Genomic DNA, 72089 nt, shown 5'->3' with positions numbered 1-72089 from the left:
CATCCACATTTAAACAATTATCAGATTATACTTTCATCTGGAAAGAAGAGTCATTAAATCTTTTCAGTTTGATTTGTACTCTGCATGTTCATTTTCATATTTTAATATTATGAAGAAAAGACTAAGTGGAATAAACTTAGATTGTTTCTTGGTGAAAGTAACAGTTTACAACTATTACATCTGTAACACATCAGGATCAATTTGTAAACAACAATGTACCATCTCTTATAATTAAGGAAGAGGGATAGCATTTTTGTTTCTAGATCTAATGTACTGACTGTGATTTAGTAGCTTCCCTATGTGCTTCAAGTTGTGAATCAGGTTTTTCTGCCTTATTGCTGGTGTCGTTAGCTGCATGCCAACCTTTGCCAAGCCATATTTTAAAATAATCATCAATAGTGATGACAGTATTGTTGTTAAGAGTGCTAGCTTTTAGGCATTTCGCTGTTTGAGTTGTGAAAAAAAAAAAGGTACTGTAATTTTTTTACTCATGGACATCACATCCTAAAATATAGGTGCACTTTTATCATTCAATTAACGGAACAGGAAAGCATTTTTTTATGTACATTTATATAGACTTATTTTTCAACAAATACTGTGTGTGTGTGTGTGTGTGTATATATATATATATATATATATATATATATATATATATATATATATATATATATATATATATATATATATACACAGTACCAGTCAAAAGTTTGAGTACACTTGCTGTTTTTTTTCATAATTGACAATGTTTTACGTCGTGTATGTTTCTGTAAATACTTGAAAATGAAAACACATGTTACAATATACAAAATAAAACATAAGGAGTATCAAAGCAATGTTCAAGAAAATTGAAAATTGTCTCTAAATCTTGGATTCCTCAAAATAGCCACCCTTTGCCTTAATAACAGCCTCACAAACACGAGGCATTCGGTTAACAAGTTTCAGCAGGAAATCACCCGACATGCCTTCCCAGCTCTTCTGCAGCAATTCCCAGAGATGTAGGGCACTTGTGGGTAGTTTTCCTTTGACTTTTCTGTCCAGTTTGTCCCATACAAGTTATATGGGATTGAGGTCTGGAGACTGAGGAGGCCCGGTCATTAGATTGAGTTGTCCTTCACTTTCCTTCTTCACCAGATAGTTCTTGCACAACTTTGAGGTGTGTTTCGGGTCATTATCTTGCTGAAGAATGAAGGACTGCTCAACTAGCCGTAATCCTGATGGAATGGCATGCCTCTGAAGTATGCTATGATAGCCATGCTGGTTGAGCTTGCCATGGACTTGGTAAAGAAAACCAACTCTGTCACCAGCAAAGGAACCCGAGACCATGACACTGCCTCCTCCATGCTTGACAGTGGGAACTACACATGCAGAATTCATGCGCTCACCCTCTCTGCATCTTACAAATGCTCGACAGTTGGACCCAAATATTTCAAATTTTGACTTGTCAGTCCATAAGACCAACATTCACTCCTCAAACGTCCAGTTTCTGTGTTTTTTGGCCCTGACAAGTCTCTTCCTCTTATTCTGCACTCTTAACAATGGTTTCTTTGCAGCAATTCTTCCAGTTAGACCAGCTTCTCGCAATCTCCTCTGAACAGTTGATGTTGAAACATCTGTACTTCTAGTAGCATTTAGCTGAGCTTGTATTTCAGGGGCAGTTAATCGCCGGTTTCACAGACTTGTGACTCGAATTAACTTGTTCTCTGATTCTGAGGTCACCCTTGGCTTGCCTGACCTTATTCGGTCCTCATGAATGCCAGTATCTTGAAATCATTTCATGGTCTTGGCCACAACAGTTACAGACAATTGCAAAGTTCTTGCGATTTGTCTAAAGATTTATTTGCTTAACTGAGCGTATTTTGCCATTTTCTGCTTCCTTACATTCAGGAATGACAAACTGTGCCTATGCTACCTATATTTATAGTAATCATGGACTCTCACCTGTTAACAATAATTGGTGACAAAAGGTTAATTAGGTAACATGCTAGTTAACTCAGAGAACATCTAACAAAGACACTTTTGTACTTAGGACAGTGTTCTAACACCGTGTTATACACATTTTAGACTTTTAACTGACTTGGGCTTCAGACTGAAATCCCCTTGCTTTGGGTGACCATTTCATTGAAATTGACAAAATTTACATTTTCATTTAAAAATTAAATTTTAAATAATTAAATAAGTACATGTATCGTATAATGAAATATTAAGTGTTTATAGACAGGTTTATACAGCTGAAAGCATAAATAATCATGAAAAACCTGGTTTCAGGCAGATGTACTCAAACTTTTGACTGGTATATATATATATATATATATATATATATATATATATATATATATATATATATATATATATATATTCAGCATTTACAAACTTTATAGTTATTGCTTGTCAGACAAAAAGGTACCAGATCTTGGATCTGGTGCTATCCAGCACAAATTAACCCCTGTAGCACATTATATTCAATTGAATATATTAAATTTTAGTGGGCATACTGTATTGAAAATGCTTGCATAGAACCTGCACAATTATTTTATAGTATAAAAGCATATGCACGAGGCCAGATCCTGAATGCCGAATTCTACCAAATGGTATATTTTGTGGTTTAGGGACTTGCTTCCATTCTTGGCTTGTCTTGCATTATGACTGCAGCACCAACAAAAACATATCAGAGTTATTGAAAACAATATGTTACCCACTAATTGAGATTAGTTGCGATAATAACTTGTAGCTTTTCTTTTTTAAATGACAGTAAATGTGTTAAGTGCACTTTATTACATTATCTTACAGGAGAACACGGTACAGCTATGTTCACAGACCCCTGATATATTGGAGACTGTACATTATAATTAACATTTAAAGCATGGCAGCAGGTATGTGTTGTGCTGGGTATCATCACATCTCTCATGTGTGGCAGTATCCACCACAGTCTATTTTAAGAATGGAACCAGCATTAAAAATTGATGAGAAGCATTGGGATTTCCATTTCTGTAAGTCATTATTAATACTGTAGCACGGACACATTTGTAAAATAAATGATACCCCCTATGACAACACCGCATCAACTGCACAATCTGCACAAGTCTTTTCATGATCACCTTCCACAAAAAATATTCTGCCATTTATCGCTCAAGTTTCAATAACAACAGCAACAACATCAAGCAGCTCGCTGTACTAGCAGCTACACTGGTTTGTTTCAATTCAGTGCCATGTACACAAATAAAAAGCAACCATGACAAGAAAAACAAAAAGATATGTTTTTAAATACAGGTCATTTCTTTTCTTGCAATAGGAATGTCGGTCTTTATTTAGAGCTTTGAATCGGGATACTTCTGTTGCGGTCATCTGCCTGACTGTAGTGATCATCAGGCATTATTGACAAGTACAGTTATTTTAGGGCTGTCTGCTGTTGTATATACAGTCTGCTCCTGTAGACACCCATTGCATGGCTATAATAAGACCTGAAATCAATACTAACAAGGTGACTTTTTGTCCCTTGTGTTTATCCCAGAGGTCTATTTTTACTATTCTGCCCTGAATATGTCAGACGCTCCTTGCATTAATGAAAACAACCTGGAACTGAATACCAGTTGTTTATCAAATTCTCTTTCTTCCACTGGTCGATCACAAAACATTTCTGTGAGGTTGCTATGCTGTTATAAACTGTCTTAATTCAAATGATTTGTAGGTGATTATAAAGGGAGTATTAGATGCCACTGACAGTACGACAGATGGAGGTTGTTGTTTACACAGTGCTCAGTAATACACAGAACAAAAAATTGCAAGCAGAAAGCTTCAACAAAAGAAATCGGCTTTGATATTACGAATGGCAACACAGCACTCTAATACTTCACCCAGGCAAGACATAAAAAACAAAGTTTCCCAAACAAAAAAAGCAAACTTTCCCAAATCCCTTTTCCACTGATGTTCAGAAAGTAAAATGACAAAATATTAAAACAAAAAATGAAGTTATTTTCTCACATGATTGCAACTATTTTTCTTTTTTTTTTTTTGTTATAGATTTAAAAAAGAAATATTCACGTTTCCCCTGGAGTGGTGACAGTTAATCAGGACAGTGTTGTATTGTATACTTTTTTAACTGATTGTCAAGCCCAGGTATTTCAGATTACAATGGGTGAAGTCAAGCAGCAGCAACAGCAAATAAACCTTGAGCTCTGCTTCCCTGGGATAAGCATCAAATAACATTATCAGGCAGCACTAAAATAAAGAATGACAGATACATTCTTTGGAGAGCTTATAAATCCCTGTTGAAAGTGATTTTTCAGTCTGATGCCTGTCCTTTTGGCAACATCACTGTACTGTGATATTTTTGAGGACAACAATATACACCAGTATATAATAGACCATTATAACTTTCAGTTCAAGCACAAGGCCATTTTATATACAAGCTTTAAATAACATACCTGTCTTTTTTTCTTTTCATTGTTAGCATCCTGACAACTTTTTTACATTCTTAAAGCTAAAGTTAAAGCTCTTTTCAAAATGTGTGTGTGTGTGTGTGTGTATATATATATATATATATATATATATATATATATATATATATATATATATATATATATATATATATATAGAGAGAGAGAGAGAGAGAGAGAGAGAGAGAGAGAGAGAGTACACCCTCGTTATAACGAACCTGTTGGGTCCAAGCCTTTTGTTTGTTATATCGATGGGTTTGTTATAGCGAAATAATCAAAATGAATGAAGTTAATTAGATGAGATTGTGAATTGTAAGCAAATTAGCTATGTTTTATTATTACTATATTGCAGGAATTGATCATTGTTGACATTAACCAGTAAAGCCCTGCATTAAAAGGCAAATATAATGTCTTCCTCTGGCGGATGGAAGATTGAGAGCTGTGGAGACCTGTATTCTCTTGTTACTGGAAAAGCTGCAGGTACATCAGTTTACCTCAGCATCCCAATGAGATGTCCTCTCATAGAGTTTCAGAAGAAACCTAATTTGAACAGAAAAGGTCATGTAGCCTCAAGAATAATGAAGAGATGCTGCGCGTGATGCATCTGTATATTCAGCAGGGGTCTAACACAGGATCCAGTGACCATCCAGGGCACAGCAACTCGCTTTAGGCATCATGCGTAGTGTCCCTCAAGCAGCTGTGATCTAATGTTGCTTTTCACATACAGATTTAGAATAGCTGTGCTTTGATAAAGACGGCTTCAGAGCAGTTACTGACATTTTATTTTCATCAGAAAATAAATGTAAAACTGTTAATGGTACATTCATTGGTTAATGGTGCCATTAACACAACTAATGGAATGGAAAAAAAAACAAAACATAAAATCTATAGGAAAACATCATTATAATGAACATCCAAGTCATTGGCTTTGTTATAGCTAATTTTCTCTAGGGACACTTACAGTCTGTCATGTCATTTTTGATTCTGCACTCTCTTTCAGTGTTCATATGTTCTTAAATGTGAGGTCTGATGCCATTTAATTGTATCCTGAATAATTATTATAACTTTATTTGCAGGACCACATTTAACAGACCTATGTTATTCACCAAGATGGAAAAGCACACAGTATCACTCCTATTTTAAAGGCTCTACTCCCTGTTGAGCACACATGTCCAATAGCTTTGGGAGATTGCAGAAACACATTCAGTGTAACCTCCTACGTGTTGAATGATGTAACGTACAGTAGCCCAGTGGAAGCAATATGTCAGTCTGGATGTGGAGGGCAAAGATGGTTACTACTGGCATTGATATTTATACAGTGGCAGGTCTAGTGTGAGCTTGTCAGATATTTTTCCCAATTAAGTGGAGGCCCAACAGCAACAGAGAAAGCCGTGGCATATTACAGCTTGGCACTGAACAAGTGGCTGCTCAGCTTCCACGAGACAGAGGTGCCGCTGGATCGAAGCATTGCAGGGGTACGACTACCTCTTCCAACACCAAACTGCTCACCTGCACCAGATGCTAATGCCTTGTCCCAGCACCACTGCTCACCGGAGGAGTGAAGGCACTCCTTTGGAGGAGAAGGAAGCACAGCAGACCCCGGATGGGCAGGTATGTTCCACTGCTGTAGGCGTGGACCCCCAACTGGAGCTGTCTGAGGGTGAACTACAGTGCCTGCAGGGTCTAGTGACAGAACAGCACCCAGCGAGGGACGCGGGTTTGACCCTCGCGGTCCAGGGTAAGGTCTTGTGTCTCCGGCAGGGTGTGGTGTACGGACGGATCCTGCATAGGGGCAGAAATGCCAGCAGCTGGTGCTGTCGAAGCTCTCAGGGGGATCGTGCCGGTGGGGGGGGCGGTGTCTCCACGACAAGGAGACCTTCTCCAAGAAGTGCCTCTTGAACCGCTCTCATGCCCGTTCCAGCAGTGCCAGGTGGGGGCACCGCTAGAGCGCATTGCTGTGGACATCCTGGGACACCTGTCCCTGGTCCTGATGGCCTATCGGATGGCTGTCCGGGACACCCTGGCCGACCTAGACCCCCCCCCCGGGTGATGCTCAGCCAATTAAGCACTGCCTCCAGGGAACTCTCGTCCACGGTCGGCTGTGGAATAGCCCAGACTCGAACCGGAGCGCTCGGGAGCCCCCAGGTCTGGATGGATTTTGCCCACGCTTTCACCCAGAGCACTTTTTATTGGCTGACTGGGTCTGGGTACACTTATTATCTCAAATCAGAGTTTAGATAAACTGTAGCTGTATTGTAGCAGTCAGATTAGCACCTTTAAACTAAAATTTTCTCCATGGGCAACATGTGACAAGATTTTTTTTTTTTAAAGCTTTTCTGCCATTTCCTAAAAATCCTTTCATCAGACTGGTGAAGTAAATACAACTTCATTCCCCCAGGGGATCTTAAACCTTGTCATGTGTCTGAAAGGCAAACATGGGAAAAAAATCAATGGTGGTTTTATCCTCACAACTGCCCTTTTAACATTTCCTGAAATCATTTTAAATCCTGTTTTTTAAAAAACACTTATGGTCTAATTATTTTGGTAACTTGATATAAGAGCATTATATGTATACACTGATTTGAAGTTATATAGCTGCATTATCATTTTATACAACTCACTACAGAACCTTCATTTAAATTATCTTCAGTCTTGCATGTCTAGATAAGTATTCACTGGGGGCAAAGTGAACTGGGGACAGAGAAAATAAATTCATAAAACAACTCAAGTTCTGCCAGAACTAAAGCTGTAAATAAGCATTCAAAAAGAGTTAAGGAAATAAACCAAGAAAGGTATTGGACTGTCTTTGTCATAACTCACCCCATGCATTCTAAAAGGAAGTTAAAACAGGTAACTAACCAGGTCAGGAGTCTGTTGCATTTTTATAAGCAGTGGGTTAACAAGCAGTATTCTGTTGCAATGTGGTGACTTTGTGCACTGCCTAAAGAGCTTAATGCCTTGTAGTTAGGCATGCATGAATCCTTCCTGGGGTAAGTTTACAGATTTTAAGATTAAGTAGTTTTAAATTACATTTGATTTTACATTTTGTTACTATTTTATTGTGTTTGCAAACATGAGGGTGGTCCGTATTGCTCCATTGAGTCATAATGTTTCTATAAATCTTCCTTACCTGGCTTCAAGTTTCTTAGAGTACAGAATCCCAAATTCCAGAACTGAACAGGCATCCTTATTCCATTAAACCTTTTGGCAATGTGACCTTTCAGTTCTGCTAGCCCCAGCTACATTTATATAAGGGAGCTGTATGGCAGAGTTGAAAGGTCACAATAAACTTGGATTGTGGGGGACTGATCAGTCCAGACAGTCAGGTCAAAGCCAGGTAAAGGCACATTTAAAGACAATTGATGATAACTTAATATTGGAGCAAGAGAACCACCAAGCATAAAACAGTACTGGAAAAGGACATTTACAAAAGCAATTTAAAATGTGCACCGTGTTATACTGCCCTCTTCTGGATTGTTCTTGTAATGATAAGGTGGAAAACTACAGTACTGTATAACAGCCAACTCAGAATGAAGAGATCTGTCATAGAAAAATGCACAATGCATGCAAAATGTTTCTTACAGAGTTTTTACATTTTCACTTCAACTGCTATCTATTGCCTGCCATGTGGAAAAAAAAAATTACGGATTTTTATATGATTGTTTTGGTTTCACATTTGCCCCTCCTGAAATGTCCTAACTATATTTCTGCTTATTTCTGTGATTTAAATATTTTTGGTGTCCTGCACTGTATAAAACTGTGTATAGTGAAATGTATTATTCTATGTAGACATTTCTGTTTGTATATTTCCATTTGTATACATTTGTATCACCAGTTTATAAAAAAAAATGTATTGTTGTAGTCACTAAACATTTTAAAACTATATTGTTTATAGATATAGGCTACCAACAGCACATGGCTTTGTACTGTAGTCTACAACCAGCTCTGCCTTCCATAGCTATTATTTTCTTTACCATTATCATTTCATATTTCATGTTTTATGTGTTTGCTTCCTCATAAAGAACAGGAAGAAACAGAACATTTTATAGAAACAGTGGTATTTATTAAAAATTAAAAACACATTCTTAAAAGTAACATTCCCTCAAAAAACTGAAAATGTGTGTATGCTTTGGTTGAGCTTTTGCCCTTACAGAACACATCCCATTCAAACAAAGCTGTTTGTTTAACATGCATGTGTCCAAATACATCTGCACAGACAACCATGAGATTTGATCCACTGACCACATGTATGATAACCTCGAAATAAAATGAACTCTGTTACTCCATGAACTGATAAAGAAAGCAGCTCAAGGTTCTTATCATTGAGCAAATGTTTTATTTTCCCAGTGCCCCACTGGATTGATAATAATTCAGACTGGATAATAATCTGACAATACACATTGGAACTGTGCTGAGTAGCAAGCAGTATAATTAATACGCGTGTAAAATCCTTTTATTTTGATTTGGGGCCATATTTTCTATCTAATAAATGCATTATAAGAGCCACTCCAGGGGAGAAGGACCTGGCAGTCATTCAGCATGGCAGACAATGAGTCAGATTGAATGTTCCACTGAGATCAAGCTCTTTTCAGATACAGACCTTCACTTTAAAAATGGTATTTCCAAATAATTTGGATAACATGGGATTTTTCTGGGGACAGTCTGTGCAAAGGAAAAGTGAGATATTTTCTGTATGTTCTTCCCCACAATGTTATGTCCACTGTTTAACAAACCCCTTCAATTTTATTAGGCTTTTATTAATATAACTTTCCAAAGTATATTTTTGGAAAACACATATGTCTGTAGAGTGGTGCTATAATTATGTTTTGCAATAACCAGCCATGAGTCTTAGACTGAACTGAAAAAAAAAAAAGTTTTCTTTCCAACTGCTGTGTATAAGAAAAGACCTGAAATCCCCAAATAACTAGTCAATTATAAATAATACATATTTTTTCCACTGATTGATTGAGGTGCTTCTGTACAGTGTGTACTGCACACAAGCACCTCCCCAGCACAATATATCCCTGAAACCCCCAAGCAACTGATAATACATAATATAAATAATAACAGATAACTGTTGTTTGAAATCTGCTCTAATTTGTCTCATCATGCTTCAGCTGTTTACACAAGCACCTTCCCCATCACAATACATACACAATGTTCTTGTTTCTTGTGTAGTGATACCTGTTTGTTCTCTACTCATGTCATCATCTTTCTTGGCCAACAGTCATAATAATCCTTGATAGACCAGCCCACTTTCGGTGACTTCCATTTACGATCTCAGTACGGATACAGTTCTCTGCAGACCCCTGCTACACATCTTTGTTCCAGCCTAACAAACTAGGTCCTTGTTAGTATTTTGGGTCAGGGAACAAAACTAGTCAATCTACATAAAACATTTATTACAAAATCATCATATCATTTGACAAGAGGCTGCTGGTGCCACACTCAAGATTGGACAAGCACTCCCTTTTCCAAAGAACGTCAAGCAAAACAATCCCAGGCAGTGTCTCACATTACTACAGTAACTGAGGTCACCATTTAGATGCTTAAAATAACTTTGTTACACAATGACAAATGGGTTTGCAGATAGAAGAACCTCAAATACATACTGGTGATGCTATACAATTTCCCATTGGTCTCCAGGTTTCAGGGGTGATCAAAGTTATCCTTCAAATATCATTCTTAGAAGACCTACTGAAAGGTAAACGCAGGAAGAAAACAGCACATGTGTTATTAATTCTATAGATATGATACTGGCTCTTAAAGCATTATGTCACACAGTTACTGATGACATAATTTCTTGTTGCTGGAACCCAAAGAAGGAAGTTCATGTGCAATGTGGATAAAAAAAGAAGAAAGTATAAGCATTGCATTGCACAAGAAGGGGGTCGTTTTTTAGAGAAGTAAAACATTCTGTACAGTACTTTTAAAGCCAACAAGGGACAAACAAAGGGAAGTGAAAAAAAAACAGATTGCAAAGTGAAGCAATAATGATGGCTACAAAGTAAGGATATTTCAAGTAAAGAAGAGTAGTCACAGATGTTTGACTGGATACTGTCACGCATGACCCTCAAACCTTTCTTCCCTTGTACAAGGCACCCTTTGAGTGGCAGGTCTTTGTGGCAGAGCTCTATGGCCTTTCGATAGAGCCAACTTTATTTCTTTGAGGTTTTCGCACTGATGATGGAGATGATAATGCAAAGATGGGAGCCCGGCTAACAAGGATTTTTTTGCAGGCATCAGGCTTTTAAAACTGTCACCCACACCTGGGATGCACAGAAATGGATATAGGAGCCTGTAATCGCTTTTACAGATCCGCTGACAGCAGAACCTGATGCAGATTTTCAGAATGTGTTGGGAGCAAACTGATACTTGGAGAATGTGATTTAAAAAAATGACTTTTGCGAAACTGTAACAATGTTGAATATTGTACTAACTACAATATACTATGTTCTACAATGTACTATGTTTTAAAGGTTAGTAGAGCCAGCAGAAAAAAACTATAGCGGCAAAGGAAAGGCAAGCAATAGTCTAATGTTGAACAAAAAAGCTTGCCTGTGTGAGTCTTTTATTGGAATGCATAATTCATGCTTGGAACTGGCCAGACCTTAAGACATGGCCCCTGTTGGAAAAAATGGAAAAAGAAGAATGAATGCAATATAATATGCAATCATTTTCAGTTTTGTACACTCTGTTGGTTTGCAGAAAAAGTGGCAGAGAAGGTATAAGAAGCTGATAAGTGCAAAATTGCATCAAGTAGTGCAATTTGGCAGAAATCGACTGAACCCACAGGTCTATCCATAGAATGACAGTGTCAGTTAGCAGCTGAAGAAACTACAATCACCCAGTGCTGGAGGGATCGATATGCCCAAGATAATATTATTTATGCATAGTGTGAGAACAAAACGAACAAAAGAACACACAGATAACATAGGTTAGGTATAGTATAAGAGCACAAAAGCACAAAGGAACAAGTACAAAACATAAACACAATCAAGCCAGAACCAGTTTATTTTCTGCAATAGCTACCTCTAGATCACTTTAGCCCATGACACGTCATTGTCTCTGCACATAAGACCCCTCCGCAGGGGTAGCCCAAAGGGTGTTGCGCCGTGGTGACTGGACCTAAAAAAAAACTGAGTGCAAATGGGTATTGAAGAGCTAGTTTCTGTATGCATCTTTGAATCTGCTTGCTACCTGTTACTGGGAAAACAATTCCCTGCATATTCTGAACAAACCAAACTAATATCTGAAGAAAAGGTCTCTGCATTTCTTTGCATCTAGGTCACATCAAGAAATAACTACTCACTACTTCATCATCTTCTTCAGCCATTTTTATCTGTGAAGTTACTGGTACGAGCAGTCTCTTGAAATATGAAAACTATGAAATAATTGAATTAACTTGAAAATGTACTTACAGGCGGTTTCTTATTTACAAAAAGTAACTCCAGCTGAAAGTATTTCCCCTTGGATCCTTATTTACAAGTTGCTGAGGACTACTGAGAAAAGGAATTTTGGCTGAAGAGGTCAAGTTCATTGAAGACACACTTTTAATAAAACAAACAAGCTCTATGGTTCATTATTTAAGAGAGGAAATACATTTTAGACCAAGGCCGGGCTAGTTGACTAGAGCAGGTGCTGTAATGAGGAGGGGGAGGGTTGAGGAGGGAATATAAGGTAGAAAATAGTTGGAATTAGCTTTGGCAAGCTTTTTTGACCCAATAGGAGAAAGTAAGTATACACCATAAGGGATTTAGAGGCTTCTTGATTCATTTTTTTTTTTTTTTTTTTTTTTTTAAATGCAACACCAATTATTCAACATTTCAAATTATTGCCATTTGACTCATGAAATGAAAGTGCTTTAGAGTTTAGTTGTACATTAGCTTTAGGTAACATCTATCATGGATACCAAGGACCAAACAAGTCACGTTTGTACCCCAAAATGTATTCAATTAGCATAACTGGGAATTGGTGCCAGTGGTCTCCTGTATTATTTTTGAGGGCTACCAGGCTTGCCCAGGCTTGAGCAACCACTAATAGAGTTGAAGTAAAATCTCTTAACCCTAATTCATTGAGTAAGATTTAATTTAGAAGAACATAAACATGAAAAAGAAAAAAATGAGGCTTAACATCAGCTTAACATCAGCTTGTTGCCAGACTTACATAACAAAGTTCAAGAAAGTTACACAAATGATCAGAATTGCTGAAGCCACAGTTCTGTAGGAAAACTTGTATATATTATAGCGCTGGGACGAACTTAAAAAATATAAAAAATATATAAAAAATATCCCAGGAGTAAAGAATAAGTTGTGTCGGACTTACTTTACCTCAATGAATTAACTACAAATCAAAGGATGCCAAATAAGTTCAAGTTAAATGTTGTTTTGTTAATTCCCCTAAAAATTGTATATAAAGTTGACACAGCATTTTATTTATTTATTAATTTTTTTCATTCCTTGCCATTGCTGTTTCTTTACAGTAAACAGTGGCCATAGACACACATAAAGTAATAACTGTAGCTGGATGTCTTTGTTGGATGTGATGTGTTTAGTTATATTATTTTATTGTGTGTTGTTGCTGATGAGAACCACATTGGGGCCGTTCTGTCTCTGACTCGGGACCCGCCGCCCTTCCGTCTCTGACTCGGGAATTACTGCCTCACTGGATCTGCTACCGATGAGTTGCGTCGCCACCTGTTCCGTCTCAAACTCAAGAATCACTGGCTGCTTACTCTGCTCACAGGCTAGACTGCTGCTGCCGATGAGTTGCATCACGTCCTGTTCCATCTCTGACTCAAGAATTGCTAGCTGCTCACTCTGCTTCCACTCTGGATCCACTGCTACCGAGTTGCATCATGTCCTGTTCAGTTTCTGACTCAGGAATCGCTGGCTGGTCACTCTGCTTCCACGCTGGATCCACTGCTACCGCTCCTCACCGCACCACCCCATCTCTGACTCGGGAAACGCTGGATTCTGGAACTCTGCTTTGCATGCTTGCATTTAATGGAAAGCTCTTGGTCTTGTTTGGTTTTTAAAAAGCTTTATTCAAATAGTACACAAAATAACAATCTTCAACACAGCAATCTTTTCTGGCGTTAAATAGCCCTAATTTCTCCCCTAGTCCCTGTAGCAGGCAACCTATAGAAAGTAAGGCATCCTTATCAAAACTCTTCGATTGGTCAAAATCCTACAGGGCTTGGCTCCTCTCAATCTGGGCTCACGCTGCGACTAGATGGTTATCAAGTGTACCGCAGCGTGTGTGACTAATGTTTTTGCATTCTTGCATTCAATCTTATTGTACATAATTTTAACAAACTAACATTCAATAGTATCTGGTTACAACATCATACAGTACATAAAAGCTAGCATTCAATTATGTTCAAAGATTACAGACAATGCTGCATATATTTGCCTTTTAATGCAGTGTTTTACCGGTTATTGTCAATAGTGTGTAATCCCTGCAATATAATAGTAATAAAATATAGCTAATTTGCTTACAATAACACAAGGTTTACTTCTGCCTTTTTATAGCCGAATAAGCAAATGAAAACTGAAAATTAAACTTTAAACACTTCAAATAAAACAAACGAGGAAATGGCATCGTGAAATGAAGGTGAAAACTCACCGTTTTGCTTCTTGTTTATTACATTCCACATGACAAAAAATATATAATATCAGGGCTGGAAGTTAACTTTATAAAACAGAATGAATAACCCAAACTATCACATAGTAGGCCTACATTTAAATCAGATAGTATTTATTGAAACCACCTTGTGCTCAGCTTAGTAATGGAACTAAAGCAATTCCTTGTCAAAATGCATTTTGTTCTACAACAATGCAGCCATATCTGTCATCTAAGCATTTGATATGCCGTCAGTACGGTTAACCAGGTCATGTTTCATCGGTGCAAATGAAGTGGTATGGAATTATCCTCTTACGTCTTCAGTTATTAACTGAGATGTCGGTAACTAACAAATAAAGACAGTGATAAAAAAAAAAAAATTAACATGTGCTACAATATCATTGAATCCTGCATTGTATGACCTTATAAATTGTATGTTTACAACCACAACCAAGCTGATTTGAAAATGAAAGCTAATTTCATCACGGTACCGTTACATTTAAAAGATTCATACAATGTGTTATAATAACTGGTTTGTTCATAAATATGTATGCTCCCACTTCGTCTCCAAGATTAAATTAGCATTTTATAGACACGGAAAAAACTTAATATCCTTAAGTCATTGCCTGTTATTTTAAAAAATCATAATGTTTCAACAGTTATTTCATTTAATTTAATTATGTATGTGCTCACTCAGGGTCTGTCATATATTGCAGTGTAAGGTATCAGAAAAATGTAAAAATAAATAAATAAATAAATAAAAACTAGTAGCCAAATAAGAGTTTTGGGTAGCAAAATGCTACTAAATATATGTTATCTTCATGCCTTGATAATATACACAATCAACATAAGAATCACTACACAACATTTTCAGGAAGTTGTGTACTGTTTAAGCGAGGCAGAATGACGTGCTTGCCTTTTTTCTGTCTCATGAGATTCTGGCAGCACAGTACATTTTTGTCCTAGATGCCTTTCCATAGAGGTTACTTTGAGTGTGCACACATAATATGGTTTGTTTACTTTTTGCAAGGGGCAGACTGTGTGAAGACAAGAGGCCATCAGTGAGGAGAGGCCCGTGTGGTTTAATAGAATATAGCAAATATAAACATCTGATTTTTGTATCCAAATACATGTACAAAAATATTCGTTTGAATATTTGGATATTTGCCCCAGCATGAACACATTATATGTGTATGTTTATAATGGGTTTATAATAAGTATTTATTCAGTCAAAAAATGTTTAGGAAATAATATATGGATATTACACAGCATTTTTTTGTGGAATGTTGGTATGGCCCAAGCTATTAATTAGAGACTAGGAGACAAGATAGTCAGTTAAGTGCTGTTAGGCCGTTTGAATTTGGAAAGAGAACACAACCACATGGAAACCCAAATTATATGAAAGGTACTACCAAAATAGCATGAGAAAAAAGTGAAACCCTGTCATGGTTACCAACAATTTTGATGTTAATTATATTTATAAGGAATACAGGGTGTCTGAACTATTCACTGTACACAATGTTACATGGAATTAATAGTAGTTGGGTTCAGCTAGTTCACATTCATGAGATCTTTGGCTACCTTTTCCTGGTTTGGATTTTTTTGAGGTTTGCACAATTGTGGCAAAGTGGCTAACAGTGTGCAGGTGCAGGTGATCAATAATCGGACAAACAACGATAATCTAGGTGCAATGAAAAGGTTTAATTGTGTAATCCAATGCCTGATGGCTAACAGCAGTAAACAATAACAATGTGTGGCGCATATTGCTTATTTATAATCCGTGGGTTTGCCCCGAAATAATTTTCCGTTTCAGTTCACCCATATGTAACACAGACACAAACACCAACACCAGTCCACAGTGCATGCTCTAGTGCTCATGGTGAATACAGTTCTTTAGTGACAACAAAAGTGCAGTGTTGTTGATCCGGGTTTAGTGCTGGCCTTTGGTGACAGCTACGGATCATTTTAGCCATCCAAATAATTACAGACAGAATTATTACCGACAAACAAAAACAAACAAAACACTTGCATTTCACAGCACAATTATCCTTCTGGTCATTTAATGTAATTATTCACAAAGGAACAGATCACATCACTACGTCCCCATTTTATAACGTCACCCGTGACCCCTTTGTCAACCCATGACACCTTGGTCATCCTACAATCTGCAAATGCCACGCCGTTTCCCGTCCGGGTCATTGGTTTTGTGTACCGTAACTCTGCTCCCTTTCTAGATGGCCGACTTCCACCTAACCCTGGGAATAAGCTGTCATGCCACTTAGTCAAGGGTATTCTGTTCCCTTTATGCAGCTGGCTCACAGGTCGGAAGGGAGATCTAACATCAAGAATCATATGATCTCTGTCACACTAATATAATAACATCTTGCTCAGACCTACATATAAAATTACCATTACAGGTTGTGTCCAGTGAACATTAACAGTAGCCCATTAACCCAGTAATTGTTTCTCTGCTTCATTCTGTCAGCTTCTAATCAGATTCCAGATTCAGTTAACTGACTTTCAGACATTACAAGCTGTATTTTATGATTGTCTCAACAAAGTTTCACTACAGGTGGTCTCCAGCAGAAAGGCACTTTTCTTTGTCTTCAACCTCTGGACATATTAATGATTCAGACCTTTTACACATTGTCATATTACTTCATGTTCACACACCAGGGTGCTTTGTATATAAACAGGGTTAAAATAATGTTAACAGAAATTAATTCAAAAAGCAACAATGACTATGGCTGTAATGAATTATAAATACAACATGTTTAAGCAATTGAAATTGCAAGTCACAATATTAATCCAGTTCCAAGTTTACTAACACATTACTGTTATACAACTACTCTCTATATCTTTAAAGAATTCTCTTGTTTTCCTGTATAGCTTTAGTGGAATGACTTGAGTACCACATAGTGTACAGTAGGATTCTACAATCCAGCAATACCAATTTCTAGTATAAGAAACTCTCTTTACTTTAAGATTTGAGGGTCTTATTCAATTTATGCCAACTGTTACCTGGAAAAAGGAAATGACTGGTTTTCTATTAGAAGTATCTAATTTAGTGGAGTTCATGTTTGTGTGTGGGAGGGAAGGGAATGGAATGGGGGAGGAGGGGTTGAGGTGATAGTATGTTCTGCAGTTTTTAATTGATAAATAATTGGTTCATGAGGCATTTTCATTGGAAAGTTATGCAATGCTTAGTCACTGATGATATCCTCATCACATAAGTGTGATTAATATGTTTCCAGTTTGAGCCTATTAATGATTTGGAGTAAAAGCTTATTACATATAGATTTCTGACCAGACAAGCATTTGAAATGCAATATACAAATGTTTTTATTCACCTTTTCTGATGCCTTTATCAGTTATTTGTGTTTTTTCTCACATACAAAAACATTCCAACATTCTATTACTTTTTTAAAAAAGCATTTAACATCCTGTTCCAATTCAGCTGCTACAGTGAATCTGGACTTTCCCACAATTATTCTCAGTAAATATGTGTCTCATAAATCAGAATTTATACTTCATGCATTTTACTAATATGTATTTAAACAGCTCATTCTGTCTGCAGATGTTGCAATATTCTTGGCAACTAGTTTCCAAGTAAAAAATCGTGCCAACAACTTTGTTAACAGCACCATTTCCCAAAAGCTTACACATGGGACTGATACATCCTTTTGATTATCGTTAAATATATTCACATAGAAAACTAGTCAGAAAAGCTTTGGAAATATTAAAAAAAGGACAAGAGTTTCAAGAACATCATTCTGTCATAAGTTGATTTGCCAGATATACAAGCAATAGCCACTAATTCGTATTTCTACTTACCACCAACAACAAAGTTTATAGGCAAGTAACTATAAGAGGTTAAGACAATATTTATAAATATTTATACTGCATTGTTTCATACTGTATTGAACTAAGGGCACACTTGTGACATGTCATAGCTTATTGAAAGCTCATTGGTGTTTAGATTCACAATAGTTTAAATAATTACAATGAATAACATCAACAGTGTACTTAATGTCATTGTAAATTGCCATTATAATAGAACCAATGCACTCAAGGCACAACATTGAATTCTTAAGCAAAATCATGCTTACGTTAGCCCACCCCCCATACTTTCTGCCCCATCTGATCCATCTGGATTGCATTAACTACAATTTCTTGTAAATTTCAATGAGCAGTTTCTTTCTCAGAAAAAAAAAAAAAAATCCCTTAACCTATTTAAATACATAATGTGATTCATTGGTTCAGACTTGGACTCAGGAATACAGTACAATGCAATATAGTTTAACTGAAATAAAAATGTTCATAAAAAATTTAATTCTTTTTGAACCAGGATTTGTTTAAGCAAATTATTTTAGTGGCCTTCTTGAATTTACTAAAACCATTCTTATTTATGAAATCTTAAATAGGTAGTTTTTTCTGTGAACTGTATAGTTCTCAAGGTTACATAGTTTATTGTGCTCAACGACACTCAAAACAGCGGATTATGTTTTTACAGACTCAACACTTTGAGTTGTTTATCACTTAAAACATTTCTTCCTAATTGATGCTTGTTCGATAATGAGGTTCAAGTGATTGTTCATTTGGTAGTTGGATTTGGTTTTTGCTCCAAAAATCCCAGTGCCACTCCCACTGTTTCAATTATTCAGGCTTCTGATGCTATATATCCTCCTTGCTACTCTAAACGCCATTACCCCCGGGACGCTGCTCCTGCTTAGCTTTTCTTTAAAGACTGGCCCACTAACAAGATTCTGAAAGATTTCTGTATTTACTATGCACTGCCAATCCATCAGCTGTTCAGCAAACCAAGCTCTTCCTTTGCTGTGCGCACTCCCACTCCTGCTCTTCCTACTTCCGTTTTCAGCCTGTCGTGTTTCCCGATCCTTGTTTCTCCTGATTGCTTCTCCAACCTGTCAACAATATCAAGCATCTTGGTCAATTCTGTTGAGCTTGCAATCTTCACTCTCGCTACTGCTTCCAGATCTGGCTTCACCACTGATTCTCTGGTTCACCAGATCTCTCTTTCTCCTCAGCTTAGATAAAATATAATTTAAGGTTTCCTAGTTCAGACATGTGGTGTCCCTCAGCTCATCTGTTCTCCTGCCTGTTCTTTGCCTTTTAATTTTGTTGGAGCATGTGACATGACTCGTGTGGAGTACTTTTTTTTTCTTGAAAAGGAACATGTTATAGGTTTTGGGATTGCTGAATTACTTTGGCTGTTTTGCGCTGTAACTGGACCCATTATGACTAGTTATGAGTTCCGTTGCTGTAATTGTGGAATTTGCATTTTTCTCTCTTGCTCAATTTGACAGCCATCTCACTTGCTGTCATAAGTTATGTGATATTGTAACCTTTCAACTCTGTGTCTATAATGACCAAATAAGTATGGTTGTCTTAATTTAATGAAAATCCCAGCAATATAGCCCTGAATGATATACTGTTATTTTAATAGCTCTTGTCAAACGGTCAGGACATAAATAGCATGTTGCTCAATATGCAGTGGAAAACTGCCTCTGGCACATAATACTATAATACAAATTTCTATTTGCTAAGCCACATCTTTGCCACATCATCACTGATTAAAAAAAAAAAAAACTAAATCTGATTGGCTGTCCGAAGCCCAGTGGATGCTTCAGGTTGAAGGTTTCTTGAGTATGGTAGTTCAGTGAGGAAAACTGTGCGATAGAGAACAAGACGTATTAAAGCTTACACAACACATACTGTGCATATTTCCATTACAGCTTTGGCCTAGCCCTTCAAGATACCCCTGCCCATAATTTAGTTTGCTGATAGTGGAGAGACTGACTGTAGGGAAGCCATGGACAGGGGGGGGTAGGACAGCTGTACCCCCCCACCCCCCACCCCCTTAGACGAAGCCAAAAAATAGGTGGAGATGGGGAATCCTTGGAGTGAGGTAATATATAGAGCCCTTTCTAGCTGATCATTGGACGTGTTGTTTATCAAATGACAAATGAGATACTAGCCATTTCCTTGACGAATGTGCTGGTAATGAGGGTGCCTAATGTGCTTGATTTTAATCTAGCTTAAAAAGGGAATCCACTGCCTGAACCACCACTATGCTAAATTGATATATACTGTAATTTGATTATCATAGTGATAGCCTTCCTTTACACATTTCATTGATGTGGAGTTGAAAAATGCAAATCTTTTAATGGATAAAGTCTGTGTTTATGTTATTTGCTACACACCAGCTCTCCTGGAACAGTGACCCCTGGTGAGCACCAGTGGCACTGTAGCACTTTGCTGGTGGTTGCATTGGTTGATAATGTTGTACTAAAGGCTTATGCAGTAGTAGTTTAACAAGAGGTTGGTAATAAATAAATAAAAAATGAAATAGCAAATCTAAAATACCAAAATGCATGATATAACTCTAGAGAAGGGGAAAGTTTTTTTTTCAAAATGAGGTTTAAAAAAAGTCAAAAAACAAGAAACACAAATAATATTTATTTTTTTAATTATGATTACTGTTATATGTATGCACTTTTTTGTATTATTAAACAAGAAAACAGTGAAAAATATACAATGGCTCAAACAATAGGTGTGTGTATATATAATACACTTCACATTCATTTTCCAGAAGTGGATTATCCTTCCAGTAATTAACTTCCAGTAATTGTTCATACATCCTCACAGGGGATCACAGTTACTGTAGTTGGGAACTTTGATTCATTTCATGCAAAGAACTAACATCTTACAGATCAGTGTTTAAAATTTAAAAGAGAATGAAAAAACAAATTTTTCTTGGGTTATTACAAAAGTAAATACAACATACAATATATACAGAAAGTACAGCTTAATATGTTCCTACTGTTCTACCCAAACCAGCAGTTCAATGCTTAATGCCATTTGTTTAATTTTATACTAGGTTGTTTTATAACTGTTAATATTAAAAGTATTTAAGGCTTTAAGATTCAGTTACAGCAGACAAAGCTTTGATCAATTAGCATAGATTCCAGTAGATATGTAGCTTGAGTCTGAGGATCAAAAAAAGATATTCGAATAAGGGAGTTGTGGTATAGAGGGACATTTCCTTTGTCTGTTTACATTAATAATACATACCAAACACAATCTAAACTCTCAGCATTACATTTGGAAAACAAAAAAGCTTATTCGAAAAGTGCTGAGCATTAGTCTACTTCATTTTGAAAACACTTATTGCGGTACCCTGTATGAGTGCCATATATTTGCGTATTTTTTAACCTTTACTGTTTAAGTTCTAAAATATTTTCTTGATGTGGCACTCCTGTCATTTTTACTTTCTCATTTAATTTTAAGTATGTAGCTACTGGCCACCATATTTTTAATGTACAAAACACATTAAATGTCATAAAGCTATCGAAAGATTGAGAAACAGCATTGCTAGAAGCAGTATAAAACATATTTTGGGATGATTAGACTGTTTGGCCCAGAATCTCACTATCTGACCCAGCAGAGATTCCCTCAGTTGAGGTCTAACAATGCTGGGTGATGGAGTACCTCTGACCCCCAGAAAGGAGATACAGTTGCAAAGGAGGTGGTGGGGTGGAGCAGAAGAAAGACTTTCAGAATATTTTGTGACAGGTGGGCTTGGTCTATAAATTATTGGTTATCCAATAGGGTTAGCATAGTAGACTGAACCTCTTCCCTAGATGTATAGAAAACTCCCAAGCCACAATATCACAGACTTTATGAAGACCTGGAAGCAACAAATACTTGCCAAATAAAGCCTTCAAGCAAGATGGCTGTCAGATTGAGCAAGTGAGAAAAATATAAATCCCAGAATTAGAGCAACAGAACTAAGAACTAGTCATAATGACTAGAAACAAAAAGAAAGTAAAAAGCTATAAAAGGCAGGTGTAGCTTTTGTTCTAAAATCTTTGTTGGTTACCTAACTTGATAAGAACCATCACAGAATTGAACAAAGACATCCCAAAAACGTTTCAGATGTTAAAAATGTGCTGTGCCCTGGTTTAATTCCCTAAGGGGAATTTACTTAAATTTGAAAGCATTCAAATATATTTGTAAAACATTGTACAGCATATATCCTTAATAAAGTACAACGTTTACCCACTAAGCTGAACATTGTAAGGCTGAGAGATACATGGAAAAGCACTTAAATGAAAATAGTTTTGAAATTATGTGACAGTTATAAATCACTTCATGCTGCAGAAAGACTATTAACCATAAGTAATGAAACCTGGCTAGCACAACCACCAAACGTCATAGCTTGTAGGGACCACTGTATCAGGCATCTACTAATAGAGACGACGATCAACTCTAAGACTATATCAATAAGATCAATGAAAAGGAATATATATATGGAAGTGATTGTCAACTTCAGATTATATAAATGAGAACCTGGATTCTGTTACACGTCAGTTGAAACAAATTGTTTTGAAACCCAGGTATCTTAAAGCATATAAAATTCAACTTTAATGCTGCATAGATACGATATCTTCACCAGGGTCAGCATGTCTTGATAGATTGTGCCCTTAAATGCTCAGATTAACATATTTCACAGCATTAGCAGCATGTAGTGACACTGGCCTGATGCTAATCAATAACTCCATCTTGCTATTTTGAAGAAAAAAAAAAAAGATCTTGCTTTATCGCCAAATGATGAGGTCCTGGTACACACCATTTGACCAGACAATTGCCCATTAAATCAATGTCATCATAAAACATAAAGCCATGTGCAACAGTAATAAAGAGTTAATTTATATCACAGTGTATAAAAAGCAAATAAACTGCAATAAATCTACTTATAAAAATGTACACGACTTTTAGGTGTGCTTAATTATAGTTCATTCATATTTAACTTTCATCTGTGCATAGACATGTACAGTATCTGTTGATATATCCTTCTCATTCCCCAGTCTTATTGAAGCACTGCTGATGTAGTTGTGGAAGAAAATTACCAGCAACATTTTATTTCAGAAACGTCTGCCATGCAGAGAGCATCCCATTAGAGCTACACACCAGGCAAAGACAGGTATACGCTGTATCTAGATTGTATCTAGATTGCTGAATCAAGAGCAGTCATGATTTGGATTAAAATAAAAATGCCAAAGCTTCTATTAATTCCACTATACTTTATATAAGTAAGGCTGTAGAAAAAAATTACATTTCTCCTTTCAAAAAACAGGAGTTCAAACTGGAATAAACACCATGTTTGCTTATCCTGTTCCTGTCAGGTAATTACCTGACCCGTATCAAATAGGAAGCAGGTTTTTTAATGCATTTGAACCTCAAAAAGCATTGCACTTGAATATGGTGCCAAAGCTACTGCTTTACCAGTTTTTAGTTATTTTTAAACATAACAGCGAAGCATAGAAATACGACCTTGGAACTGCAGTTTATAAACAAGCCAATTCATTTCTTCTCACGCTCTTCCCAAATGCCTTTTTAAATTTCCTTGCTCACAGGCAATTCTTTAGGGTTGCAAGTCAGGGTTCAGACACAATTATCCAATAGTTCAACATGAGACACAGCCATCCAAAACTATTTTTCATTAACTTTTCTGGGGGCTGGTTAGCTTCAGAGAAATTAAATCATTCTTAAATTCCAACTGTTTTCTGCTGTAAGATTTCAACACACCGAGGAGTTACTGGATTTGTCCAAAACCAGCTGCTCAGTGACTTTACAGATTTCAGGATTCTTCTTCCCCACTCGTTCTTTCTTCAACTTTGACAGGATTATGAAAACCATCAGAAAACAAAAGAAGGCACCACATTCAAACAGGAGCTGCAGGCCGAGGTATCTGTAAGATAAATGGATTTTGTAAGTTTCTCAGATAAGCATTAATTTGGTTTCTGTGGCCTCTGGGCAAAATAGAATTTAACTGTATTGATACTTTCTCATTTTTATGTTATTTACCCACTGCTGGGTCGGTTTTTTGTGAGTTTGTAAAAAGGAAAGGGTCCAAAAAATTAAGTTTGCTTAGTCATGTTTTTAATTGACTGTGTTTAAGGATATTTAAGCAATAGGACCTGGCCCTATCTGGTTGGTAAGGTTATTAGAAAATGGGACCATTATAATGTGAACTTTCATTTTCAACCTGATTGGTCATCAAATACGTAAAGGTAAATTACAAAAATAATTTCCATATGTATTGGTAAAATTCAATAAAAAAAATCACCATCTCATATTAACTTCTAGTATTTCCATAAAAAAAAAATTCAAAAAAACTTGTACAGTACCTTTGTCTGAAAAGATCATTGTCATAATATCTGCAGGAAGCCCTCTTGCTAAATTTGGTCTCCCATGAAATACATGCCGTGTCAATAGCACTGCCAAACAGAACCGGCCCTGGCATCCAAGCTAAAATGAAAAATACAGACCAAGTTACCACACATTTATTTATATATATAAAACTAAGGGCTTGAGTTAAAGGGGTTACAATGAAGTACGACCAGTGCACCAGATAAGGTTTTGGGTCATTGTGTAATTTACTCTCCAGTTCAGACACTATGGTGTAGATAAAGTGTTGCGCCTGTTGCAATAATCGCAAACCAGTTGCAAATAAGTCGGAAGTCTAGGGTGAAATGTACTAAACAAGCACAATGCTGTTAGCGACTTTTTAGGGAATGCTTTGCGTCAGCAGTTTTTTTCTTAATATGTAATTGTGGGTGTTTGTGCATACATTTGCAAAAAAGGGGGTGGGGTTCTCAAATATTATAATGAGATGTACTAAAGCCCCCGTCAATTGTGAGACCTACAATGGCATCAATTTGTTAAGAACTTTTGAAAGCACTTTTTAAATAGTTGCAATTGTTGCTGGCATTTCCCAGTCCGCTTTTTCTCGTGCATTGCCAGTTGTACTCAATGCATTTTTGAGACAAACATCCAAATACCTAATTTTCATTAAAGTCAGGGTGTACTTACAAGCCTTGAAAACAAATGTCTATGACATTTCTGGTTTTCCCAGCATGTTGGGAGCAATATACTGGAATATACTGCATGCATATACTACACTATATATTTATAAAGAAACAATAATATTATATTACTTATTGATCGCCTTGCTATAGCAATATAAAGCATCCTGACTCTCTCCAAACACAGCACATTGTAGATATTATACAGATTTACCTTCCAAAAATCTGGTTGACAGGTTAAGGGGGACTAAGACGACACAGAGAAATCCAGAATCCAAAATTAAGAATGCAGTCGTTTATTCACCAGCCACAAACACACATCGCGAGTGAGTGCAGTGCTTTCTTATTCACCAGCCACAAACACACATCGCGAGTGAGTCCAGTGCATTCAACCATATGTGCATTCAAAACATAGACTTATTGGTCACATGTGTCTGGCAATTTCAAGGCAGGCTACAATTAGCTGTTCCAACATTCTAGCTACCGCATGCGGTATATTCACAATTGACCATTGAGACGCAGGGAACTAACGTTACCATAAGCTTGACGTGCGGAATCAAGCTGTTCCGTAAAATTGCTACGCGTATTCACTACACATGAACTTTTAAATCATAAAATAACCAGGTATCTTAATATTTCAACAAGGTTTACTTATTTAAAGACAAAAAAAAGTGTTTCCGCCATTTTCTAATGGGAATAACAAACTGATTATATTACAAACTGAACAAGAAATAACACTCAAACTTGCCTGGCAAAACAAAAAAATTGACTCATCGCATTATCTTAGACCAATTTACTTGGCAGTAAACAAACACATGGGAAAAAAAAAAACGAATTTAAGTTTAAAACAAATGTAACAAGTACTCTTGGGTATCTCACATCTGGAAACTGTTTTGTCTAACAAAATGCTAAAATAATAAGTGGCACATAAGTGTCTTCTCTTCTAGCTAATTTGTCAACAGCTGCAGCTTTAAGACTATCTTGTTTTGGCCTATTCCCTGAACGAGATTCCATGCAACATGTATTGAGGGTACAATCACTATTTACCTTCTATTGCACTAAAATAATTTGTTTTTACATAGATGTATCGACAAAATGTGAAGTTATGGATTTTCTTGTATAAATCAGAATTTTCACATTCTTGAGTGAGACCTGATCATTTAAACCGGACTTATTTTTCATGAAAACTGGTAAAAACCAATAATACATCATATCCACTAAGACAATAACATAGGAAAGCATGTGCTGTATTATCTCAAACTACACTCACTAGATTTGTATCCTAAATGTCACTCATCACTTATCCATGGGTGACTTTTCGCCCTCCTCTTTTGGACTTTGGCAGAAATTATAATTTCACACGCCCCATACACAGCTACCTGTCTTTCTGACATTACAATGTTTTATTTGTGCATGAATATATTTTGGCATGAAATGTGATTTCCTGTTACTGTTGTTTTTAAATAACTTACCAAGAACTCTCAGCATCATGAACTGAATTCCCAGTGCTAGGGATTTGTCTTCTCTTGGGACTGACCTGTAGAATAAGGAAGATATAATCTTGTAAAAAAAAGAAGTCTTGATTATCACATAATAAGACACATGTGTATATATTTATGGTTTTTGCTTCCGTGCACTGGGGAAATGGTTTAACTACTTGGAAATAACAAGTTGGTGTGTATAAACAGCCAGTGCCATTGGGCATCCATCCAAATACATTTCAACACTCTAGTTTATAAAACCAAGATTGCATTAAATCATGCTTTGCAGGTACAGGCAGGAAGTGCCAAAAAATGCTTTCAGATACCCTCTGTTGAAATCTACTGCTTGGTTTTGGCAAAGCAACAATATATTTGAAGGAATCACTTATTTTGTACTATTTTGTCGAAGCATTAATTGTCAACTGACTTGAAGCCACCGGTCAATGAAAAAGACACATGTAGCTGCTTGACAAATGGCTAGCCTTTGTGTACAAGTGCATGGTTAAATTAATTTACCTTACGTTGCAAAACCAATATACAAAGCCAGACATGTACAGTGGGATCACTGTCTGCCTGTACATAATCATTTAAATGTTCCTCTAAACACCCACTAAGAGAGTGCTTGTGCTTCTTTCCCAACACACAGCTTGTCAATTAGTGATTTGAATTCTGATAGTCCCATGTAAATATATTCCTTGATTGAACTGGATTAAATGAAAGGTACCGTACCGTAATATCATCATAAAGGATGGAGTGTGTGAGAAAGACGCAACGAAGCCTGCCAAGGCTGATAACACCATAAAGGGTAAAAGAAGGTGGGAGCAGCTGCTGCCACATTGGCTTGGAGTAGCAATGGCTTTGGAAGGATCTGTAGAGATGCAACTGCAGTCTGTGTAGGTCTGTTGTAGGAATACAATAAATAAATCAAATGTTATTATGCAAAACAATTCTGTAATCACAGAATACAACTTCTGCTTCTAGATATTAATGTGCATCATATTTTTTGGGGGTTTTTCAGACCTGTAGCAATGTTATATGATATTATGCATTCCCCCTGTTTTGATGATATTGCACATTCTACTGCTGTATATTAGAAATAGCTGGGCCATTGGTTACCTTTGCCCAGGGTGCTATACTTTCCACTTATGTGACATTACAGCTTATAGTGCTTTAAAACTAGGTCTCAGAAACATTTAGAAATGCCATACAGTTGTTTTTTTTTTTTTCGTTTGTTTTTTTAATGGGTTCTGAAGCCACATATCTGAACCACTGTTCAAAAGAGTCAGGCTTACTGATAAGAGCTGTTAAGACCTGGTATATGTTCCTGTATGTGTATTTCCTCATTTACACCTCAGGTCGTCAGTCTTGTATTGATTCATCAGTGCCACTATTGCCTATATTTTTCTGAAATGCTTTTCACTGCTATAGTTGAATTGGATTATCAAATGGCAACTTGATGGACCACTTTAAAGTGGTCTTTATAAACAGGTGGGGCCATATAGTCACAAAACATGTATGGTAAAATTAAAAGAAAACTTGGCTGTTAAAAAGTTTCCCATAAATAACTATAGAGGTCAATTTAAGAGCCCCTACTCACACCTTTGTTGTTTCTTGATAGTTACGTAACATTAACAGTTTACAAAAAAAGGTTTAAATCTTAGCATGGTGGTAAATGCTTTGTGTATAGGGCCCTTGGTCTTTATGTACACGATACAGGAATTCATTGTTCATTATCATCCTTCTTTACAGCTATTTTTTTTTTACTACATGAGAGATTGTATTCAACATGTGGTATTATCTAAATTAAAGACAACATATGGATTAACAGTTGACACCCATCAATGTGCCCTATCATTAGGAGATCATTGAAGTTTATTTACAACATGCACATTACACAAGGTTTTTTATGTAATGCTTTGGTGATATTTAAACATTCTTAAGAATGCTTTTTAAACTCCAAAGATTATCAGGGAAGGAAACGTCTTACTCTTTGGACATGTGTTTGATCTTTTTCTTTTCTTTTCTTTAATATGGGGGCACTTTTTCATGTATAAAGCGAGCTGGTAAAACTAAAATGGACAAGGCGACATTGTAAACCTTTTAGTACATTCCTGTAGAATACTAAGGGGGGATATTTACAGTGTATAAATGATAATGACAGTATATCTATTGTCATTTGCAGGCAAATACTTACAGTATATGTTTACAAATTCACTTTGCTGATTGTAAGATGGAAGAAAATTGTTATTCTTTTGGTTATTACCATTTGAACAAGAAGCAGAGTCAAAATAATTGGGGCCCAAGTTAAGTATTGACAAACAGACAAGAGTGTCAGAAACAGCTGTACTTACCAAGACTTTTGGTTCCTTGGTCTTCCCCATAGTTTCAAGAGTAACGTTTCTACAGCCAGCATGACATGGAGATCTATACTCAACTCCATCTGAACCACACACAGGATTGAAAGCCTCCGTCCGGCAAGAACAATTACTGATGCATTCTGGTGTCTTATTATCAAGATATCTGAAACAGACATAATGAAGAAAATAATATTTAAACTTTTTGAAATATCTTTCTATTAATAACACATTCTGTCTATGCCTGTTTGATTGTGATCTCTCAACTGGATTTAGGCGAAACAGATTCTTAAGATACTAGCTTCCACTTGATTTGCAGATAGGAACTGTGCTCCTGATTGGCCTTACAGTGGGAATCACAATGCTTAGTGGAGTATCAGGAAAGCCATCCACCCCCGGGGTGCTTTATATGAACAATGGAGAAATAAATAATCTGGTATCCATATTAAGTGTGATTAGTCCTAGTGTCAAGGCAAATGCTGCTAAACAGCTTATTAAGTCCCCAGTCTATAACTTAAATTAAATGAAAACAAACTCCTGGCAAGAAATTAAAGCAGACCACTGAGTTAAAACAGCAATAGTAATAATATATTAGAAATGGTGACACTGACAGTTTTGAGTAACTACAGTATGGCTAGATCCATATGGACTGATGAAACTTTACCAGATAGCAAAAAGCTTGGGTTCTAATTAATAAGACAGTGTTCTATGATTTCTAAGCTAGTAAAACAATGCTTGACTTGATTAAATTGCAGTAACATATTTTACCCATTTAAATATTCAGTATTGACTCCAGCAACTTTCTGCGTGGAGCATCCAATGAAGAGCAGAGGGGTGGCCAACAAAACGCAGATAAAAAGTGAAACTGTACTCATCAAAGCTGAGCGCTTTAGTGACATGTGCAGCCTCTTCATGATTGCACCACCAGTGACAATTCCCAAAACAGCTACGGGGATATTTACGCCTCCTGACAAGAGAGAAAAAATGAAATAATAGGTGTGCTTAAAACTGAAGTGCACTGTTTATAGTATGAGTAGTCATGTATAGTGTTTAATTGTTAAAAAAATAAAATAAAAAATAGTTAAAAGAATCCCAGTACTTCAGGGATGAACCTAAAGCAATAAAAAAATGAACCTAAAGCAAGCTTCTGTGCACCTCTCTTCCTATGATTGTGGGCCTGGCCGACCACATGTAGTTTTTGTAAAATGTTCCAAAACCGATGACCTCACGTGGCCCCAGCTGGGGGCCCTGTGCTATAGCGTAATTTGCGTACAGGTTAATTCAGCCTTGCTGCTTACCAATCAATAAGTTTGCAAAAGATGCTGTGACAGTAAATTGCCTTTCCAGAAACTTGGCCATGAATGTAGCTAGTCCAGCAACCATGGCAGACAAATTAACTTCAGCCAACACCACCAGCAGAAAAATGGGGCTTCTCAAGGTCCTCAGCAAAATTTTAGGGAAACCTGTAGATAAAAAGATCAAATGCAAGGTGACTAACTGCCTTATCTAGGTCAGATATTTTTTTACGCTAATTTACGTCAAGGGATTGTTGAGTCACACCAGAGCGTTCTGTCCAGTTATAGATTTTGCTTCAATTTCTCGTAAATATAGTAACTTAAAACTGAATCATCAAAACAATAAAACCAGACCACAAGTTAGAATACTGATCCTGGTGCCAAAGTGCAGTAGCTCCGCCATGAACATAAAAACAACATGCTGTAGAGATCATAATCCATATCCTTACGGTAACATCGTAATCCTTATTCTTTACATGACAGAAGTTAGCTTTATATTTTTTTTCTCTTTGAATTAAAGGACAATGACAATGGCCTGAAAAATCAAAGTTTATGGCGCTCCATATTTAAACTTAATTATATGTATGACTGTGCCCTAGTTTTGATTTTAATCCAGTGCATAATAGTGCATAAAGTGGTGACATGTCTTAGGTGCACCTATATTCAATATAATTACTGTATAGCACTTTGATATTTAATTAATTGAAAGTCTTACATCTATTATCAATCATTCATTCGACTTAAAGAACCTTATTGGAATCATCCACATACTGGTTTAGATTTCTTCACTGTGTTATTGTACACCAAAATAAGTCAAATATGATTTTTGCTAAGTAACTTACTTTTGATGAATTCCAACAGAGTGAGGTCTTTTAGTGAATCGGCCTTAGTTTTCCCTTCTTTTATTAGTCCTTTCTTTGTTTTATTTTCAGATGTTCTCAATTCACTGCCCTGAATGAATAAATAAGATACATTACAAAAAAACTATAATAATAATAATAATAATAATAATAATAATAATAATAATAATAATAATAATAATAATAATAATAATAATAATAATATGTTTTGTTTTAGTTTTAGATTCAAGCAGCATCTCTTTCAAAAAGCATTTAAGTCTATGAATAACCAAAGTTCAGTTGCCACTCCAACCTGGAACAGCGTCAAAATAAATACACCCCAAATCATTATCTAACAATAGCAAAACTTTACACATAAAAAAGTAGTTTAAATAATTACAAAACGCATGAACAGTACCCTTACAAGAACTTTAAAAATATAATTACCCTACAAAAACACTAGAAGATGGACCTGCAGTAGAGAAGCAGAATATTGCATATCAGTGTATTACCATGAAAGTGTTGAATATGAAAATGTAATCTGGTAACATTCTATCAATGGATCTCACTGGTGTAGCTATCCTTGTGCGTCCATTGTCCCCTAGTACAGAGCCTGTAAGGAAATATCTCTGCACTGTGACAGCGTCATCACACAAAATGCCCCTAAAGCTCTTGTGCACTCCCTTAAAAAGTGGGAAGTCTATTAAGACCTCCCTCCCCATTATTTTTGGTCACTGTTCAACTGGCTACTAATATGATAATTGTACAGATGGACGGTAATAAAAGAACGAGACAGTGGCATAAATGATTAGGAAAATATAGTATTAAATGAGCCAGAAAAAGCGAGTATTGTGAATGAATAAAATTAATTAAAAAAAAAATAATAATTAAGAAGTACATTTGTGTACATTGCAAAAAAATATCATTCTGATTTCAAACAACTGAATCAAGGGCTTGGAAGTTGTGTCATTTGAAAGCTGTAAAAGGAATTAGCCTTCCCCCAAAGTTTAAAATATGACGGTTCTGAGGAGAAAAAGTACCTCCTCAAAAGCTGAATTTATTTCTTCCAGGTGGTGATGGGATTTTGTCTTAAACAGAGCCCAGTTGTCCATGCTGTTTTTATCTTCTTTAGGACTAAAATTGCACGAGGCATGGTAATACCCTGAAACCTCTTCTTTGTGACTGATTTTCCATGAGAGTCCATTTCCCTTTGAATCTGTGACGCAGTTTGCTTGTCAAGCAAGTCCCTATATCACAGTGAGCCACTGGAATCATAATCTATACTTACTTCCCCTATTGTATTTTTTATATTTATATATTTATACATAAAATAAATCTGCTTGTTTGTAAATTTCAAAGACTACAGTTAATGATACTGTTGTAAATGGAGAGAAAGAGAAACCTTAAATAAATGATCTTTTAAGCGCTCTGATTTCACTGCTTTTCTCACACACAGGCAGCCAGTTGCACCAAAAATAAACGCTTTGGAACTTGTCAAACAAAAAGAACACAAAGCAGGATCCCAGTAAGGAAGGAAACAACATCCCCCAGAGACAGGGACAACACGTTACCAAAAAAAAACAAAAATCCAACAGGATGCAACAGTTCAGCTCCTTTCTTACCCACAAAACATACTGTAAGCTGAACATTCAACTACTTTTTATTACATTTAGACATCAGTATTCTAAATGGCTCTTCTCACAAGGGCCAACTATATTATTTTGTTGAGGTAAGAAGACCTGTAAGTGTTTCTCATATTATGCCTCTGCATCTAAATTGTTGCTCACTTTTTCCTGAAGTAATTGGCCCTGGCTTGTTTCAATACTGTTTTCAATGAAACTTGATGCATAAGTAATTGAGTATTGTGTTTATTAACATTAAGCAAGGATGGTCGGACAGCATACTGCATAGTTTATTACTCTATTTGTAGCTTTGATTACCAGTATAACACTTTGATTTTTATTAAAATTGGTCTTTTCATTTCTTTGAAAATGAAGCCTCTGTGTTTTCCACGAAGTGAGGGACCCCACAGAGGGAAAAGGGAAAGCTTGAGAAACAAGTTTTTGTAAGAAACTGATTGAATAGAAAATGTTTTGCCAAAAAAGTTGTTGTTTTTTCTTGTCAAAAGTTCAATGCATACCATTCCAATGTAAAAGTAAACATATTCACTTGTTCCTCAATTTGAAACTAAAATAATGACCTTGTTGTCTTTTTTATGTATTTTACCCTTCTGTGATTCTAATTGCGTAAGGAAGCAGACCTTTGTGACCCGCTGTTAACAAGCTCCCTCTCCATTGAAACCTGTTAGAACCTGCACTACCTGCAGCATTGGCAACTATAGAGATCATATCTAGGCTCTATTATAAAGTGGGAAGAAAAATAGAAATGAAGAAGGGAACTGTCTTATTTATACTTACAATATTTTACAAGAAGCCCTTGCAATACAGACAATTTTTTTTTAATTTGTAAAAAAACTATCAATTTTTAAAACCTTTTGAGGCATGTTAAAGGAATATGCATTAAGAGCTCCTGTTGTATAGTGCTTCTAAGGTGGGGGCCCAGTTTCCTTTGAATCACACCACTGATGATGGTATAGATTGAAAAGGCAAGTTCTGACAGTCTTAGCTCCTTGACTCCAAACACTGAGTGGCATAATATGGTTATGCTACTCAAACAGTTTCGCTTTTTGAACTTAATGCCAAATTATTCGGTTCATACATATGAAACTGCTGAAACAGAGAATGCTCTCAGCTTTATTTGTGAGCTACACTTTTCCTTTCTTAACCGAGACTATGTTTCACATATGCTTTTTTTCAGCACTGCAAAATAAATGGTTGAATAAAAGAAGGAAAAAATGTTGAATACTGTGACGAGGAGAGAAGGAATCTGAACTGCAAGTCTACCTCCTGACCAGGAAGGGCGCTGTGTAAGGCTGGTGATACGCTTACACAGAGATGGTCCAACTCAATGGTAGGACGGAACCGGAAGTAGGCCATTTTAGAGAAAGAGCGTAGTTGCAAGACTGCTAAACAAATCCATTGTGATCAGCTATGGGGAAGGCAGCAATTGGATAGAGCATGGCGCCGGGCTGGTCACAGGGAGGAGTTTGACAGTACAAATGGGATGCAGCTACATGAGTACGGCCCCTTACACTGAAAATACTAAAGCATCGGAGTGCTGTTGTTTTGATTTGTTTTTGTGTGTTCTCAGACCAGTAGAGGCTAGGGAGCCAGCATAAACTCAATAGCACAAATAAAGACCTTGCTGTGTAAAAGTTACCATTCTATATTAAATAACCAATGGTAAGTGATTTACAAATAAAACACTCTCTGGATATTCCTCACCTCTTTTGGCATCTCTCTTGGGAAGAAGAAATAAGGAATGCAAGTAACTGCAAGAAAACTGGCAGAAACTAGGAAACCAAGCCACCAAGCTCCCACCCAACGCGGATCACTAGTAGTTATATCAATCCTATCTGTAAAAAGACACAATTTGACATAAAATCAAATAATACTCGTTATATTAGAAATATCAATAACACCCATATAGAATTTCCTCCACATACCAAAATATTAAATTACCAACAATATGTTATACCATTATATTAATAGGAAACTGTTATGCTGTTTTGTTCCCAAGGGAACAGAGAAACAATTGAGCAAATATTATATTTGGGATGCCACCACACAACCATAAAAAAATGAATAGTTAAAACTTTTAATTAAATACTAACTGGAGCATATGTGTAAAGATATGCATTAACAATGCAACCAATCATGAGGCTACTGCATTCATAATGTGGAAAGTTGTATCTGATTTCCTGATGACTAGTTGGCCACCTCATGTAGTGACAACCACTTTCCATTGCCCTAATTCAGGGCGATGTAAAGAGTATGTAGGGCTTCCAATGTCATTTGTTTTTTACATTTCCCTTATTTAAAACAGATGATACTTACCATGAGAAACCTTGTCTATATCTACATAGAAGCGCAACATGGCAGATCCCATCATAAATGCCAGAGCTGGTCCAGTGGTGGTTATGGCAAACAACATACCTTGAAAAAAGTGCAGGATAATGATTGAGTTTATTGTTGCATTAATAATACCTGCTGCTATACAAGTGATCAAGGCAATCTCTCAGGTAACATATTCAAAGTATTATGTTCCTTCATCATTTTACTGTACATACAGTAAGCATGATGATTACAAGAGTGGAGATTACTGGTGAGACATTCTCAAATATTACTGCCCTTTAAAAAAAAGAATAGTCAAAATTACATAACTAAACACTACCTTTAACAGAATATCAATAAAACATCAATGTGAGCTTTAAATTAAAATGTTGAACTTTTACAAATCCAGGTAATTCAATAAATAATCAAACAGAATAATGATCTTTGCTTACCAATATACAGTGGAGAATTCCTTTCACTGGCATAGTCATCAATGTAGGAGATTCCAAACGGTTGGATAGGCACTCCACCAATTCCTAACAGGAGCTGACCGATAAACATGAGGGCCAGGATGCTCTTGTGCTCATGGTCATTGCCTTTCGATGGCATTGTACTGAACTGTGCGATCAAGGGACTCAACTGGCAAATATCAGTGTTGTTATCCTGATGATCTGTGGAGAAACAGGATTCCTCGATTTCTAATGTGTTGAAAGCTCTAGGGGATTAAATATTCCTTAAAGCAATGATGTCTGTTCCTGAGATAATTTAGTTGAACAGCAGAGTAACTGGTTGTTATTGTACTGGTTTACTTTATCACAAATAAAATATTCTACATGACAATACCACAACAATGGAGAACCAGGTTGGTATTTTGTCAGGTTACACTGCACATAAATACATATTCAGTCCCTTTTACTCAAAATACAGCTCTTCATGAACCCTAACACTAAAAATGCATAGACAATTAATGCGTGCAAATACGAAGTCTACTAAAAACATTCTCAAAGTGTACATCTGTGACCATCAGAGTAGAACTCCTCTGAGAAGAGATAAGCTGTGGGACAATCAAAACATTTGCAGGAAAACCATGTTCTTACAAGTCTCATCTTGCTTTAAGGATAATTTATGTAGCAACACATTCCCTGTTTATCATGGCAATCTTATTGAGAAAACGGACTACATATCTTGTCATTATCACAGCATTTGACCATCTGATGTATAGCTTAAATCAACATCTTTCTAAGGAAAGCTGTGTTTTTTAGTAGCATTTATGGGAGCATCCTCACCAATATGTAAACACTGAACGTTTGCTGTAGATTAAAATAATTATATTATTCAAAATATATCAAAGGATGCGGCAGTAATTTCAGTTTGCCAAATAAACATTTCTATGAGAGGGATTTCATTTTGTTCACATATCCTGACTCCCAAAACAAAATCTACATCAAAGAAAGTTTGAAAAAAAAAACACTCATAAACTCACTTGCAAGAGAGTGATCATATTCATAGGGGCTAGTTATTAAGTGTGCTGAGGCCATCAGGAATCCAGCCAAGCTGGCAATCAGTGCTCCTATTCCAATGAAGCGAGGTCTATGTACTCTGCTGCCAAAGAAACTGACAAACACTATCAGTACAGTGTTGCCAACCTGAAGGAAATAAGAACATTGTTTCTATGCAGCGGAGGCATTTTAGGTCAGTGATCATTTTCATGGTCACAACATATTTAGGCTGATATAACCCTGCAAAGATGAAATGTGTACCTCAAATGGTTTCTGAGATACAGGCTTTGTATCCAGTTATTGTGGGATTTGTGCATGTTCATGACAGATGAAATTGTATTATTGTAAGAATAATACAGAATGCTTACTAAACTACCAAGAAAAACCATTACTGTAGGCTATCCAAAAGACGTGAGCTGTCTGCACACATGTTGATAAAAATGTCAGCATCATTGCCACCTAATCATTGATTCACCTGCTCAAAAGATCTCTCCTGATTGGTCAAAGGCATTGACTAATCTTGCCATCGATTTGGATTTTCCACTTTCTTTACTAAAGCGTCCAAAATGCCACTTTATATATGTATCCCAGCTTAATAGACATGCAAATGGAAAATAATAGTAATTTGGGTGTAAGGGGAAAATGAACCAAATGTAATAGCAGAAAGTTATTATATCATAATGTTTAGACCTTACTTTGAAGCTTATAATGACTTGGCATCTCAGCCCATTGAAATGAATGGAGGGTAGAGGGTTGAATGTGAACTGGAAAAAATTACCATTCAGCTAAAGAGCAAAGAGTTGAGAGGCAAGTACCTGTTTTGTGGTGATATAAGTATTATCAATTAATCAGCCACTTGGATCAATTACAAGTTCATAGGAAAATAAAAGTTAACAATAATGTATGTAATGTATAATAATAATAATAATAATAATAATAATAATAATAATAATAATAATAATAATAATAATACAATACCTCATTAAAAGAAGTCAGCATCCCTGAAGTTTGACTGGAAAGTCCATATCTTTTCTCAATAGTTGAAATGGAGCTTTTGAGATATCCAGAGACCAGTAGCTGAGCAAGCTGAAGCAGCCCATGACAGAACAAAAAAAACTGTAAAATCAAAAGAATAATATTAGGACATAGGTCTACATAAACGTTTAATATTAATAGTTAGCTACTTCCAGTGAGTCTCAATTAAACATGCATCAATCAATTAATAGCTCTGGCATCCTATCTGGATCCTCACACCTCAAGTATATATTATATTACCAGCACATGCATCTTGTCTTTGATGGCTTTTGTGGAGTCTACTTTTTTTTTTGTGCTTCTAAAGTTCTCTTTGCATTTATTGTTGATTCCCTCCTGTCTGATACTGGGTTTCTGATTGTACCTCTACTACTTGCAAATCACTTTTAAAAACACATTAGTTCACCTTTCATTGGATAGAATTTTAAGTAATGATAAAAAAAAAATGGTTTAGTCTCAAAATCAACAACTTCACTTCCATCCTCCACACAAGGTACAACTTTATGAAAAAAACATGTGAAATGAACAGTTTATAGATTATGTGAAGTGTATTAATATCACCTCTCACTAAAACCTAAATCTCCCATCTCAAATTATGATATAAGATAACCTTTAAATTTGACTCCAGTGTGCATAATGGTGATGAAAGCCATCATATGTTTTAAAACATATCTTCAAACAGGTGATAATAATGAGGTTATGAGGTTTATTACTTCATTCTTACTCAGTTCCCTTTTAAAATTGCCATTCAAACACAAATTATAATGTGATAAAGAACATTTGTTGCACTAGAAACCAGAAAAAAACTGGAAGTTGGAAAGCATCATGATTCTTCCTTTCAAGAAAGGGTGAAAAGCACTGCTGACACAGTCTGTTTCCTTTTCATAAGACACCTCATGTTTGAAACCAGTAATCCTGTTCTTCATTTATGAAGAAACTCTCATGTCACATATATATTAGGCTTTCAAGTATGAACGCCTAGAGTATTGAACACGATTAATGACAAACAAATGTTATTAGTTACAGTAAAGCAGGAAATCCTTGACAGCTTAAAAAAAAGTTATTTGTGTATTTACTTGTGCATTTATTATTAATTCTGATGCATAAAGATGCAATTGTTTTTTAAATGAGTGCATTTGATTGTGTTATTATCAGGGAGATTTATTGTATTCAGTGAGAAACAAACCCAACTTGTTTGGTGAGCTATGTAAACAGCTGGATTATTATTGCATTGCTGAAATGGTTTTCATAAATCAGTTTGGCTTTTGAAACTCTTGAAAATGTTTCCAAAACATCTATATGTACAGTAATGAAATGTAATGGGTCCTGGCTTGCTTTTTACAGTTAATTACAGTCCACAGTTGGTTTTATAGCATACAAGATCTAGCTACACGTATCAGACTAGTGGATGTTAGTAATTTTTGTTATTAATGTACTTAAAATAGAAATGCATATGCATAATAATGTTTGTATGAGTGTCGCTGCAGTGTGGAGGAGGTGCAGGTGTCTGTGCATGAGCTTGCTGCACACATACTGTTTGCATGTGTTTTCCTGTTGTACTTTTCTCTGTTTCTATGAAAGCTTGTGAATTTATGAACAACTTGTTGTATTGTTGTAGAAATGTGTATTACAAAGCTACAACAAAGCTTTTGCCAAACCACTGGAAACACCTACCGACTAGTAATAATTAATGTGCGTGCATGATTTGCTCTGTTAGGCAAACATTATTTTAGTACTCATTTACTTTGTTTGTTAAGACCCTGCATCATGTCATGTCTCAGAAAAAGGTTAATGGGCCCCATTAACCTCTATAAAAAATGTTATAAAAAAAAAAATACACATGTCTTACAATAGAATATACAATACATTATGATAAATTGTGTAGCCCCACACCACCTCACCTTTCTTATTGATAATCTATTGCTTATTTACTCATATTCGTACTTGTTCCTGCTAAAAACAGAAAGTGATCTGTGTTTTATAGTAAGTTGACAATAAAATGCATATAGATTTATATTTATATTTCTTACAGGCGTTCGTTTATACTCGTTACTCGGCACACACAGCAAATACCCAACAACTAGTGATTCTATTTTTTTTCACATTTCAAACCTCCATAGACTATTTTATCCAAGCAATGACAGTTTTTAAGTTTAATAGCTGAACTATTGCAGAGAGTTACACATATAACTGAGATGGGTCCCGAATGGCTTAACTGTAAAAAGCAAATATTTTAAATGTGATTTTTTGGTGAAACTTTAGGCTTTAGGCTTAGGTTCTGGGTCATGCTGCTCCAGCGTGTTCTTAACATTCTCTAAATCTGCCTGGCTTTAAACTTAATAATCCTAAGTGCTGACTGTACAAATTATGTAACACCCTTCCTCACAATAAAGTCTAATACAAGTTTAGCTGTTCTAACTGAAGGTTCTGAATACACTGCTCTAAATAACAGATTTGAGAGTTCAGTTTGGACCTGGCAAACATATAACTATAACAAAATAAACATGTTGTATGCCATACCAGCATAACTAAATTTCCGAGGGAAATCTTTTCCTCAAAGGCTGTGTCTCTCCTTGTGCAGACTTGTCTCTGCAACAAATTTCATAATACAGAAACAGATGCAACCAAACAGATTCTATCTATTTGCCCTTCCCTAAAGAGCAATTTAGGATGAGTATCAAATAACTGAGTTACGTAAACTAAAGTATTCTTTGCAGATACATTTTTTTTTTTAAACCTCATAAGCTTAAAGCACCCTGTGGCCTCACCAGAGAAGCCTGAATCATGTATATTTGCTCTATGATTAAGGTAAAAACAAACACACTAAAATGGCTATTTACTGGAAGACTTTGTAACATCTACAACTATAGCAACTATTTAATCCCAACTAAACACAGATAAAGTTAAAAGTAGAACAGTTTCTTCCATTGACAGCAGACCCATGTTCTAGTTGGTTTAAATTGGGAACCCGTTTTACCTAGTTTGCAGGCTGGCATTATACAAAGGTTTTCAGGATTGTCAACATAAAAAATACCAGTCTACTCTACCCTTACTAGATGTTATAATTATATAAGAGACATCAGATTTGTACCTTGTTAAATATTAATCCCCAACACAGATTCCCTTCAATTAAATGAAATACATAGACATGAATGTAGTTCAAATTGCACTGATGGAGCTATTTATTAGAATACAATAAAACTATAGATAGAAATGTATATTATGCTGTTCAACCAAAGTAAGCAAACAAACAGTAACAATCTAGATCACTGATCAGATTGACATAGTACTAAGACAACCTAGCACAGCACAGTAATTGTACACTATTGATAGTATTCAATATCAGATAACTGGGCTGGTGTAATATGGTAGCAACTTCCACAAAGTAAATATATAATAGTATATATACTTTGTGGAAGTTGCTCACTGAACATATGCCATTACAACAATGCTACACTAATAAGTGTTTGATTTATAATTCGGGAATGCTGAGGATTGCTCTTTGATGCTATGCTCTACGACACTGATTAAATAGGTGTTTTATTCTGCTTAGGTGCCCTTCAGTGCTTTATGTGATGCTGACTTGTGAACGACGGTGTCTAACGTGTGTAGCTGATAACTAATATGAATTTGTTTTTACGAAGCCTTGGAAAAAAGTATCCATTTGATATTTTCTATTTTTTGTAAATGCAAAAAGCATTTTTTTATCCTAAATAAAAACATTGAATTCCATTGTGCTTGTCCCCAGCTTTTGAAATGGCTCATGCATTGCTCTTTCCCAATAAAGACCCTGTGCTATTAACCTATAGGGGAAAAAATGGGAAACAATACATTTTAATGCTCTTTCATTATAAAGCTGGAGTAGTTAGATCACTGCATGGCGTGGTGGTGGCTTAGACTGAGCGTAGTTTCCCCTGCAGTAGCTGTATATGCTCCTATACTGGTTTGGCTTCATTCCCCCCTAGCTCCCATTACACAACTAACAATGTATACGTGAGAGATAAGCTTGTGGTCACACACAGAAAAATGTGTTTTATGGCACCAGAGGGCATACTTTTATTTACAAAATAAATATATAGGCCCTACGTATTTTTTAAAGTCCTGTCCCTATATAAGACTGGGTCAGGAGTAACAACAAACACCCAAGCTAAAACTATCCCGGTGACCGGAACATGGGCAATTACTCTCCTTTAAGTCCCATTGTAAACTGACATGTACATGTACAGACACGTCCTGTACAATATGCATCCTGTACAGATTTGCCTCTTGTCCTACCTTTATACTGTAAAATGGGTTCTTGCTGCATCTTCTTCTGGTATTTCCCTCACCAGAACTCTCCATTAGGGCACTTGCAGCAGTCATTGTGTCTTCTTGGCCTTTAATTTATCTGTCCAGAACAAAAGGGAATGCACTGAGCACTTAGTGTACTATTTACTTTACCGCTGCACTTTGAACCCACACACTGTGCCATAACATGAAGGCTTTGATTAAACATAGCCAGAAAGAACAGACACAGACAAACAATGCTGGAATGTGGGATGGCGAACACATGATCCACCTTAATGGAACAATTATCCAATAAGGACCTGGATGTTTAATAGTAAATAAGAAAGACTTAAAGGACAGCATCAGCACAGGTCCTTCTGATTCAATATAATAAACAGGTTAGATTTGAACCCTTTAGGTATTGGGGAATTGTCCATAAGGTGGGCTTTTAAATATAATTGACTTCCAACTTGATCATTGCTTACCAGTTCTGTCAGGAACTGTTTAATGCAACTGATCTAAAGTAAATGGAAAATTATCACATTAAGGGGTAGATGTAAGGATGCACGCAAAGTGATTTACGGGTGCAAAACCCCAATAATGTAGCCATAAATCGGGTTTAGCAGCCATAAATTCTGATTTTAGCTGCCACTATAAATGTAAAGTATGTAAAGAATGGTGTTCAACTGGTGTTCTGCACCCACTGTCAAAATTGTCACTTTGCTATCATTAATCCATTAAAATTATATTGAAATGCATTCAAATGAACAAAAGAGCATGGAAGTAGGTGGGATCTGGATACTATGTAAGGATTTTACCTTGCACTTAGGCAATTGCTGACCTTCCAAAAACTTTACACTCTTACAAGGTGCAAACCATTGTAGAAACGAGTAACTAAGAGCTGTATAAAAGCACACACTTGGAGAGACCTGTCACTGGCTTCAGGATGGCTGTTGTGGTACATTTCCTGATGTGGTGACACTTGGTTATTGTTGAGGAGAGGCAGGAACACATTCAGAGGAGAAGGGCAAGATGAAGAAGATTCTGCATATTCAATCCCAGGGTCACTTTGTTTGGTACACCAGAGGAATGCTCTGCTAAAGTGTTATCGTCTCACTCCACAGGTCATCCTAGACCTAATAGCCGAATTGAGAGATGAGCTAGACCCCAGCGTCAATCTAGGGACTGCTATCTGTGAACATGTGAAAGTGCTGTGTGCTCTGCACTACTTAGCCTCTGGTTCATTTCAAACTACATTTACTTAACAGATACTAGCATAACTGATGTTGGCTGAGTGTTTACCAAACAATTTTGTTTCATGCTGAGTGACCTCAGCCATAAGGACTCTCAACTCCTCAGAAAACTTTTCTTTTCTTTTCCGTGTGCCAAGAGGACTTTGCTGTCCTTCCTCTGACTTTTTTTTTTTGGTGTATGTTTTCAAGCTCCACAAATGTCATACAGCACCTATTGCTCTCTATACTTCTAACTCTGTCACGTTTGGGCTGCACGTGCGTCTGCTAAACAGACCGATGCGCTCATTGAGACCCTCATTATCATGATTGCAGATCATTATTTGTGTGTGTTGAGTAAGTTGCATTGCTCTTAAGCTTACATAGGGGGCAGTGCAAAATAATTGCCTGGCCACAATGCAATCAGAATTTTGCATCCGCAATTATTTGCACTGTGCATATACTTACATCTGCCCCTAAGTGGCAAAGCCTGGCATGGTAACTCAAAACAAGTTGTCGTGCTGCCTTAAGTCTAAAATTAAAACTTTCTCTTTTCAGCACAATGTACCAGATAGCTTTTTCACTGAGCTGAATACTTCTGTGTATTCACAAGACAATCTCTGCAGTACCACTTTTTATTTTTTTTTTTTTTTTTTTTAATTAGGAATCATTACATAACTCACTGGACATGTTCAATACTGTATTAACAAACTCTTCAATGCAAAATGTAGTGATGATCATTGCCACTGACCATTTCCCTAAGAATATGTTCAGGTTAATAAGCTGCAATGCATTTTTACATGACGTGAAAGTCTCTTTTTTCGTACCTGTGTAGCTATTAAAAGCATGAACTACCTAAATTGCCCTTTCAATGAGGGCCCTGTCATGTATTCATTTCTTTTGGATTTTCTTCTTAAAATCGCTTATTTTGTTCAAGTTAAGTTAATGTTAAATGCCTACCTCTGCGGGATCAACAGTATTTATCTAACTCTTCTAACTCTGTGGAATCACTGTTATTTGTACCAAACACATTAAAATGTAGTGGTTGCAATCCAGCTGGATTCCCTAGGGCTGTTTACAAACTAGCTGTGGTGTATGCCAGTTTGGTTGATCAAATACTCCCTTAAATGTTGCAAAATGTGCTAGTTAAAGTACTGAGGAGCATAGAGTTTTGCTTTTACAGTTAAAAGTTATTTATACCATACCTGAAGATGTGCCAGAAAATAAAAGATAGGGATAAGCCAAGTTTCACTTTTACTTTACAGTTTTGTTTGATTACTTTCAAACATCTGTACTTTTTAACTTATACAGGCATAATTCACAAAGCATTTTTTTTGTTAACTTTTCAGGTCCACACATGTGCTCAAGTTGAGAGGTCAATTCAGCAATATATTGCTAAACATAAACATTTAAAAGAGTGTGAAACCTACCTGTATCTGGCTATGTCGTGTCACTTTGATTAAATTCCAATAATTTATGCCGCTAAAACTGTAGCTTAAATGAATTTGAAAATGTAGTAAATCAAATGTCCACGCGTCCAGTGTGAGGAGGGCTTCATCTGAATACAAGGGGCCGGCAATCATAACACAGCTACCAGTGTTTGTTCACTTTGCACATTCTTAAGTGAAACAAAATTGTATTTAAGGTTTGTATTTAACTGTTTGTATACGAGAAGCACAAATGTGCAAATTAAAGTCTTGAAGTTGCTTCAGGTATGTGTAAAGTGCTGTTATGCATTGTTCTGTTGTTTTGCAACGTTCTAATAAAGCACAGATGATTAAACTGTTAATAACCTCTTTTAAAACAATAAAGAAAAAAAAAAGTTCACCAAATGTTAGTGTTACAGTGTTAATGACCTCTGCGTCGGTCCTTAAGCGTCAGATAATGATCTGTGGTTTATTGAGGGCCCTCAGACCTTTGGGCTTTGTGCCAAACCTACCCCCACAGGTCATTATCTGACACCTAAGGACCAACACAGTGGTCATTAACACTTAAATACAGTACAAGCTTTATAAATCAAATTACTTAACTGTCCATTATGTGTAAGTGATTAGGATTTGAGAGAGCTGTTTCTTACACTGACTCCCCAGATTTCATATTTCTTGTCCAAACCTATATGATATCACTGATTATTTAATCAAAGATTGCAATAGAACAATGCCAAAGTGACATTTTTACCACGAAACAGCAGGAACACAAAGCTGGCAGTGAAACGGTGGTTTTTCTTTTAAAGTCAGTTACAATGATCTAAATAAAGTTTATTCAGTCCACCTAAATAGCCTTTTGTAAAAGCATTATTTAAATAACTAATGGGTTCACTTAACTTGAGTTGCACAGAGTGATCAATTGATCAGAAGACAAATACTTTCTAACTCAAGCTTTACATGACAGTCTAACACATTTTAAAGCAAACATGATTATCTCAATATGGTAAGAAAATATTTTGGACACAAAATGTAGACATTCTCTCTACTTAACATACTTGCAAAGTAAGTGTTTATCATAACTATAAAGTGATGTAAATGTACTAGATTGAACTTGATTAAAGGTACCAAGTAAAAGCACATTCCTAGAGAGGTTAGCACATTACAGAAAAACAAATTAACATTAGTAACAATCAGTTTGAAATAGACTAAATATATTGACAGTAAATTGCAAAAACATATTAAATAAAACTATTGATAATAACTGCAGCAGATAAAATCAGATAGTTAACTAACTTGTGTCATTAATATGGAAATAAAGTTGTTTGTAACAAATTGCATTCCGGCAAACAGAGCACTGTTACTGTTGAAGAAAATAACACTTACAGGACAAAGCTGTTTTCAGTCAATGTAGTTCTCAGGCTGAAGTTCTGAAAGTGAAGTCACGCCAAAGCAGTTGCTTTTTTTAAGACAGGAAATGGGCGTGCCAAGTATTGACCACTTGTATGCTGGCAAAACTTAAAATCTATGGAATTTTTTCATTTGAAAATCAGAGTGCTTCAGTAATTTAACAATAAAAATGAAAACAATTTTTGTCTTGTGGGAAGAGTTTATTTTTTCCCCTGTAACATTATACAATACCCAGAGCTTTTTACAAATACAGGCAGTCTAAGTACTTTCATAGACTGCTTTTCAAAGATGTTTGCTTCAGTACCAAAATTGCACCACTTATACAGCTATTCTTACTGCAGTGTGGAAATCCATTCTGATTAGATGGAAACCCTGTCTAGGGCACTTTCCAGCATTCCAGAAAACTACTTGTTCACTACCAATTGTCTCACCCATTTTTTTCTGGGCTAAAGAAATATTTCTATTTTTTGATTCTTTAGAGGAAGGTAAAGTGGAACTGTGGTTTCTGTGCATTTTAAGTAAACTGATCCTAGGTCGACCATGAAGAGCCCTCTTTAGGGGATGAGTTGACAATGTCATACAGGAATGACGGTCTCAACTCTGCCAAAATTCTGTAGAAAATAACAAAATAAAACCTAGGATGACAGATTTACACCAGAATGCTTTATGGACTTTTATGAGAACAAATGAAATCTGCTAATGTTACAAAACTACACTTTATGGCCCAAGGTATTTTGATGTTACTTCTATAATATTATTTTGAAAGTCTTACTAATTATATCAGCCATTATTTTATTTTAAAATTTTGATGACAATTCTGAATGGTCTTTCTTTCTTTAAGATTTGAACATTTGCCTCATTAAAGTTACATGACAATTTAACTGAACAATCGATGACCACAAGCACTACATAAGAGCCAAGAGCCAGATAGCACAATAACGTTGGGCCAACATACCAATAAGGTTGGGCCAATGTTGGCTTCCACCATGTTAAAATGATCCTCACCTTCCCCTCCCTCTTACACTATGTCAGAGAAGCTGCACAATCCCCTTTTGAATTTTAGTTTTAATACCAAGCAGTTGGGTGGCATTGGGAATTTTAGTTTTAATACCCACATTTATCTGAAGGCAGCGAACAGAATATAGATTTAATCCGCCCTCTTGTTATCTATCTCAAGAAAGAAAAAACAGAATGAAGACTACATCAAAACAAGGGCATCAACTCAGGTAAGACAGCCTGTGACAGGAAATGGCTGAGTGGTTACATCAGGCCAGACGGCAGAAGAATAACAGACAGATACTGCAGTGGTTTATAATCACTCCTGGCAGAGGACGGGTTTACTAAACTCGCCTCTGCCAGAACACATTTCAAAATAAAAACAAAATAACAAAGCAGATGCACAGCTAAGCCATCATATAATTACAATATATATAAACAATAAACAAATAAATAAATCATAATACAAACACAAAATAACACAGGGGCGGAGGGGGAGACCCCGTTCTAAAAATAAACACTGTACAGGGCTGCTCACCCTGTTACACAGTGTAGCACGATAGCTGTAGCAATTGCTTATAAATCTCCTCTTTCTCTCATCCATTCTCCACTTACGAACACACAACCCCAAGTGAGTGAAAACATGCTGCTTTTATGCAGCTGTACCAAGACTTGATTGCTAATCAACCATACAATTGGAGTCTTGGTACAACTGCATGTGAATTTACTTAGTGCAATTCCCTGAGCTCACATATTACATTTTACCTGCACGTGAAGTGCTGTGCAATCCTCGTGCCTGAATACAAATATACATTTTAAACACTCGTGCCATAACCCATATCCTGTGACCAACTACAATACACCAACATTAACACACCACATGCAACATATAACACAGAAATACACACAGGGGTGGGGCAACATTGCCACACACAGTCATTAAATGTATTTATCTAAATGCTAGAAGTCTCAAAAACAAAATTTTAGAACTTTAAGCCACTGCACTAACAAGTAACTATGATGTGATAGGTGTTACAGAAACTAAGTTATCCAAGAGTGATGGAGTCAAATATAATATTAGTGGGTATACACTGTATAGGAAAGACAGGCAGGACAGAAAAGACAGTGGGGTAGTCCTATACATCAAAACAGTCTTGAAGCCCAGGTGCTAAATCTGAAAGAAAAAACAATGCAGAATCAATATGGGTCAGAATAATGGACAAAAATTCAAAGGGCATAATAATAGGGGTATGCAATGGACCACCAAATTCAGAAACTGAGCAAAGTAATCTGTTATACAATGACACTAGAAATGCGTGTAGCAAAGAACAAGCCATACTAATGGGGGATTTCAACTTCCCCCATACAAAATGTGAAAACCCAGTGGGGAGCACGGAGGACGTAATTGAAATGGTAGAAATAACAATGACTGCTTCCTAACGCAATTAGTCAATGCAACGACTGGGGGAGTGTGGGAGGGTAGTGGGTGGAGCTTTTGGGAAGGACCAGAAATGACAGCACACAGGAGCCGGAAATGGAAATTAGTCCTTAGAGCCCTGTACCATCAATGGTATCAGGGCAGGGTTTTATTTTACAAAAACAATAAAAATAGAACAGTCCAGTATTGCAAAAAATAAACAAGAAAACAACCTGGAATACCAGCAATGGTAAACTCAGGTTTGAAATAAAAAGATTAAACAAAAATGTCACGGTTATAAAATAAACAAAGGAAGCACCGGGTTTCGTTGTGGTACTGCAGTGGGTTTCCTCTCACCGCTTCTTAGCTCCCTTTCACAGATTAATGGCCAGTCCTCAGTTCCTCGCTCCGGTAATCCAACAGTGTCCAAGATTTCCAAGCTTCTGTGAATAACAGCAGCGAATGAAAGCAACACAACAAGCACAGCATGTGTTTTCAGTTCAGCCCAGAGAGCACGAATGGCAAAAACCATACTGCTTAAATACTGCCAAGTCCCACCCCTGCAATCAGCACGCTGCCCCACGTCAGCCAATCAACGAGAACAGCACAGCTGATTGCAACGATGGGACCCGACGGCCGCATGGTTCTACCTTGGGCCAAGATGGCTGCCTGACCCGGAACTTCCTGCATGGTCAGAGTTCAGCCTCCTGATCCAATCACGGTCAACCCTACACAGCGCTGCCGGTGGTCGGGAGGGCAAATTACGACAGGGACTCCTTCCAGTCCTGTCACAGGGAGTCTATTATTTTTGTCTCAATAATAAAGACAAAACAACTAAAACAGAGGTTAGAGAACCATTGGCAAACTCATTGGTCTCATTTGAAGTGCTGGTTAAAACCCCACAAGTAACAATTAAAGCTAAGGTTTACAATTTTAAAAAGGCAAACTATGAAGGAATGAAACAGAGCCTAGCAGAAGTAGATTGGAGTAAAATAGAGAAAACATCCACAGAAAAAGGCTATTTTTAAAAAAGTACTACAAGAGGCCCAAAAAAATTACATCCCAAAAGTAAACAAACAAAATCTAAACAAAATGGTCCAAATGGTTTAATAGATCAATTAAAAAAATATTCAGAGAAAAAAAGCACTTTACAGAGGTTTTAAAAGGGACCAAGAACAGCATATACAGAAAGAGTACTTGGAACTGTAAATGCAAGTTAAAAAGGAAGTTAGAAAGACCAAGAGATAAATTGAAATGAGCATTGCCAAGAGGACTAAAACCAATTTCAAAACGTTTTTCCAATATTATAACAGCAAAACAACATTCAAGGAAGAAGTTAAATGTTACAAATGGCAAAATCATAGATGAAGAGAAAAAAATAGCAAATATATTAAATGATTACTTTTTCACAAGTTTTCACAAAGGAGGATACGGACAACCTGCCCCACATGTCGATCTGTTCCTATCCAGTTTTAAATAACTTTAGCATAACAGGGGCAGAAGTGTTAAAGTGACTAGGAGCTCTTAAAATAAACAAATCCCCTGGGCAGGATGAGATCCTCCCAATAGTACTCAAAGAAATAAAATAAGTTATTTACAAGCCACAAGATCATGCAACAGTCTCTTGAGACAGGGGTTGTATCGACAGACTGGAAAATTGCAAACTTAATACCGATCCACAAAAAAGGAGACAAAATCAAACCAGGTAACGACAGACCAATAAGCCTGACTTCTATTATATGTAAACTTATGGAAACTATAATAAGATCCAAAACAGTAAATCACCTATATGGTAACAGTATCCTGGGAGACAGTCAACATGGTTTTAGGAAAGGGAGAGCATGTCTAACTAACCTGCTTAATTTTTTTGAGGATATATCGAAAGTGAATAATTGCAAAGCATATGACATGGTTTATTTAGATTTCCAAAAAGCTTTCGACAAAATCCTGCATAAAAGATTAATTCTGAAACTGAATGCAGTAGGGATTCAAGGAAATGCATGCACATGAATTAGGGAGTGGTTAAAATGTAGAAAACAGAAAGTACTGATTAGAGGAGAAGTCTCAAAATGGAGTGAGGTAACCAGTGGAGGGATCAGTATTTGGCCCTCTGCTTTTCCTAATCTACATTAATGACTTAGATTCTGGTATAGTAAGCAAACTTGTTAAGTTTGTAGACGACACAAAAATAGGAGGCGTGGTTGTAGTAGGAGGAAAATATGTTGTATGAAATGACTGATGACTCTGATCGGTAGCAGTTCAAGAAGTTTATTACAGTGCGCGCAAGGGAAGAGAAGTAGTTAGATGAACACACAACAGCAGTAACACGAACACACTCTCTCTTAGTTTTAAGATGAGGTGACCTAATACTTATATGTTCAGCATAGCAACATTGAGCAGCCGAATAGGTCAACAATATCATAGAACAGTCTCGAAATCCTCTCTATAAAGGAGTTGTTTTTTTGCTCAAAGCCCAGGGAAACAACTCCACTCTCTCAGATAAAAACGGCAATCTTGAACACATTATTTTCCTAATCTTTTGCAGGCGCAGCTGCATCAAAAATGAAACAAAGTCACTCTGCGCTAAAACATTTTGAGCAATAGCGAAGCAGTCAAAACAGTATATGAGAAGCGAAGCAGTCTATGAAAGGCAAAACAGTCATCTTGGAAACATCAGACGATCCTCCCTAACCCTGTGCCTACCTGAGTGTTGGCTGCCTTTTCATGGCCAAAACACTGTTGCAGCAGCGAAGGTCATTCAAAATTATCTGGACAGCATTCAGAACTGGGCAGACACATGGCAAATTACATTTAATATAGAAAAGTGTAAGGTACTGCATGCAGGCAATAAAAATGTACATTATAAATACCAAATAGGAGATACTGAAATTGAAGAAGGAATCTATGAAATAGATCTAGGAGTTTATGTTGACCCAGAAATGTCTTCATGTAGATGCTTGTGTGTGTGTGTGTGTGTGTGTATATATATATATATATATATATATATATATATATATATATATATATATATATATATATATATATATATATATATATATATATATATATATATAGTGTGAAAAGTGTTGAATTTAAATGAAGGGAAGTAATGTTAAACCTGTACAATGCATTGATAAGACCTCATCGAGAGCATTGTGCTCAGTTCTGGTCACCTCGCTACAAAAAGGATATTCCTGCTCTAGAAGGAGTTCAAAGAAGAGTGATAAGAATTATCTCAGATTTAAAAGGCTTGTCATATGCAGACAGGCTAATAATTTATTTATTTAGTCTTGAACAAAGAAGACTAGCATAAGCATTCTAAATTCTAAAATGTATTGACAATGTCAACCCAGGGGACTCTTCAACCTGAAAAAAGAAACAAGGACCAGGGATATCAAATGGAGATTAGAAAAAGGGGTATTCAGAACAGAAAATTGGAGGCACTTTTTTTACACAGAGAATTGTGGGAGTCTGGAACCAACTCCCAAGTGTTGTTGAAGCTGACACCCTGGGATCCTTCAAGAAGCTGCTTGAGGAGATTCTGGGATCAAAAAGCTACTAAAACCAAACGAGCAAGATGGGCCAAATGGCCTCCTCTCGTTTGTAAACTTTCTTATGTTCTTAATCTCTTCATTGCTGAAATGCTTTCATGCATTGCGTTAATAGAATATTTGTTGTACCTTTAAATAGAAAAAGGTAAATCCCAAAACATAATGCCGAGGTTTCAACTCTCACCAGGATCTCAGTGGCTTAGACAGTCAAAGTCACCTATTTGTGCTACTCATATACAAGAAACACCTTTAAACTGTTTCTTAACCTCTGTCTTTGTATTATTATTTGTTAATTTGCTTGAAAATCCAATACATGTGGCTCTCAACCTAGGTTTCAGTTCCTGCTAGTCAGCTGCATTTGTCACTCAAGTTTCAAGTTTCACAAATGAATATGCAGCAGCTAAACATTTCAAGAGTAATCATTAATATCTTCAACAATTTTCTTTCTTTCTTTTGTTCTTTCTTTTTTTCTTACTACCTCCAGTTTCATCTTTCAAATGTTCAAAAGTTTGTGTCTCTTGTTGTGACACTTGATCTCGATTAATTCTGAGTAGTAAATTAAAGACAGAGTTGTTATGTAAACATGTAAAAGTCTGAAATGTTTTTGCAGTGACTTGAAAGCATGTGATGAAGTCCTAGATCCGGCCTTTATTTTCACCAGCCTTTATTTTTATCATGACTAATCGTTTAATTTATAATCCCTTTATGTCTGAAAGAAAGAAAGAAAGATCCCCCTCACATGGAGGGGACTATTAGACTGTGTTGACACCTGCTCTCTCTTGTAGAATTTTCTATTTTTGCAAAAAAACAAAAACTAGAATATTTGGTCCCTACTGTCACTGTCACTGTTACATGTCACTAGTAGTGCATACACACTATTTGTATAGTTAATAGTGTGGCAGTGTTTCAGTGAGAGCTTTAGTTCAGCTACAAAAAGATTCTTAAGGCCATCTGTGGGCTCTGGAAACAAATCTAATTAGCAATGAATATAACAGCAAAAGATAGGGCACGAAGCAACACAGACCTTCATGAAGATGGTGGGAAACTTTTGTACCTCATGTAACAAGGTACTTGACCACAAAAAGAAGTCAACTGTTGATGATTATCTGAATTCCATTTAACATACAAATTGCAAGTCCAGTATTTCCAATACACACCGTCAGAACTTCTGTTAAAATGGCACAAGACTGTGACAATGGCCATGGATAGACAAACAGTGGCTGAAGAAAGAAACAAGGGTTTCATATTTAATCGCAAGTTCAAAGCGAAGCTTTGTTCCGTTACTCATATGTGAAAGGTCAGAGAAAAACTATCAGGACCTTGCTTGTTCTCCCTATGTTGCAGGTCCTGAAAATGTCATTCTAATTATATATGGAAATGCAGAAGCTTTTTGTATATGGTGTAGTAACATGAATGCTCAAAAAGGAAGGGGGCAGCGACTATATTAGATATTATCCGATTACTTTGGATGACTTAACAGTTTAGTGAAATTATTATTTATTTGTTTTAAATCATTACTTTCCAGTTTGTTTTGTGGTATGTGATGGCAGCACTCTTACATTGTGCCTTGGTCAAAGAAACAAAAAAAAAAAAGAGTCTGTCAGTCTGTAGCAGGGAGAGATCTGTGCTGACTCTGCTGGTGAGTTCACAGGGCTGCAGGAAGAGGGCGGCAGTCGTCCAACAACCGCCTGTGAGTCATGGCAGTGCCACGGCGAGGTGGGAAAGTGGGTGTTTGGACTTTTCCCCTCTCTGAATGGCTGAGAGGTGCGTCTTGGGAGATTGTTGGTCCTATAAAATAATGCCCTGCTGTTTCCTCAAATCTGCCTTTGTAGACACACTGTGTGTGCGGAAGCACTGGTCAAGGACGGAGAGACCAGCTGGGAACAACGAACAAGCCAGAGAGTGACACCGGGGAACCTTGGGCAGACCCCGAACTATTGTTTAGAGCCAGAGTAAGACGGTGATCCGGGTCGTGCGGGTAGCGGCGACCGGGATAACGCTGCCGAGTGCACTGTTTTATTTTCCCTTGTTCTTTTCGCCTTCTGTTCTCTATATTATTTTGAGCACCTGCGAGTGCGCCCACAGTTCATTCAACTTTCCAGTTTTGGTATTTCTATGGTGCTGTTTATCATTGTTGATAGGCAGCCCACGGACAACAGTGCCCTCTGCGGGTAAAAGAGTAAAACTGCTGAAAATAAAACTGGGCACCTGGGCGGTGTTCCAAGTACAACTGTTCTGTCTCGTGTGTCAGTGAATTACCCACCACCCTTCCACACAGTCATTCAGTGTCTCCTGTCTCTGTTTCCAAACTATTTCTATGGGCTATCTTGATGTGGATACATTTTAAAATTATAACATTTTGGTGAACAACAAAAGTTTCTAAAAATACCATGTTACGTATTTGTACAACAATTCTCCAAGCCTAGTACACATTTGTATAACAGTGCATTTGTAAAATTTGCTAATGATAATTTTAGTCCCAGTGCACTACTAAAACTTATTCTGCTAAGCAAATGTTATTATTACTAATGTGATTATAGTCATATGTTTCTTCTTCTTTGATTTCCATAAAATATGGCCAAGTAACATGTTTTTTCTGTTTTTTTCTTCAGATTTTAGTAATGTGATTTAATAAATATATATATATATATATATATATATATATATATATATATATATATATATATATATATATATATATATATATATAAAATTTAAAGTGTGACTTACTTTGTCTTATGTATTAATACTCAGTAACACTGTTTTTTCAAAGTCTTTGCTGCAGAATTTGACAAGTTCTTTGCAGAAAACACACTTTTCTCTTTGCAGATTTTAGGAAATTTTACTGCAGATATCCATGGGGACTATCTAATACATTAATATTAATAGTCTCTTAAAACCAGTGAGCAAAAACACTGGAAGTGTTTGACTTGTACCCACAAGATGGCCCCACAACCTACTGCAAACTAGTATAGAGATGTGCTGAAAGAACACAGCTTGTCTTTCTAATTATATATATATATATATATATATATATATATATATATATATATATATATATATATATATATATATACACACACACACATACACACATACATACAGTACTGTGCAAAAGTTTTAGGCAGGTGTGAAAAAATACTGTAAAGTAAGAATGCTTTCAAAAATAGACATGTTAATAGTTTATATTTATCAATTAACTAAATACAAAGTGAGTGAACAGAAGAAAAATCTAAATCAAATCCATATTTGGTGTGACCACCCTTTGCCTTCAAAACAGTATCAATTCTTCTAGGTACACTTGCACAAAGTCAGGGATTTTGTAGGCATATAGTCAGGTGTATGATTAAACAATTATAACAAACAGGTGCTAATAATCATCAATTCCATTTGTAGGTTGGAACACAATCATTAACTGAAACAGAAAAGGTTGTGTAGGAGGAATAAAACTGGGTCAGGAACAGCCAAACTCAGCTAACAAGGTGAGGTTGTTGAAGACAGTTTATTGTCAAAAGTCATACACCATGGCAAGACTGAGCACAGCCACAAGACACAAGGTAGTTATACTGCATCAGCAAGGTCTCTCTCAGGCAGAAATTTCAAAGCAGACAGGGGTTTCCAGATGTGCTGTCCAAGCTCTTTTGAAGAAGCACAAAGAAACGGGCAACGTTGAGGACCGTAGACGCAGTGGTCGGCCAAGGAAACTTACTGCAAAAGATGAAAGACACATCATGCTTACTTTCCTTTGCAATCGGAAGAAGTCCAGCAATGCCATCAGCTCAGAATTGGCAGAAAACAGTGGCACCCTGGTACACCCATCTACCGTCCAGAAAAGTCTGGTCAGAAGTGGCCTTCATGGAAGATTTGCGGCCAAAAAGCCATAAGGCCAAGCGACTCAACTATGCACGAAAACACAGGAACTGGGGTGCAGAAAAATGGCAGCAGGTGCTCTGGACTGATGAGTCAAAATTTGAAATATTTGGCTGTAGCAGAAGGCAGTTTGTTCGCCGAAGGGCTGGAGAGCGGTACACAAATGAGTGTCTGCAGGCAACAGTGAAGTATGGTGGAGGTTCCTTGCAAGTTTGGGGCTGTATTTCTGCAAATGGAGTTGGGGATTTGGTCAGAATTAATGGTCTCTTCAATGCTGAGAAGTACAGGCAGATACTTATCCATTATGCAATACCATCAGGGAGGAATCTGACTGGCCCCAAATTTATTCTGCAGCATGACAACAACCCCAAACATACAACGAAAGTCATTAAGAACTATCTTCATTGTAAAGAAGAACAAGGAGTCCTGGAAGTGATGGTATGGCCCCCACAGAGCCCTGATCTCAACATCATTGAGTCTGTCTGGGATTACAAGAGAGTGAAGCAACTGAGGCTGCCTATATCCACAGAAGAACTGTGGTTAGATATTTGGGCCAACCTACCTGCCGAGTACCTTCAAAAACTGTGTGCAAGTGTACCTAGAAGAATTGATGCTGTTTTGAAGGCAAAGGGTGGTCACACCAAATATTGATTTGATGTAGATTTTTCTTCTGTTCACTCACTTTGCTTTTTGTTAATTGATAAATATAAATATATATATATATATATATATATATATATATATATATATATATAACATGTCTATTTTTGAAAGCATTCTTACTTTATAGCATTTTTTCACACCTGCCTAAAACTTTTGCACAGTACTGTATATATATATATATCTCCACATGCAGTAGAAGGTATTTGTTAAATTGATAATTACAAGGAACCCTTTGTAGCATTACCATTGTAGAAGACAATGGGCTTATTGTTAAAACATGGTATACGTTTTGGAAACTTGGTAAATGTTTAGAAAATACTTAGGGGGTTTTATATTTGTTATCAGTTAGATTATGGGAACCAATTTCTGAGGACTTGATGTTGAGTTATGTGCAGAGAGCAATCTGCCTGTTATAAACTACAGCGTGCAATCAATAAAAGCCTCGGTTATTGGGGGCTGAATACATGATTTGTACTGCAATCATGCCGTCTGGATATACACAGTTTATGTAAGGTGACCATATTTTCAAAGCTGAAAACGGGAAACATTGTCAAATAATTGATAAAACTAATTAAACCATTTAAATATCACTATTTTTATTTATTTACTTATTTTAAAGCAGTTAACTAACTTCAGTTCACTCCTGGGTGAATAATTTCTGGCTAATTAGTTTAAATAGCCATATTGTGTTCTACGTATTGCATACATTTATATCTAGTTCAGTAATAATGTTGGTGTAGTTTAATCTGCTGGATTCGGATGCTTGCAACCCCAGTGCTCTGTCTGGGCTAAATACCACCAGAACTGAACAGCTACACAATTACCCTATTACACACAATTGTAGGTTCATATTGAATGAATGGCAGACGGGAGAATGCAAGGAAATTATTTACTTCTTTAACCAGGAATTCAAAATATATTTTATAAGAGAGACCTTGGCAAGAAGCCAGCAATACAGAAACAAATCACACAGATTAACATGAACATTTAAAAAAAAGTTAAACTAATTAATCAATACATTCCCTTGGATTAGTTACAACTTCAAAATTAATTCAAACAAATACATTTCAGAAATAAAACTTCCAACCTGATAATTAAAATCTTTTAATGATATAAAATCAGATTAAGTGTTTTTGAAGGTTGTTCCATGACTAAGGGGCAGAATAACTGAAAGCATCCCCCCAAACAGTACATATTTTTGTAATTGAAGACTGTAATATTGACAGGGATCTAAGCTGCTAAATATTAGTGCTGGTGGTTACCAGATCATCAAGAGAAGATAACTAATCTAAAAAGTATACCTGCTTCAGCCTGCATGAAGAAAGTGAGGTTCACCCCATTTGCCTGTACAGCTCACAATGAGGAGTTAAAGATCTAGAATTGGTTACTAATCTAAGAGCCCCATGACAGATAGTCTAGTATCCTCAGACTAGATGCAGCTGCATGCATGTAATGAATCTCTAATCAAGCGCTGAAAGTGTGACATACAAGGCAGCCAAGCAGAACTGCCACTACAAACAATTCACAGGCAGTTGAAAAGAGTGATTGTGGCTCTTCTAGGTGTGCACAAAACAGTTGACAGCATTAGGTTGCAGCCATTTACAGCGAGGCCATATTTATAGAAGACCCAAGTCTATATATAAACAGTTAATTGGTATCTCTGCTCCTAGTTTGTGTTTTTTTTTTTTTTTTTTTTTTTTTTTAAAAATGACATACAAAATGCATTTGGGCCTGCTAAATTTCAACTAGCTTAGATTTACTACAACAGAATTGGCTTGCAGCAAGGTGTATCTGCTGCCATTACCTGCTGCCCGTTGTGCGTGAAAAACAAAAAAAAAAAAAAAAAAAAAAAAAAAAACGTTTCCTCCAAATGTTCACATGTGGTCTGCTTCAGTGGTTAGAAAGCTGCTTTGCTCCCACGCAAAAAATCATTTCAGCGATTAAAGCTGATCCTTACCTGGTAGGTACTGTATACCCAAACGAACACTGCAATTAGTTCCACACTGGAGATATCAAATATAGCACTAGCATTTTTTAATCTGTCAAAGCTAGAGACTCAATTGTCAGGTTGTCATGGTTTCCTTTTAAAGCAAGTGCAACAGGATTTTTTTCTATGGAAAAAAGCCTCATACAGATTAACAGACAACCTCACCCAGAAATACAAGTATGCCTGGTTTCACAAGCTCCAATTAGCATCTTGAAGCTGTAACATAACACAAGGTTAGTGCTGATCTGGCTCTGTAAAAACCAGCTGGCAGAGACAGAACTGTCTTCAAGACAGTACATAAAACAAATCTTGTAGAACCCAATATCATTAAATACACGGTTGTCCCTCCTTATAAAGGTGGCCCTTTATACCCATTTTCCCCCCATAGTGCCTTTACAGAAGCTTTTGGGCTCTTCTTAATTTATGAAAACAAATGGATGAATAAATGCATATTTCCCACAACAAAATAATTTAAAAAACACACAAGATAGTTGTGTTGCTAAAGTTGTACTATTGAAACACATAGACCTCTATGCCAAAAGTAGATACAAATTATGTATTATTCATAGGATTTCATAGCTGCACTGTACTTACCCTTTGGCAATACAATATTCCCTCAGTTTAGCCGAGCAGTTTCTAAAACCAGTAGATACCTATTTATGCTGTATAGTTGTCCACGCCCAACACTTCAGGTGCTTCAGGATTAATGGAAGGAAAAACAACGTGCTGAAGACATAGATACATTGCATGCAAACAGGCAGTGTTTCAACCACATGGAAAGTGTTAAGTGTGCACCTTGTAGTATGAGCTGGAAATGCACCTTAAAGGAATGACAAATATTTACCACATAGTTTTTTTTTTCCCCTGAAAACAATCCAGAATAAAATGGAAAAAAAATTGTGTTACTTCAAGGTTTTGACAAAGTCAGGTAATTTATGATTTAAATAAAAAATAAATGTAATTCAGTTTCTCCCTTAATACTATAATTGTACCAGTTTGTTTATATATATCTATCTATCTATATATATATATATATATATATATATATATATATATATATATATATATATATATCACATTGGTTGCACATGGAGAACATGGACAATAAAGCTTCAAAGAAAGTATTTTTTTTTTTTTTTTTTTTTTTTTAACAGTAGCTCTACAGCAACAAAGGATCCAAAAGAAAAGAATTACAAACAAACAAAATACAAATGGTCCTTCGTAATCTTGCCACAACATCCATAGGCTCCTGTTCACTCACCATACCTCCCTTCCAATGAGACACTTACACATTTATCAAGCATTTCACCACTGTGTACAGATGATCCAAACCCCCTCCTGAACACAGAAAACTAACCCTTTTATAAAGGCTCTCCTGTTGTAGCCCAGACAGGCCACAGGTGCTGGCCAAACGAGGCAATTACTAATTAATAAGCCAACCTATGTCCTCTACTAGCAGCACCTGTTGCCTATCATTCAATTAACTCCTCAAACTCATGTCAGCCAGCCAAGGATCATTCCAGCTCTCCCTTGCTGTGTGGACCGGCTTAGTTTCAGCCTGCCACAAGCACCTCCTGCTGGTTGTTCTGTGAGCTGGCTCACAATATATATAAAAACAGGGGTGTAGTAAAGCACGAGGCCAGAGGCACAACGTACACCATGGAGTGTTTATTGTGCTTATAAAATGGGTTACTAGTTTTTAGAAATAAAGACACAGTTTTATTTAAAAATGAATATATGTTTTTTTTTTTTTTTTTTTTTTTTTTTCCTAAATATATTACTACGCTAAAGAAAATAGTTCCAATAAATGTAATAGTTCCAGTGAATTTAATAGATAAACAAATTATTTTTAATAATAAATTCAATAAATTCAAATAAATTATCAGAATATTTTCAGTATTTGTCTCTTGAAGTTGACTGCAGTAGGGAATGCACAGTATGGAGACAGAAGTAGAGAAATCATAACCTCACTTCCCAGCAAACAGCACAGCATAGATACATCTGTTTGAATTCCATAGAATCTGTGATGATCCTTTAAATATTTATCTTATTAGCCATGCTAATGCCTGAGATAATGATAAACATTAGATACAAATGCATGCATGTGCGCGAGTTTCATATGCTTAAGCAGAAAATTATTTGAATTGCTCCGAAGGCCAAATTTGAATGAAAATGGCTCAGTTTTGCGATGAGCATGACAGTCTTGTAATGCACTGAATGTTTCAATTACATGCGTTCAGCTAAGTGCCCTGTCTTCAGTAACATTGGCAAAGGGCCGCAGTGCTCAAGCACTCAATCTGTAAAATATCCCTGTAGTTGCATTCTGCAAAGGCTCCCTTTCCTTTTCATGCCACTCACCCGGTAATTCCACACTCTGGTAGAAGAACACAGTTGTCTTATTTTTTGTATTGTTATTTCTTTCTCATTGTTATCAGAAGCTTGTGGAGTTGCCTGGTGGATCGGAGGACAAGAATACCTACCAACACCAGCTGATTTTGGTGTTTCTGGATGCTTGAGTACCCTACTACTGACAGGCTGTTGTAATGCAAATAGCAATGCAATGAAGGGAGGATTTTTTTTATCAGGACTGAACTACATATGTGTTTAGAACGGAGAGACTACTTTTTGATCGGAAAGTAAATAGCAGCCTAATGTTTCAGTCTAAAAGAACGGTCGAGATAGCAGCTTGCTGTAGCTTTTATTTTTTAAACATGTATTTTAAAACAGTGAAGCAGCTACCACAATCGTTCTTTTGAATTCCTGTCCTATAATCATTATATCAGGCCTATTGTAGATGTGGATGGAATTTTATGTTGCCGTTGGGTGTTTTTCATAGTGGTACCTTTGGAAAGCTCCTGCCATTCAGTGTTTGTGTGAGTGCTGGAGGGATGCGCGCCAAGTTAAGGCTTGCTTTTTAAAAGCGTTATTTTGTGTCTCGCAAAACTGGTTTTGTGCTTGGCACATACCTTCGAATATACTAGGATCACACATATTGTTGGCCACTCCCCCCATATTGCGCTATGCATACATTTTATTTCTGCACAGCGCAGAATGGATTGTGATGCGCAAAAGGACGTTTCGAATATGGCAACTTGGTACAGTTTCGGCACAACGGCCATTTGCTACACGCATACCCCTCTGCGTTTAGAAAACATAACATCCCTACATTAAGATTATTCTCTGAAAATCAATCATATCGTACTGCAATGGCTACATTTGTTTAAAGGCCATGGGGGCAGGTTAATGTTTACAGTCTGGTGTACCAGCTGTGCTTGGTTCACCAGGAGGTGATGACTGAAACAGAACATGATATAAAAAGGAAATCTAAACACCAACTAGAAGTTGCAAGCAACTTTAATGCTTCCTGGCGTTCACAGCAGAACAGGATATGGTTTCAGACTTATGAAAATGGAAATCATACAAACATTTTGCTAATTGGATAAATGATTAGTATTTTATAAATGTTGATTATTAATTGCGATAACTACTTGTGATTAGTTGCGAGAGTGCATTGCGCACTGTGGAACTTTCAGCTGAATATTATAAAATACCACGGCTGTCAAATTTCTGTACAGCCCGAGATCAGAGTAATGTTATGAAAAATTGGCAAATAATATAAAAAATGTAAATTTTACACTCTTAAAATATATATATATATATATATATATATATATATATATATATATATATATATATATATATATATATATATATATATGTCTATATAGGACTACTGTTAGATGTCATAACAGTATTAAGCAGTATATGTTGCAGGGTAAGGCAATATAATTTATCAGAAATTATGAGTTGTCTTGGTCGTAAGTGGCCTCTTGTGGTGAGATTTTCAAAAGCAGTCTTTGTTCACCAAAGACTGCATTCTAAATTTCACCACAAGAGTGTAAACTTGCACCACCCCTTAGTTAGTATTTTATACAGGGTTAAAGTAGGTTTAAGAGCTAAAGTTAATATTCCCCAATATAAAAGTAGTATTCCTGAATTGCTTTTATATAACATTTACCAGGAACAGTATATAATACCAAATTAGTCGTGGTTTTTAAGAAATTACTTCAGTTAAATGCTTAATAAAAAAAAGTATTTCACAAGTCAGTCACCAGACATATAAAACAAAGAGCAGGGAGACAGAATTATGACAGGTTTGAGAGACGGGCTTAATAAACTGGATTATTCCAGGATTTGTTTCCAAAGCACGTCTCCGTCACTGGCTGTCACTTTCATGAAACAATCCACACAACACACAGGCTGTGCTGAATTCCGTCTGCAACAGCTCTCACGAACAGCAACAATTCAACCCGCAACTCGTTCTCTCACTTTATGTCAACAATTAAGCCACCTGCATTCTCAGCAGGATATTTTAGTGAAACAAACAAAACAGCTGCATCATATCAAGCCCACACATGGAAAGGAGGGGAAATTATCAATATTATCATTGCACAGCCCCTATTCTACTAAGTGTCCACTTTTTTTTCAAAATTTTCCTTAAATCCAAGATGGTTGTCACACCATGTGACCAAAGGCCGCCATATTAACCACGGCCCAATGTCCCATAGTTCTCTACATCCATGCCAAATTACGTGCGTTTTGGTCCAGCTGTTTAAAAGTTAGGCATTTGTAAAATAAATAAATAAATAATACAAATAAAAATCTTTGCAATAACAATAGGCTTTCTGGCCATTCTGGCCTGGAAGCCCAATAAGAATACAATAGTTAAGATACCGGCTTTGGAGACCTGTGGCTATGAAGCCTGCATGTATTCATATTTTGTATTTGTTTATTTATTTTTATTTAATTAAGCCGCAACTGGATAAAAACAGAAACTAATGTGAACAGAAAATTGTGTTAAATATATAACATGAGTCTTGTTAAAAAATAGCCCATATACTCACACATATATGCACACATACTGGGACTGCAGTGGATTGGTTTGAACTGCAGGCTAAAATCACATCAAAGTTGTTTAGTTGTTTGCCACCAGAGGGCAGTGTATTCACAAATTTTGACAATTCCTCACAATTGAACAAGCGATTCATCCCATATATGGATGACTATAGACTAAGGAAATACATTTTCTTTTGGCAGCACTGAAACCTGCAGCCCTCGCTATTTATCAAATTTCTTAACAAATTCTGTATCCCCCTCACAATGTAATCAAAACATGAGTTTAAACTCATGTTTTGATTACATCGTGAGGGGATACAGAATTCTATGGCTTCTCAATAGCTATGGAATACTGTACCCCCACCCATGTAGAATATTGGTGGGACCTCAGTGTTTAATTGAATTAAACACATACCTTACTGTGGCAAAGTGGTTTGTAGTGCTCCGGTGTATAGGTGAGTTGAGGTGCTCCAACAAAGGACAAACACGAAGTCTACCGGTCAGGTTTCTTTTAATGCCCTTTTTAAACCGGGTTTCAAATAATAAAGCTGGCTCTACCCAGCAATGGGTATTGCCAGTGAAAACTGGACCCAAAATAATAAAGCTGGTTCTACCCAGCAATGGGTATTACCAGCTACAAAACAAAGGGGTTGCAGTCCCGAAATAATAAACACAAAAACACGTCTCCAAACTGGGTGCTCTGGTGCAGGTGCGGTGCTCTGAGTGCTGGTGCTCGTGCGCGTTCAAGTCCGGGCTTCTTGCTGCAGCTCCAGCTTCGTATCAGCCGTCTGGTAAAACAAACACAATACTCCTCAATGAACCCACACTTCATTCAAGATTCCGTCCTTGTCTCCTCCCATTAACCACAACAAAGGAGCCGATTACGGCATCACGTCCCCCTAAAGTACCCTAAGCCCCGCCCCCTCCGAAATTCATCATACTAGGGCGATGACTCCAGGTACCATAACGCCGCCCTCTTCCTGAATGGCCGGCTCCCGACTGTCCCCAGGATGAACTGCCCAACCATTCAGTAGGAAGCCCGCAGCTCCTGTTGTACAGTGCCCTCACTGGTCGAGAGGGAGATTTTTGATTCGGATTCATTCGCTCTCCGTCACACTTACACAAAAACATATGACTCCCGACTTCAAAGCAGACTTTCTAGGAGTAACGCGAACTCAGCCAAAGATTTATTTGCATTCTACGCTGAGGGATAAAGAGAGCTTTAACCAAACAGCAGAGTAAAATAAATCTAAAAAGACACGCTGCCCAGTATTTGTGTTATGTTTTACTTGGTCTGACTTTTATTAATTGCTTGTTAAATATTATCAAAGTCTTTCTGAGCAATGATAACTCATCAATTAGTTTACATTTCAGATCCTGAATTTCACATGTCAAAAACAATATAGACAATTGCTAAAAATAAATATAATGTGATGCTTTCGTGCCTCAAACTAAGTAAAACAATAAGCCTGACTACATCGCAGTTTATTGGAAGAAAGTAGTGTGGCACGTATACACAGATATATTTGACATTTCAATTCAGCTGTTTTTCGAAAAAATGAGAAAAAACGCATCTGCGTAGGCGTGAAATCACAAGGGTCAGTGTCTCAAAATCAGCGTCTCACTGGCCCTATCTCACATTCCACCAGTCCACACCGTTGCTCCATTTGTACGTAGGATCTGCATTTGAATATTCTCAATATAGGCCATGGTCATGCCAGGTTGCCAAGCTGGGTGTGGCATGGTAAGTGCTACATTCCCTTATAAAGGTTACCAGTCTTGTTGTAGCTTTCTCATGCTTTTCCCATTGTTATACTATGCATTTACCATACTATGCCATGTTTATCTTTATGCTTTATCATACTGTGACAGGACAGCATCACAGCCCAAGGTGTTAGCTGCAGGAATAGGAGACTCAGAGACAGAAGCTGCAGTCTAAAGCACAAAGCACACATGTATTAAACACAAAACAAAGAAAAAGACACTAGACAATCCAGGCTGCAGGCTGAGCCTTCCCTCAGAACCTCCAGCAAACAAAGGATTGTGGCCTAATTGGGGAATGGCCACACCTGTGATTGCTGGCAGGGATAGATTTAACCCTATCCCTGCCAACCTTACATTCTCCCACACACACAATACTTACAGGGACAGGGATGTTGCCCTGCCATACATACATCAGTACTGTCTCAATTATTACCTGCGCTTTACCATTTTTTTCACTATACCTCTCCCCCTCTCTCCAGGCAGAGACTTTCCAGGCTGCTTTGAACTCTACTGGCTTAAGCTCTATTTGTCCATTGTGTGTTCCTCCTCATATGTCCATTGTTCACACCCACTTCATATAACCTTCTGATGCTGATCCACTACCGGTATATTAAACTGGTGTATAGCAGGGGCTTGCAAACCTTTATAAGTTCCATGGCTTGTAGCTAAAACAGTTTTACGCTTACAATTCTGATTCCTATAGTTATTACACTAATTATCTAAACAACAGACAAAGAGTTGAAATGTTTAATTTCTAGAGCATGCATTCATTTAACCTTTAATACCATATTTGCTCAAAATGTTAATTGTTGTGCATTTGAATGAGCGACCAGACAAATGAAATCATAATATGTGTACAAACAATTGTCAGCAGTAGATTTTTAATTTGCAGCCACTGGTGACAAGCTATCTACTTTATATGGTGCATGTCATTTCTCTTCTTGTGTAACACTGAGACCTTAGCATTTTGCAGAAAAAAAAACAACTACTATTAGCATAGATCAGTTTTACACAGATATCCTCTGTATGACTTTACCCACTTTTTTTTCATAAAACATGACAGAATAGGTAGTTTTTTCCAGTCTAGAGAAGCTAAATTGTTCTAAAATCTAAATCGTTTTTCACTTAACTGAAAACCTCTTGTACTGTACAAACATTCTATAGTGTTAATTTTACCAGTCCTGCTGTGGAAGGGACATGGTTACTGGATAAGTGAAGCCCTCAGGAAGGGCTGCACTTTAGGTGAATCTAAACGAACATGCACTTTTCTAAAGGTGGAAATCATGAAATAATGAAATTGAATCATCATTTTATCGAACTAAAACACTTAAACACATTTCACTATGTACATGTTTCTTTATGTTTTAATTTGGACACTGCTCTGTTGTAGACATTCATTACAGTAGCAAACCTCTTCATAATCCCAAGGTTATTGCAGAAGTTGGTAGTTTATATTGATGTTGTCTATATACCTTCCATCTGCCATAAAGAGCTTGTGCTGTATGTAGTATAACATAAACATATCCCTTTGAAATTAAAATGTATTGCGTTATAATGTATCCATCATATTACAGCCCTGTAACATTTCAACAGTGGTTAGTGGATTAATGTTGCTTTAGTAAATCTTAACAAGTTGCAGAAAAACTGCCAGACTGAAGTCAAGAGAGGTTATTTAAATAGAGCCCAACTAGCACAGAAGCAACTAACTTGTGACCATTTCCAGGTTAGTAATAAGTTAATCAACCTGGAGATGGTCACATTCTACATGAGTTTAGCATGGATGGGGAAAATAATTAACAAAACTTTTTTTTTTTTTTTTTTTTTTTTTTTTTTACACACTAAGCAATACATTTAAATCATTATACAACAAATACAATACAAACTAACACAAAATACACACAGGGGTGGCATGTACCCCATCACAATACTATAGAAAACAAGGCTGCATGTGGCTCAATTGACCATGGCAAAAAACGTTTTAAAATATTAGTTTATTACAGATAAACTCAAAACAAAATGTATTGTTCCTGGAAACATAAAAACCCCACAATGGAATAGAATAATGAGTCATAAGTAAAGTTTTATTAGTACTTTCATTTCCCAATATAAAAAATAGAATATATAAATCAAAGTCAGAACTTTTGGAGATTAGCAAGCTAACTAAGACCCTTTAGTTACTGTACACTAGTGAGTTAATTTAAAAAATAATTGAACTTAAACTATACTATACTATGGTGAATTTTAAGATTAGCGTGCATTTCATGTCAAGGGTATCAAACTATGAAGGCCAATTACTGTACCCTACAAAAACATTAAAAAGTGCATGCATGCTACACAGTGTGTTTGCAAACATACATATCTAAAAACCCCAAACCAAGTTACGTAGTAATTCTTTAACTCCAGTTATTTGTAAAATTAACTAACTAATTAGCAAATTATATACAGAGAGATTGAAGGATACTTAACACATTATAACCCAGCTAACAGTGTAGATTTGATCTTCAGCATTTCCATTTAAGACTTCAGTAAGCTACTTTGAAAAGTTACAAATACCCTACTCACATGACCTTAATAATGTACAGTGCAACATATATATATATATATATATATATATATATATATATATATATATATATATATGGTGTGTGTGTGTGTGTGTGTGTGTGTGTGTGTGTGTGTGTGTGTGTGTGTGTGTGTGTGTGTGTGTGTGTGTGTGTGTGTGTGTGTTGTACAATTAATCCAAAATACAACTGAACATTTTTAATAGCCATTAAGTCTGCCAAACGAGTAGGTGAGCTTCATGCACTGTCCATTGATGACACATAGACAACATACGCTATGCCCAGTTCAGGCTCTGCGCTGTTAGTTGGATAGGACGGCATCCTGGAGACAGTCCAACCAGCTGTTTGTCTGCTACGGGTCCCGCTCTAGAGGTCAGGCCCTATCGAAGCAATGTCTAGCGCACTGGGTGACAGATGTGATATGGCCCATTCTACCAGGGGCCAGGCAACTTCGTGGGCTTTCTTTCATGGCGCCTCCTTAGATGAGTTATGCAATGCTGCTACATGGACAGGTAGTCAGACGTGTGTGCGTTTTTACCGCCTTGATGTGACAAACCGAACGAGATCCTCTCTGGGCTCTAGAGTTTTGCAGGCAGCATGCCCTTAGGCGTCATGTGGGCTCTGTTGCTATCGATGTGGGGCTGTACTATCGGTAATCTGGAGCCACGACAGCTTTGGTACAGCTTTCCCATTCGGTAATGGTTGACATTCGAATTGAAAAGGAACGTTAGGTTATTACCATAACCCTGGTTCCCTGAAAAGAGAATGACAACCATAATCCTTTGAGGTCGTGTCCCCAGCTGACCTCTGTTTTCGAAAGAAAATGGCGATGTGCTACTGTGAGGACGTCCCTCTTCAACAGGAGGTGGGAGGGACTTCCCCCTCACTGATAGGGCAGCTTTTGCAGATTTGCTCAGAAATGGACGGTCAGAGAGGCTCTTCCCATTCGGTAATGGTTATCATTCACTTTTCAGGGAACCAGGGTTATGGCAATCACCTAGCGTTACTGGGCTTCACGAGGCATAGCCCCGGCACCTCTTCAGCTATTTAAAAATATCATAAAGTGTTTTGCTCTCAAATGCGTTTTCTTACAGTTCTCAACACAGTCCGCTGCCAGGGACATTTAATTACTTTACGAGTTCAGCTACGTACCATGAAGAAGGACCGCGACTCTATTGTCGTTCTTTATATACAAATAAGCTTAAGATGCTCTGAAAAACGTATTGAACGATACATGCAGATTCTTACAGTACTTGGCTTGATTGAATGAGTACACAACATGCTTTAATATGACAGCTGAACATTAATTTCAATAAACAACAAGTTTTTTTAATGAAAAGAAAATTGTAGCCTACTATACAATAGTGAAAACTGCCCTTTATTTTTAAATACCACTGCTTCCGATTATTATGTAGAGTGCGGTGTATGTTTTTTTTTTTTTTTTTTTTTTTTTTTGACACAGTCGGCCTTCTGGAGTCATCTGAATGCCTTTCCACTTTTTACATTTGATTTCATTTTAAACCGTTTAAATACCTTCCACAATAAATCATAACAAACACTGTAATAGTGCATATACACAGAACAAAAAATAGTTGTCGGGGAAAATAAATAGTCGCACCAGGGTCCCTTTAATTTATTTTTCTGCACATACTACTACTTTGTATATGATGTAGAATACGTGATTATAAAATATATCACCAGTGCATGCTCTTTTATGTGCGGTTCATAAGAACGATATTATTGTCATTGCTTGCGCCCCGGCACCTCTTCCTTTACAAATTAAGCACTGGTGGTTACCGGTTACAAGAATCGTTGCTTCTTCATTGTTATTGTTTCTTTCATTACGTTCATTCCAATATCTAATGCGATGCTATTTTCATCTTTGAAGTTTAGGGCACTTTTACACACGTTTCTCAGGATACACATACTGACATTTTTTGAAAATTAAACCAGGTGATTTTCTCTCGTGCAGAATTTTGTCTTGCAGTGCTTTACTAATGATCTAAGAATACTGATAATTCAACGACAGCAATTGGCTTGCCAATTACAAATTCAATTAAAACACTTGAATCCTCACAATTTAAATACCCGCTCCCTTAGAACGCAGACATATTGACTGCTTTTTTTTTTGTTTTGTTTTTTTGGTTGTGTTTTATTTACAATAACGACGTTAGGGAGAGGGCAGGCAATGCTGCCTTTCTTCTTATTGGCCTGGGTCTTGAGGCTCACACAAGCTCTAGCTTCAGCTCATGATGGGCTGCAGGATGAAGCAGCTGTGAATTCCATGTCAGAGACAGGAAGCTTGGATCATGGAGGGACCTTGAGCTTGCTTACTGATTTAACCATTCCTTATGCTGAGGACCTTTTTTCTGAACAGGATTCCTTTTTGCCAAATAGAAAAGATAAACTTTCTGAGACTGCTGGTTATTCTGCAGATCAACAGAGGCAGTCTCTTGATCGTGTGTTTGCTGAGACTGACTCTGATGCTGCAAACTATGGGCTATTTGATTTCAGCCAGCATTATAGGTATGATGAGGGTACACTTGAACAGCTTATGTTTTCCGATAGTGAGGATTTCAATTCTGATTTGACCAAGAACTCTGTCCCTTCAGTTGCTGTGGAGTACCCATTGGCTTCAGAAACTGAAGATGTGGACCATGCACTCTTTACTGATCAGAGTAATGACCCTGATGCTGACTTGCCTGAAGTCTTTGCATATGCAACTTCAGCTAAAGAGAATGAGTCTAACACCAGTGCCCTTGATTTTCTGGAAGTCAATGATTCTGTTAATCTTGCAGCAGGAATGGGTGTAGGTGAACATGGCAAAGCGCTTGACTCTTCTGACAACAATAAATTTGGTACCTATTCTGAAACCCTAGGCTATGATTCTGCTGCCTTTGCAGATCTTGAAAAGGAAGACCCTGATACTTTACATTCCTATCATCTTGAGGACCTAGATACTGGTGACCTTAATGGAAAGCATGTGTCTTCTTTTGACTACTCTGTGCTTACTGATATAAATCTGGTGCTGGCTGAAGCTCTTTCTCCAGCTGTTAAGATTGCCAGTGAACTCAACTCTCCTGCCCTCCCTGGAGGTCTCAGGTTGCCAAGCAGCGTCTATGATGCCTCTGTAGGGCCCTATGGTGTATTTAATCTACCCGTTACCCAACAAGACCCTCCTCCCCATAGCACAGGAGAGCCCACCACCTTGGCTTCCGCAACTACATGCGGTGATGCAGACATGACCATCAGATTGTTTGGTGGAAGGTTGACAGACCTCAAAGTGCGAGGTAAGGGTTCTTGCTATCCTGGTATCTGTTTAATTCTGGAAGAGGTCTGGTTAACAAATCTCCTTGTAACTATTCCCCCCCACAGTCGCCTTTACATTGGTTGAAGCAAGCAAGATTACGCAGTGGTGCAGATACAAGGTGTTGGAGAAAAATGGAGTTGTCCACTTTACAACTGCCTTCAAAGGCTGCAATGTGAAGGCACTGGTAAGATTTAGGTTCTTTAACTTAAAAAGACTGCTACTTTGCTATCGGATATGAACTTGCTGGCCTTGTACAGTGTAAATGTAAAACCGACAAAGCAAATGCCACAGGACTGCTGTTCCACGTCTACAACTAACTTAAATGTTAATCGTGGCTCCTTGTGAACTAGAGAGTATTGGCTTTACAAGTGCGGATGCTGCTTATAATATTCCCATTCAACCTGATTTCTTCCCTTTGCTTCTAGGGTGGGCAATATGTCCTGACCCTGATGTGGAGAAACAACTATGTGCATATGTTCTGTCCAATTCCCACACCTGATGGCCCTATTACAATCTGTGGTGAGAGTAGCATGACCATCAAACTCCCAGCAGGACCAATAGAAGCTCTTCGTGTACAAAGTGAGTTGTTTCTGCTGCGCAATAAATGACAGCCTACTTTGGAATGTATGGGTGTAATTATTTTTGAACCATATACCTTGTTGCAACTAATTGCATTTGAAACTGTTGCATGTATGCTATAGTATATGTCCTTGAACACCAGGACTGCAGCATCCTCTTTGAGTTTTGGTTCAGATTTAAAGTACTGACTTGGTGTGGTGGTCAGTTTTGGGTGCACTTCAGTGATGGTATCTGGGATCTGTTATTTTATGTATTTTTGTCAGTGTTTTGTAGCTCTTCTGAGTAACTAAATGCAAGATGTATTGTGTCGCCAGTTTCCCATTACTGCTGCTGTGTAGCCAATTGAGAAATGCTGTCATGTCAAATCCTCACTCAATTCCTTCCAATTGTAGATAAATTCAACAAATGGGTATCCATTTACGAAGTTGCTGTTCAGTGCAAATATCAACTGTTGAGTGATTCAGAGGGAAGGATCACTTTCACTACTTCATACAATGGATGTCACGTGAGGAGAGTGGTACGTGTATCCTGCTTTCCACCAGTATAGGAAATATTATGCTCTATATACAAACAGCCTGCATGGTAGCCTAGGAAGAAAGGACCAAGCCGGTATTTCACTTGTGTGCCCATACAACATGTCTATAAATATAGAATGGGTTTATTTTCCCATATAAATATTGGAACTGTTGCTCAATTTGGCTGTTCACTTGCCTAATCTGAAACTAGGGTAGCCTTCCTACCCATAGGAACAGGATACTGTGAAG

General features: G+C 36.8%; 1 protein-coding gene across 2 annotated transcripts; it reads right to left on the bottom strand.

The window, feature by feature from the left end:
• Positions 1-21875: 21875 nt before the first annotated feature.
• slco2b1 (solute carrier organic anion transporter family, member 2B1) lies at positions 21876-45750 on the bottom strand. Of its 2 annotated transcripts, XM_041258560.1 has the most exons (15): positions 45708-45750; positions 41678-41789; positions 37349-37486; positions 36355-36517; positions 35324-35542; positions 34875-34973; positions 34263-34393; positions 30922-31030; positions 30083-30247; positions 29553-29751; positions 28782-28950; positions 27160-27329; positions 26422-26486; positions 24272-24392; positions 21876-23832 (listed from the first exon to the last, which is right to left on the bottom strand). In XM_041258560.1, exons 2-15 carry the CDS (start codon positions 41762-41764, stop codon positions 23661-23663), a joined length of 2007 nt encoding a protein of 668 aa, XP_041114494.1. In that variant the 5' UTR covers positions 41765-41789; positions 45708-45750; the 3' UTR covers positions 21876-23660. The 2 variants fall into 2 exon arrangements, with proteins under 2 accessions (XP_041114494.1, XP_041114493.1); XM_041258559.1 differs by lacking the exon at positions 45708-45750 and having other exon boundaries at positions 41678-42034.
• Positions 45751-72089: the final 26339 nt, after the last annotated feature.

Source organism: Polyodon spathula, chromosome 9, assembly GCF_017654505.1.
Source record: "Polyodon spathula isolate WHYD16114869_AA chromosome 9, ASM1765450v1, whole genome shotgun sequence".
Lineage (NCBI taxonomy): Eukaryota > Metazoa > Chordata > Actinopteri > Acipenseriformes > Polyodontidae > Polyodon > Polyodon spathula.
This window is presented reverse-complemented; position numbering and strand designations above follow the sequence as displayed.

Coding starts and splice junctions, on each gene's coding strand:
- slco2b1 (XM_041258560.1), bottom strand. CDS start 41,764: ATGACTGCTGCAAGTGCCCTAATGGAGAGTTCTGGTGAGGGAAATACC. Junction 29,752..30,082: donor TTTTGCAAACTTATTGATTG/GTAAGCAGCAAG, acceptor CTCTCTTGTCAG/GAGGCGTAAATATCCCCGTA. Junction 23,833..24,271: donor AATGATCTTTTCAGACAAAG/GTACTGTACAAG, acceptor TTTATCTTACAG/ATACCTCGGCCTGCAGCTCC.